Source organism: Nicotiana tomentosiformis, chromosome 7 (assembly GCF_000390325.3).
Source record: "Nicotiana tomentosiformis chromosome 7, ASM39032v3, whole genome shotgun sequence".
In the NCBI taxonomy this organism is placed as follows: Eukaryota; Viridiplantae; Streptophyta; class Magnoliopsida; order Solanales; family Solanaceae; genus Nicotiana; species Nicotiana tomentosiformis.
In genome coordinates, this window is record NC_090818.1 from 131,535,852 (window position 1) to 131,607,940 (window position 72,089).

Sequence of the window (72,089 nt, forward strand, 5' to 3'; positions counted from 1 at the left end):
ACCCTTCTATATGATTTATGAGCTATTATATAAGACCGAAACTTATCCTGTATACATCTAAAAAATACATAGTGACAGCAAATTTTCTTGTTAACAAAAAAAAAGTACCATATATTCCATAAAATAATTGGGTTACGCAGAATTATTAGACAAAAAATACATGATCTATCTGATTGGACAAAAAATGAGATGGAGACAGAGAGGAGGTGTCCAAATCCAAATGAGTTATTAATGTGACAGAGAGATGGGGGAGGAAACAAGAGGAGAGAATTCAAACACGAAGGCCAAAGAAGAAAAGGCGGTTTCCTTCTCCTTTCTGTTCCCATTGGACAATCTTATCTCATCTTCTTCTTGTTTTGCCTCAGTAATGAATAAAGGAGATATGAGGATTTCTCTCTTAAATTTCTCCCTCTTTGTTTCCTTCCTCATCCCATCATCAGTATAAATCATAAAATTAGGAATGGCCAAACATTAATAATGTTGCTGTCATGCACGTGACATATTTACTATTCCTGCTCAATTTGTTTTATCCTTACTAATATTAATACGCAGAATTCTACAACTCATTAAATACCTTAGCTTTTAAAGTCCTCATGTAAAAAGTGTCTGCATCAGATATTTCCATTACAGAAGCAATGAGACCAGCTTATAAGTAGAATTTTGACAAAAATTTACCTATTATGCGAAATATCTATAGTTGCAATTCAGTGGCAGCCGGCGAGAAAGAATACAAATCAAAGACACAAATGTTGCAAATCGTTAGAACTAAAGTCTTAGCTAGACTTAAGAACGTGTGGGCGATTGGCGTGTTGTTAACTTGATATACACCATTGGGACAATATATATAGCATGTTTAATTCTTTTTCCCATTTTTGCATTTATTCTGCAAGGCATTCTCTAAAAAAAAACAAGAAAGGTATGCAATGCAGATATATAGTTATTAAAAAGCGGGTCAATTAATTTTGTAGTTTTTTTACGAATTTATTTTTGATTTTATGTCTTTTTCTAAGGGATTTTCATTTTTACATACATGAGTGAAGAGATCAAAATAACAGATTTTTGCAATAATGTTTTCTTTTATTCAACTTATAAGTGGATATGGTATTGGGGATCAAATAACATGAGTCGTGGGGAGCTAACAAAGCAAACCTTTGTGATGATAAATCAAATAATGAAGTGAATTACACTAAAAGAGACATAATATACTATAATATGATTTTAGTCAATTGACATACATAAATTTATTAATATAAAAGAAAAAATTGATCGAGAGAATAAATTCTCCCCTTAAGCATAAGCAAGACTTTTTTAAGGATTACATTGTGAACGCTATTGTGTTGTGCATGAAGGATGGATCCTCAATTTATAGAAGTTCACAATCTTTTCCTTCAAGAAAAGGATATGTCAAATTGGAAGACATTCATATTTTGTTTAGGAAAAATAAAATCAACTATTTTATATTTTATCCTTCCTAATAGGAGATCATTTCCTCGTAATTAAAGAGTTAACTAGGAAACATGTATTAAACGAGAAGGTGATATTGGTAATCACCCACTCAAATCACTTAATTAATGATTAAATCGAGTTGGTTGAATCAAACTAATCAGGCACACTGATTTAATTAATTACAATATTTTCATAGCAAATTAGCAATATGCACGTTTAATGGTTTCACTAGTAAAACTTTTCGAATTGTTAGTATGACGATATTTATAGGTGGTCCTAGGTTATTATTTTGAAAATCTCTACAACATCAGGTGTAAAATCGGGAAAAGCTTAGTGTACGAGCATCAGGCTCAAACTAAGGTGGGTCATGAATCATATTTTTATTAAATGAAATTTTGGAGTCAACTTTAGTAAGAATTTAATTTATATATATATTGACATTATAAAATCTTATTATTTTTAATAATAAGTAATATATTAAACCGACTAAATCATGTTATTCGTTGCATGTTTTAAATTACCAAATGAGAATTACGATGTGTCAATGCACATAAGTTAACAATAAAATTGCATTCGTTTAATTTTTTTTTCTTCAATTCATCATGGATCAGCCTTGCTATGTATTCTTAAATATTGTATGCTAGACAAGAGAAGTTGTTTATATCGTCAGCACCCTACCTATGACTCCAGGGTCGTAGGTTCGAGTAACATACGAACACGTATTTTTTTAAAAGTTAGTCTTATAGATAATTATTTCACATTTAGTCATTCTGACATTTTAAAGTAAAAATAGTTATAGTATATATTTATGGCTTTCAGGTCTATCCTTACAATTTCAATTAATAAACATTAATTAAGTAAGATATTTAAGAAAAAACAAAAAGATAATTTAACTAAATATTCTTATAATTAACCATTTAAAAGTTTTTATAAGGGTATACAAGAATTTTAATAGACGGAAAATATGGATAGAAGCAGTATTTATTTTAATAAAAAACTTTCCATGTTCAAACATTTATCTACCCACCCCTACGGTAGGAAGTGGTACAGTGTGGTGGCCCTACCCACTTCATGATCTGTTTGTTCGGTTTAAGAACAAACATAGTAACATGGGCTGTGTTTCGTATGCTTAAGAATTACACTGTCACTTTTACTGCAATATATTTCTGCTACCAAATACCAATAAGAAAAAGAATCTCTTTCTTACTCCCCACATTCATATGAAGATTACATGTTCTGCCAATTTCAGTGCCACCAGTTATCTATATATATATTTTACTTCCTTCACTCATTATTACTTACACCCACACTACTTTTTCAAAAAGATAAAAAAATCTGAATCATTTCAGTGGGATCCACATGAAAAAATATGATCAATTATTTAATTTAGGCCCTCTTGTTAATTTTAAAAAGTTGGATGATTCTCAAGACCTGTGTGTCTCTAGTTCGAAATTACAGACATCAGTTAGTCAAACTGTTTCATTAGGTTCATTCTTCTAGTGCAGCTTACAAAACCAATTGGTGTCTTTTGTTTTAAGACAAAGGCATTGAGTTTACGAACTATTAACTGCTTTTTTCAAGTTCAATCTTTTTTCTAAATATTACTCACTGTTTCTTTAGCTGCTTTTGTTTGTTTGAAGATTTTCAGGCTCACTTCAAATCAAGTATAGTTGTTAGAAGATCTGCAAAACTAATTTTAGTAATCTTAAAAATTACTCCTCCATTCCATTCCATTTTATGTGGAAAAGTTTTAATATGCACTGAATTTAAGGAAGAAAGAAAGAATTTTAAAATTTATGATTTAAAACAAGCCATATATATTTATCTGGCTCTAAATCATCTAAGGGTAAAATATAAAGTTTAAAGTGAAATTATTTTCAAAATTAAAGAGCAAAAAAGAAAATATTACCACATAAATTGCAACAAAGAGAGAAAGCATATATATATATATATATATATATATATATATATATATATTATTATTTTGCAAAATTAGTTCAAACAAAGTAATTTTTTAAAGCTCGAAAACTGTAGTTTTATAAACTCTAAAACAAACATTACTTCCATCATTTACGTGGATATCTTATTATAAGATGGTCGGCAATCTGAATTTTACAATACAAAAGATTAGTAGTAGCATTATGATTTACTACTAATTTTTATAAATAGGAGAAAGAAACTAGTAGTGATTTTTATAAACAGACAACCTAACGATGCCCCCTGGTACTTGCTAGCTACATAGAAATTGCACTGAATAGTGAATATAATGATTGATTTTTCTCATCACGCAAATACCTTAAAGTAAAGTACTCTCGTACTTACATCTCTATCTTCTCTCTCAAATTTCTTGCCACTTCAAATAGTTCCCACAGGCACAGGTACCCCCACTCCTTCCCTTAAATACCCACCTTTTCTACTAAGTGTTTATATCACTTGCAAAAATCTTTAAAACCAGCTACTGATTTCTAGATGTCCATAAATCATATTTCTTTCGAAACAGTGTGGTGGACTAAGCAACAACAATATATGATGATGGACTCCTCATCCCCTTCTCATGACAACACACTACCCCAATTCTACCACCACCACTCACCCACCTCACCTGAAACTCAAACAACAACCATGTTTGACTTCAACCTTAACAACATGAGCAATAACGAAGAGGACGAGGAACAAATCACCGAAGATAAAGACCAGAACATTGAACAACGAGAAGAAGTAATCCCAAAAGAACATTTGTTCGAGAAACCACTAACACCAAGTGATGTCGGAAAGCTTAACAGGCTTGTCATCCCCAAACAACATGCTGAGAAGTATTTTCCCCTCAGCGGAAATAACAACAATAATAATGAGTCGGGTACCGAAAAGGGGTTGTTACTGGGTTTTGAGGACGAGTCAGGAAAATCATGGCGATTTCGATATTCTTACTGGAACAGTAGCCAGAGTTATGTTTTGACTAAAGGGTGGAGTCGTTTCGTGAAGGAAAAAAGACTTGACGCCGGTGATATTGTTTTGTTCGAGCGCCACCGGTTTGACGGTGACCGCTTATTTATTGGGTGGAGGAGGAGGAATACCGCCGTCTCTGCCTCCGTGCAAGAGAGCAGTGCGCTGGTTGTTCCGCCAGGGATGGTGGGAGGAGATGCGTGGGCCCAGGTATACTATGGTGGGTCAGGTGGGCATCCTTATCCAGGGGCAGCTCTTCCATACCAACCTGACTGTCTTCATGCAGGTATCATTTTCTTCACACACTATATATATATATATATATATATATATATTACAGTATATTTTGCATATTTGCAAGCCCTGTCTTCTTTTTTTTTTTCTTTTCTCAATTAGTTTAATATGTACATATTTTAGTTATGTTTGTATATATAAGTAACTATCTTTAATTTCCCCTCTCTCTGTCGATTTGTGTGAAGATTAACTAGTACATTTCCACAGACACGGGAGATAATTTGATATTTTATGTTATTATTTTTATGATAAATGGCATGCTCAAATTATTGAGTGCCGTAGCCAAAAATGAAAATTGCAGCAACTTTGATATTTTTTTAATGTTACAAATTCAACTTAACGGTGATCTTAGAGAGAATCCCTTTCTCTCTCCCTCTCTTCCTTTTTTAATTTGATGGCCATGTTGCAAAAGAGTTGTACATTTTGTCACATTGCAGAAAGTTTGTTTCGTAGGTTTCTAACAAAGATGATGACATTACTAGTAGTATATTGTAACAAGTGGCACTGGCTACTAGCTCGCTAGCTGCATATATATATATAAACAAATACTGTTATTATGTCTTTTGCTATGTGTTTAGAGGTTCTTGAAAATGGCTACATTTTTTCCTTTTGATTCCAACGGAAAGAGGCTATATATGTATAAGTAATGAACAGTTGGGTCCAATATTGAATTATTAAAAAGATGATAAAGAGCTTTTCGTAAAGTGCTTATTTATTTGGTGTGTGACATATAGGAAGAGGAGTATTGCAGAACCAAACAACAGCAAGTGTGAATAACACAAGAAGACAAGTGAGGTTGTTTGGGGTTAACTTGGAATGCGAGGCCGACGAGCCGTCGTGGTCGAAGCCACCATCAACCCCAGATGGCGGTGGCTCTTCCACGTCTAGCCACCAAGGTCAGGGTCAAGCCAGCCAACACTATTACCAATACCAATTTCAGCACTCAAAGCCTCATGTTGCTGCCTCTTCCTATCACATGGTACACTCTTTATTTTATCAATGAAAGGTGTTGTTTTCAAACTTTCCTTTTTCTTTTTAGACTAAGAATATGGTTAAAGATGTGACTAGTCCCAATTTCCCACTATGATTTCCCTGTTTCCTTTACTGAGACAGATAGATACAATCTCTACAGTTACCCTAGCTAGCTAGTTTATATTTAATTCTAAAAACTACTACTATCTGCCTAACAAGTGGATTAGTTAAGCCAGAAAAAGGTCATAGTATAGGTCAAGGAAAAAAACAAAATCTTACGCTTTTAGTAATTAAGTAGTCCAGTTGAACAAGTAATGTTCTTTTCTGGAAGCAAACTCAAATTTGCCACCAGTAGTTGAAAACAACATGTAGGCATTTTTGGAACTTGTGTTAACTACCCTAGTTTGCTTTGTTTTGCTCAACAAGTAAACCACTTTCTCAACTAAAATATCTCTTAAGACCCAAAACAAATTCAGTAATGATATATGTAGACTGTATTATTGGGTGGATAACAAAGATTTTATCCTCTGTTATTTTCTTTTATGAAAACTATACCAAGAAATTTTGTGTATCGGATGGTTAAAAGAACAAGTATGAATGTGAACTACCTTCAACAGTATCATTTTCAACAAGAATATTATGAGTACGGAAAGTTATGTGTCAATGGGCTAGTATATATGCTGGAGAAAAAGATGTTAGGGCCAAAAGTTTATAAAAAGAATCAGGATGTCGAAAATAAAGAATAAGTTGAATTCAATATTTTCTAGCGATTTAGGGAGGGTGAAAATGTAAAAAGAAAAATGAAAGTAAAAGTTTTTGGGGTAAATTTTGTTTTCTTTCTTTACCTTTTTCCTTCCTCTCCTAGTTTCCAAACAAAAGGTTTTGTTCCTTTTTCTTTTAACACCTGTCGAGTCGTGTGAAAGGAGAATACCTGGGAAGTCATTTTATAAAATGATGGCTAAGAGTGGCATGTCTTTCGATAAATATAGTATGTTATCATGTCAACCATTTCATGTGACCTACTTGATTTTCCCTTTTTCTTTTTTATTTTCTTTTTGGATGGGTTTGTATGTGGTCCAGACCCCTATAGTTGCAATTTTAAAAAGTTGAAAGCTAGCAAACTACAATGAACCTAAAAGAAATATTATTTAGTTCAAATAGAAAAGAGGGTCAAGATGAATAGCCTTTTTGCTAGCCACCTTTAGTAAAATTAAACATAACATGTTATATAGTCAACTTTGCTAGTCACCACCAGAATCTACTACTACTTTACAACCAAACCAACCTCTTTGCCCTCAAGAATATCTTGAAATAGTACCAAACATATCAATGACTTAAGCTACTTTGCTATGGACCATTTTAGCTTGGAAAGTGACAATACACTTAACGTTTATGTGATTGATTGAATCTCAACACTATTTCCTTCCACCCCTCTTTCTAGGGTTGAAAACTTTTGGACCCTAACTTTCATATCCAGCTAGCAAAATTAAGTTTAAACAGACAAAATAATATCGATATCTGCTCGAAACCCTGTTTTGGCAACAATAAAAAGCAAAAGATCAAACCTCATCTGATTGAATTATTCTTGAAAGTTCCCAAAGATATGCTTAGGCTAGTTGAATATTATCTCCAAATATTTTTAAGTTTAGAAAGTGACAATTCGTTATTAATTCTTTTTTGTATTACTAATATTAGTCATCTCATTTTTGTCAAATTTCTTACTATAAAATAAGAGACTTGGTTTACTTTACGTATTCTTGAATTAAGAGAGAAGATATTATAGGGGGTTCGGTTAGAGGTCCAATGATTAGGTATTGTTTAGGATCAACATGAAACACATGTCTTGCATCTGATAAAGACAGCAAAGCTTAATTTATATAGTATTCTTTTAATGATGCTAATTAGCAGAGTCAAATAATGATGGTTCCAACCCTTTTAACATGAAACAAACTGAAGTACCTATTATTGATTCTTCAAATGATGAAAGTTTACAATGTATGGAAAAAATTGATGATAAACATTAAAAAAGTATTAATGGCTGAGCTCTCTCTATCACAAACAAATAACCAAATGGTCCACCGCGGGGATGCTCAAATGTATTAGAGTACTATATATAGTATTATTTTCATTCTTTTTATTTATTTCTACTTTTTGAATGCTCAAACCTCTATGGTGGGATTGCTAATAATTATACTGTATGGTTGTAACAGGATATGAATTTCTCAAGAGATGTCAACCAGACGAGATATCACCAGGGATAAGATCTGTGGATTTGACATCCAGGATCGACTATTACGGGCACTTGAAAAATTATTTAAAAAAAAAAAGGAAAATGTTCTTGAAAAAAAATAGGAAAAGAAAATTCAGAAAAGGCAAAAATCCCAGATTTTCTGGCAACTTTCTCCCCCCTAGAATAGCGTATATCAAACTTTTAATACCTATTCCAAGTCCAAGGGTAATGGAAAGAAACCATATGAAATATGGAGTATTGAAAAAGACTTCAGGGTGTTGGGGGTAGGGAGGAAGTGGGCCCCCCAGATTATAGCAAAAGACCAAATTGAAGAATATATATATATATGGGTGGTTGCATTCAAGAATCTAATCTAATATAATTACATATATTATTTTTGCTTTTTGTTTTTTTTTTCCTCTTAAGTGTTTTTGGTTGGTACTGTGGAGATTCTGGCCGAAGATTTTTCCAAGGGCTCATCATAATCATAACACTTGACCAAATATGAAGAAAGATGGTTTTTTGCCAAGTGGTAGTGGGTGGTGGACTTGTTTTCTATTTGATAAGATGGCTGTCTGTCACAGCCCCATTAGTGATTTAGAAAATGTTCTTTGCCATCTCTTGAAAGGCAACTAACAGTTTAACTGCTTTTTCTTTGACATTTTGGTGCTAATCCAATGGCAGAATTCTTTTTGTTTAACAGTAGCATGTACATATTCATGTACTTTTGGTGTTTTGGTGATTCATATGAAAAGAATCATCAATCTTAATTACCTATGTGTGAATTGTAACTTTCATTTCTCGCCAACATCAGTCAAAATAGAGAAACTTTTCCTCTTTCTGTCAAACTAGCTTCACCTATGTTGTTTCATTACTTAGTCAGAAGAGTGAATCTATTGCTCTTTAGAACACAATGATGAACACTCTATATCAAGTAGAGTAGTAAATATATTAGAGACCTTTGAGCAACACAACAAATTGGAAGGGAAGATGTTGATGTTTCGATTGAGATCAAACCATCTCTGGTGGTGAATGCAGAGGGGATGGGATTAAGTGTGTATTATTGTTGTCAAATTCTTAAGCAGTGGCACCACAACGTTAGAATATTGTTAAGCCTCTTTTTCATGTATGATTTTTCAAATAATCTTTAAGTAAATTTTTAAGTATTTAACTATATCCTAATGCTCTTTAGCAAGCAACTGTGAATGAGTTCTGATATATGTCCAGGAATTATGAGCAACACCCGTAAGCATAGGGCAACATCGTATGGGATTGTCACTCTTTTTTCTTATTCAGAAAGCCAACTGGGGTAACACTGCAAATGGCCAGGTAGGTCCAATCGAGGACTTGTTGCGAAACGACCAAACTGAGTTTTACAGCCTAATTAATACCAAGAAAAACCAGGAATTATCACATCACTCCAATATTGGCTTTAGAAACCTTCCTATGTTTCACATTTATTTTTGACGCGTTACATGTGTACGTTGTCTTTGTCAAAACTTATCATCGACTTCACTTTGCAATTGTCACACAATAGAAAAAGTATAGAGTACGTACTCTCAAGTAAGCAAATATATATTATCAGTACAAATTTGTTGAAGGATTGAATTAACAAGCTGATATTTAACTATAGTTAAGTGTTATTGTAATAACTATCTAGGTTTGTTAGGTTATTAATAGAGGTAGTTAGTTGTTAGTTAGAGATACATAAATATCTGTACTCTTAGAACAGTAGTAGACAATTTCATTTTTGCTTCTTCAGTGATATCAATGAAACAATTCTCGTTTCTCTTCTCTTTCACCAAGGCTAGTCTTCTCTCTTCTCAAGCTCTAGATCAAGTGTCCATGGCAGCTAACATGGTATTAGATCCACCGGCAATGATCTAGGACGTCCTTCGATTCTTTTCTCTGCTTCTAGATTACTTCAATTCGTGCAGAATTGTCTTAGAGTGATCTCAAATCGAAGTTAGGGTTTGCAATTTTGTCTCTAAAGCTGCAGTCAACAATGGCAATTGGCACTAAAGATGACAATACAACAGCTAGTACACCAGCTAATGGCATTTTTGCCAACTCTGCTCCAGCTGGTTCGTCGTTCCCCTATATCGACCATAATCACCCAAAGTACCTGCAACCAACTGACACATCAGGTAGTTCTCTAGTCTCTATTCAATTGACTGGGTCTGATAACTATGCCTTATGGAGTCGTGCTGTGAGAATTGGTTTGTTAGGCAAAAGTAAGTTAGGTTTTGTCGATGGAAGGTTTCCATAATCAAAGTTTGAACCATAGCTTCATGATTTATGGGAAAAGGTTAATGCTGTTGTTTTGTTGTGGATAATGAATGTTGTTAGGCCTGGTTTGCTGAGTAGTGTACTATATGCATCTAGTGCTCACAAAGTGTAGGAAGATCTAAAAGAGAAATTTGACAAAGTGAATGGCTCTAGAGTATTGTTCCTTCATAGAGAATGCATAATTTGACTCAAGGAACCATGACTATAGTAGATTACTTCTCAAAGATGAGAGATTTGTGGGATGAGTTTGATGCTCTAATGTCACGTCCAGGTTGTCCATGTCATGAGTCTAAACAATATACTCAGCACTTTGAGGCTCATAGATTGCTGTAATTTCTCACTGGTTTGAATGACTCCTCCTATGCATAGTCAAGAAGTCAAATTATGATGATGACTCCAATGCCTACTATTAACAAGGCTTACTCACTACTTGTTGATCAAGAAAGTCAAAAAAATCTGGTAAGCATGGCTTAGGTTACACAGCTTGTAGAAGGTCTAGAGAGCACAACTCTGTATAGTAATAAAGGTCCAAGTGTCACAAGTGGAGGTTATAGGCAAAGGAAGAACAATGTTCAATGTGAATACTGTCATTACAAGGGACATACCAAAGAAAATTGCTTCAAGCTAATAGGCTATCCACCAGACTTCAAGTCTTAAAAGAAAAGAAGTGCCCTGAACTTTATGCTAATTTTGCAGGTAATCCAAATTTTGCAGCAGAGGAAGAGCAAATCAGCTGAACTCTAGGTCTCATCAACAAAAGGGATTCATCTCAGCTAATCATGTGACACCACAAATTACACAGACACAACCCTTTTTCACTCAAGGGCAATACTAGCAGATTGTTCAGATGCTCTCCAAAGGAAGTACAGAAGGCTCCAACTCATCTTGCAAAATAACTACTGCAGGTACTCTAAATCATGTGAATGCTTTTGTGTCTCAGTGTGTCAATAGTGACTGGATAATTGACACCGGAGCCTCAAATCACATGACCTCCAGACTTGAGTTACTACAAATACATAAGTCACTTCCTACAACAGAGAAAAACATAGTTCATCTCCCTAATGGTAATTCAATGTCAATCTCACACACATGAAGTACATATGTGTTGGATAATCATAAGATCTCTAATGTACTCTACATTCCATACTTTAAGTTCAATTTACTCTCAATCTCACAACTCACTAAGGAACTAAAGTGTATGGTAGGTTTCTTTCCTGACTTTTGTATTTTTTAGAATCTTTACAGTGGTCAGGTGAAGGGGATTGGTAGAGAGGAACATGGACTTTATGTGCTTAAAGGAGGTATCTCAGAACAGGTTTTAGCTCAAATTTCAAATAAGAGTGCATCTACAGCTACTGCTCCACCTCTTGCAGGTCAAGCTATTTGTGGCACAGGAGATTGGGACATACTCCCTTAGATATAATAAGAAGAGTAGAAAAATTGAATAAGTTGACTGCTAGTGACAATCATCACTGTACTGTGTGTCCACTAGCCAAGCAAACCAAACTTCCTTTCTAGCACAGTAATACTGTAACTAAGTCTATCTTTAAATTAGTTCACTATGACATTTGGGGGCCATACAGATTTCCTACTCATGATGGAAGAAGACTTTTTGTCACTATAGTGGATGACTATAGTAGATATACTTGGATTATTCTGCTAACCTCTAAATCTGAAGCTTATGTTGTGCTAAAGAATTTCCTTGTTCAAGTTCAAATGTATTTTCCACAACTGTAAAAACTCTGAGAACTGATAATGGAAGTGAGTTTTTTAGCACGGACTTCAAAAGTCTGCTATGTAATTTTGTTATTATGCATGAAAGTGCATGTGTATATACACCCCAACAAAATGAGGTTGTAGAAAGAAAATATTGAACCATTTTAAATATGGAAAGGGCACTCAGGTTTCAAGCTTCTGTTCCCTTAAGGTTTTGGGGTGAGTGTGTTACTACTACTGTATATCTACGGAACAGACTTCCTTCTAAAGTGGTTGACTACAAATAACCTTTTGAGATGCTTTATTTGCATTCCCCTTCACTTTCTCACTTGAGAGTCTTTGGTTGCCTGTGTTATGCTGCCACTTCCAAAGTACTAGACAAGTTTTCACCTAAGGGTTTTCCTGTTGTGCTTATGGGTTACTCTTCAACAAAAAAGGGCTACCTCCTATATGAATTGCACTAAAAAAACTTTCTAGTGAGCAGAAATGTAATATTCAAGGAAGATGTTTTTCCTTTCAAACATGTCAAGTCATATGGCAATCTTGTGTTCCTGCCTTGGATTTACTCTCTCCAGTGGTGGTTCATGAGAATTTTACAGTACCAGCTATTCCAACATCATCATCCTTAAATTCAGAGATTGACAACTTCTCAGATGTTGAGTTTCAGCAAACATCTGATACAACTACAATTCCTTCACCAGAAGATCATATGCAGACCCTTGACAATTTTGAGCCTACTGTTGCACTTGGTAATTCTGAAGCTACAGTTGAACTTCCTGCTTCCGATGCAGTCAATGATGAACCTCCCACTGGTTGTAGGAGATCTTCCAGACCAAGCAAGCCTCATATTTGGCTACAGGACTATGTCACAAAAACTAAAGGAACCATGTGCAACTTCCCTATCTCTGCACATGTGAACTATACTCATCCTTCCCCTGATTACAGACAAGCAATCTCAGCCTACTCAACAGCTTCAGAACCAACATCTTTCAAGGAAGCTGCTTCTGATCCTAGGTAGATATAAGCCATGCAGCTTGAGTTACATACCTTGGAGGATAACAATACATGGTCTGTTGTAGACCTACCTCCTGGTAAAACACCTATTCGTTGTAGGTGGGTGTTCAGGATCAAGTACAAGGCTACAAGTGAAGTTAAAAGGTTCAAGGCTCGACTAGTGGATAAAGGTTATAGTCAAAGATGAGGGTTGAACTATGGAGAAACATTCTCACCAGTGGCCAAGATGGTCATAGTGAGATCTATTGTTGTTGTTTCTGCCTTAAAGCATTGGTACATCTATCAAATTGATGTACATAATGCTCTTATCAATGGTGACCTAGATGAAGAAGTGTACATGGTTTTACCTGAGGGGTTTTCTAGATAGGGGGAGTCTTAGAAGGTCTGCAAACTCCATAAGTCCTTGTATGGCCTTAAGCAAGCACCAAGGCAGTGGAATCTAAAGCTTACAGAAGCACTAGTACACATGGGATTTCAACATAGTCACTATAACTATTCTATAATTGTCAGAAGAGTTGGGGATGACATTGTGAACATTCTTGTGTATGTAGATGATCTTCTAATTACTGGTAACAATCATAAGCTACTATGTGATACAAGGTCAGATCTTCAAGGCAAGTTCAAAATGAAGGACCTCAGAGAACTAAAGTTCTTTCTAGGAATTTGAATTTGCAAGGTCAAATAAGGGGATCCTAATGAGTCAAAGGAGTAATAATTTAGAGTTTATCTTTGAATCATGTCTAAGTGGAGCAAAGTTAGCTAGCACACCTATGGAGCTCAACCAAAAGCGGACCACTGTAGAATATGATCTGTCCTTCAGGGAAGGAAATGCCACTACTGATGAAGTACTAAGGGATCCTAGTGTCTATCAATGACTAGTTGGGAAATTGTTATATCTAGCTATGACCAGAGCTGATATCTCCTTTGTAGTACAGGTCTTGAGTCAATTTATGCATTGTCCTAGAATCTCTCATATGGAGGCACCATCAAGAGTAGTGAGATATATAAAGCATGCACCTAGTTTGGGATTGCTTATGCCTACAGAAGACACAAAGAGTCTGATTGCCTACTGTGACTCTAATTGGGGAGCTTGTGTGCAAACAAGAAGATCAGTAACTAGTTATCTGGTGAGGTTTGGAAATGCCTTGGTGTCCTGGAAATCCAAGAAGCAAAGCACTATCTCCAGAAGCTCAGCTGAAGCAGAATTCAGAAGCATAGCTTCATGTGCAACAGAGATAACTTGGTTGATAGGGTTATATGCAGAACTTGGAATCAAAGTTAATCTTCCTGTGAAGCTAGTGTGTGACAGTAAGGAAGCAATTAAAATTGCTACAAATCCAATATTTCATGAGAGAACAAAACATATTGACATTGATTGTCGCTTTGTAAGGAAAAAACTATGTGAAGGAATGCTGAAAATTAAATATGTACATACTGAAGATCAACTGGCAAACCTGCTAACTAAGGGTCTTGGAAGAGCTCAACATGAGCATCTATTGAATCAATTTGGATTGAAGAATGTGTACCAGCCATCGGCTCGAGGGGGAGTGTTGAAGGATTAAATTAACAAGTTGATACTTAACAATAATTAACTGTTATTGTAATAACTAACTAGGTTGGTTAGGTTGTTAATAGAGGTAGTTAGTTGTTAGTTAGAGATACATAAATATTTCTACTCTTAGAACAGTAGTAGACAATTTCTTTTTTGCTTCTTCAATGATATCAATAAAACAATTCTCGTTTCTCTTCTCTTTCACAGAGGCTAGTCTTCTCTCTTGCTCTAGATCAAATGTCCATGGCAGCTAACAAAATTAATAAGCATCAAGATTATGTTTTTCTAGCAAACCGCAATGGAATACAATGACTCTCTTTTTCATGTTTAACTTGGTTCAATGACCAAGCCTAGAATATAGAAACAAATTAAGGCACCACAAATGAAACATGAATACAACTTTGGGGGCTTTTCATTTCATTCCAAATTAAAACACGATTTACAAATGAAATTGATAGAAACTAAGGGTCCACCATACTTATATAGAGAACTAGGTTCTCTATTAGTTCCCACAGAACACACTCACATAGTTGTAAGTAAATAACACAATAGAATTTTATGTGGAAAACTCTAGCTCACGGTATTAAAAACCACGACCTACCCTAGGATTTCAACTTCACTACTGAGCAAACTTCAGATTACAAATTATTGTAACCTAGGAATTAACCTCTTAACCCCTCACTAACTTGTAATAACTCTATTACAACCCCCTTTGTAATAACTCGATTACAAAGCTTACAACTCGACTAACTCTAGCCAAGACAAAAACACATGGTTTATGATTTTACAAAGGTTTTCTACACAATGCTTCTAACTAAGCTAAGTATGAATTACAAGTAAATCACTTTGACAAAGAAGTTATACAACTAGGAACATATAATGACTCAATGCAGAAAACTGGTCCTTCATTATGTTGCTATTTGTTCTTCATACCTTGAATATCACTTGCAGGTTGGCAATACACTTGAGAGAGAGCTTGATGAATTCTAGAGTGTGCAAGTGTAATGTTTTGCCTTTGCTTCATGTTAATATTGCATAATTGACATTACTTGAATGATGCAAACATGTTTGGTACAAAGGCATTCCCCATAAAGTGACTGCTCCACTGTTTGTACTGCTGCGTGTGTGCAGAGGAACAGTTGCAGTCACTTTACAGCTGTGGGGAGTTGACTGGTACTGTCAGTAAGGGAACTAATGTTGATCTATTTCCTCTATTGTTTCTTGGACTCTGAATGTTGAAACATGTCCCAAACTTGAGACTTGTTGATCTTTGAGCACTCAGACGATGTAGAACATGTTCCCCATCTGGTTCTCAACAAAGTTTATTAAATCATCAAAACATAGCAAGACGCATAACTTATCAATTTCCCTCGTTTTGATGATGACAAACTTGTAATTGAGATCCCCCCTGAGACTTTGCTTGTTCCCCCTCTTATTCCCCCATGAGACTGTGCTTGTTCCCCCTCAATTAATTTTCCCCCTTTTGGCACCATAAAAAGATTAGTGACATGCAATAAGCAAAAAGAAGTCTAGCCTGATTAACTCATGCCACTTGTGTGCACACAAACTTGATTGAGCAAGAAACAAGACAAGATAATCATAGCAAAAGGACGGGATGTTCATTAATTTTGGAAATAAACAAGGAGCAGTTCCATTTTTGCATAATCATTCCACAAAATAAAAATAACAAAAAAAGGAGTACCAACCATTAAACATATCCAACTTCAGAATACCAAAACAGAAAGACACTAGAACTTGACACTGGGAAGGAAATGGTTTTAAGGAGCACTGGAAGGGGGAAGCAATGATGAAGAGGCAAGAGTTCTAAGGAGGATATCAATTCGAGCATTAGCATACCCTTGCTCAGTGAGTAACCTCTCATTCAGGTCCTCGACCTGTTTCCTGAGATCAACATTCTCATTGGTCAGACGGGAAACCTCTACGCTTTGTAATCTGCTGTAACCTGGTGCCTCATAGGCCTGACTAAGCTGTCCCTTAAGGATAACATTCCTTGCCTTCAACTTCCTTATCTTTTCATTGATAGTAGTCTGAGATTCATTTAGTTGAGAGATAGTGGAATTGCTGCCAACACCTCCTTTCTTATCGATGCACTCACATTCTTCTAAGGTAGTTTTGGATAAACTCTTCTTGCGAGTGCCCATCGTAGCCTTTCCCAAAGGGACTTTCAAGAACTAAAAAACTTTGCTGAGTAGAAACCCATAGGGAAGAGCATGGTTACCATCTTTGAAATCTGCCAGTTTCTTCATGTGCTTAATCACGATACTCGACAGATTAATAGTGGAATAAGTATCCAGTGCTTCCATGAGGAACAAGTCTGCTCGAGATGTAATAGAATGCATTTTTGCACGAGGGAGCAACACCTTGTTTACCATCTCAAATAAAAACTGATACACTAGAAGGAGGGCCTTCTTGTGTACCCGTTCCCCCTACTGCACTGCATCATCCTTCAAAATGGCATTTCTGAAGTTTGACGAACAGGTCCCCTCAATAGAGGATATTTCGTCAGTAGGCACACCCAAGATGGTTACCAACACAGCTTCATCCAACATAAAATCAACCCCATTCACCTTCATGCCGATGTTGTCATCCTCGACTGTGAAAAAATCAGCATAAAAACTACGCACTTCTGCCTCATATACTTTAGGACTCTTATTTGTGAACAAAGGTATCCACTGTTGAAAGTCACAGATATCAACCAGTTTGTGCATTCCTGGCATGTCAAGAATATCAGGGGCAAATGTTCTTCCACATAGTACTTTCTGATTTCTCAGATTTTCCCTTCCTTCATTCTTGGCCACCCCTACCTTGGTCCTTTTTGAGGAACCGAGTTCCTAATTGGCACCAGCCTTCTGTTTTACTAATCTTCTCACACTTTTAGCTTTCTCTGTAGGTTTCTCAGACACCTTCTCAGACACAAATTTCTCAAACACGTTCTTACCAGACCCCCCAGCCACTTTTTCTCCAGACTCACCCACTTCAACATTATTAACCTCCATCACTTTCACACATGACTCTTTTCCAGAATTTTGAACCGCATGTTTCTTGGAGGACTTATGGATTAAGGGACTGGGTTCCTCATCCACCTCATCATCAATGTCCACAATAAGAGCTATAGGCACTACATCTTCATGTACTAACTTTCCACCCTTCACCAACCTTTTCCTCTTCTTTTCTTTCTTACTTTTCTTTAGAGCTGACTCAAGAGCCTCCTTCTATTGCAGCCTAGTAATAGGTCTTTAAGGAGTGGGTGTTTTGGGAGTTGCCCTGTTACTCCTAGCACTAATAAAGTTTGCAAGAGCCACATTATCATAGTTTTCTTCACTACCGTCATTCTCCTCCTCAGACAGAGATCTCATCTCGGGAGAAACAATGGTCAATGGCTCAGCATAAAAATGAGGAGAAGGAGCAGGATCAATACTGACCTAGTATTCTTTTGATGAATAGAGGATTTCATCCCAAGTAGGATCAAAGGGCTCCTCTTGGGCAGAGGGATCAGGTCGCTCGAGTGGTTCCCCAGTAGTACTTTCAGGTGCCAAATTTTTGATAGACAACAGTTTCGCACCCTCTTCCTATAGACTCTCACCTTCCACCTGAGACCCATTGGTTTCAGACACACCTTCATAGCAACCATCCATACAACCCTCAGCAGCTATTGACAATATATTTTTTATGACCTCTTGTTCTTCTAACCCCAAAGGAAACTCAAAAGGTATAGAAGGAATATTACCTGTAAGATCTGCAACATTCAAATCGAGACTTGGGGTAGTCATTGTGTTAACCACACTTTGTTGTGCCTCAAAACTCTCTTCTAAATGCAGACTAGAAACTTCCTGATTTTCTTCTCCCTCTACTGTTTCTCCCTTAGCCATTTATTCCGTCGAGGCAGAGAGAGAGGTCGTAGCCACAAACCTCTTGGGATTCAAAGTTTTGCTACTCCAATGAGAACTAGAAATTGATTGGGGTGGAGAAGAGGTAGTGGGTGGTTGGGAATCTTGCCTAAGGTTTGAACTGGGTGGCGTAAGGTACTTAGACTCTGTCACTGGTGCTTCAAGATATGAATATATAGTGGGGACGACACTGGGGACATTTAGGGCTTCTAGATTCTCAGACATTATAGAGTGTAATGAGAGTTTATAAAAGAAGAGAGTGTTTGGTTGTTGAGAGAAAAAGGAAAAATATGGCTTTTGATGTGAATAGTTGTGAGAGTGATAGAGTTTGGGTTTATTAAAAATAGGCTGAGGGACCGGTTGGGAATAGGTATTGATTTTCTGGGTAGACGGGTCATTTTGTAATGGGTAGGACGCTTGGGTTCCAAAGAAAAGAAGCTGACAATTTAATGATGTGGAACCTTTTTTAGCCATTTAAAAAGTTATGCACGAGAGTACAAAAGGAGTAACTAACTTATGTCGTAGGAACTAGGTTTCTTGACAGATTTTGTAAATATGATCCTCATCCTTTTGTGAATATGCAATACGTTAGCTCCTTATTTGCCCTGAGTCGTCATGCATGTCTACCTGTAACTGTATAGAAATGAGTTAGACCTTGCCAGAAAATACTTTTTAGCAATTTCATCTGTACATTTCTTTCATAGCCAATCATCGAGGGACCAGGTCCTCAACTTGATTTTATCAACCCTAATGCAAGACGATTCTTTTCAAAATGCTCTCTACTCAATGCTTTGGTGAAGATGTCTGCAATTTGATCTTATGTGCTGCAGAACTTCATGCAGATAAGCCCCTTTTCAACATTGTCTCTGAGAAAATGATGTCGCACATCAATGTGCTTTGTTCTCTTATACTGAACTGAGTTCTTTTCCAAGCTGAGAGCACTGGTGTTGTCACATAGTAATGTCACACAATCAGAAAACACACCAAAAGCTTCTAGTTGCTGCTTGATCCACAACAATTGAGCACATCAAGAAGAAGCCACCACATATTCAGCTTCTACAGTTGAAAGAGCCATTGAATTTTGTTTTTTTTTACCCCATGAAATTAGACACGAACCCAGAAAGTGTGCCATGCCAGAAGTCCTTTTCCTGTCCATTAGATAACCAACATAATCAACATCAGCATACCCGATCAAGTCGAAGTTGTCTCCTGAGGGGTAGTAGAGACCCAGGTCCTGCGTTCCTTTTAGATATCTCAAGATTCTCTTGGCTGCCTTCGGATGAGATTTCTTTGGATTTGATTGAAATATGGCACATAGTCCCACACTGAAAATAGTATTTGGTATCGTTCTCAGGGGAACCAGGTTAATCCATGTCCACTCGAGTGGTAGTGGCAATAGGAGTGTCAATGACTTTTGAGCTTTCCATTTCAAATCGCTTTAGAAGCTCTTTGATGTACTTTTGCTGACTTATCATTGTGCCCTTAGGAGTTTTCTTGACTTGCAGGCCTAAGAAGAAATTCAATTCCCCCTCCATGCTCATTTCAAACTCACTTCCCATGAGCTTTGCAAACTCCTCATACAGAGAATCATTTGTTGCACTAAAGATGATGTCATAAACATAAACTTGCACAATGAGCAGGTTCCTCCTCAGTTTCTTCAGAAATAAGGTGTTGTCAATTTTTCCTCTTGTAAAATCATTTTCTATGTGAAATTTGGACAACCTTTCATAACATGCGTGAGGAGCCTACTTCAACCCATACAAGGCTTTGTCGAGTTTGAAAACATTCTCAGGATGCTCATGACATTCGAATCCAGGAGGTTTCTTGACGAAGACTTCTTTTTTTAGAAAGCCATTCAGAAATGCACTTTTGACATCAATTTTGAACAATTTGAATTCCCTATGGGATGCAAATGCAATATGGATTCTGATGGCCTTCATTCGAGCAACTGGGGCAAAAGTTTCATCATAGTTAACTCCTTCTTCTTGATTGTACCATTGAACTACTAGCCTTGCCTTGTTCTTTGTTGTGTTCCCAAACTCATCAAGTTTGTTTCTGAATACCCACCTGGTTCCTTTAAAAATTCTGTTAGTTGGTCGAGGAACCAGGTGCCATATGTTATTCCTCTCAAATTAACGGAGTTAATATTGCATAACACTAATCCAGTCAGCTTCTTTCAATGCTTCCTTGATATATTTGGGCTCAACTTGAGAGAGAAAGGCTAAGAAGGCAAGTGAGTTTCTCGACTTCGATCTAGTTTGAATCCTTGAGTCAAAAGGAGTGATCACATTTTGAAGAGGGTGTGAGATTTTGTGCTTCCAGTTAGACACCTGAATCTCATTATGAGAGGCTCTAGGTACTTCTGAATGTGACCCGTAGTTGATGTGAGCCCCACTTCTCAGCTCACATCTAGGGTTCCTTGCACAATATCAACAACTCTGTTCTCAGCTTCAGTTGTTTTGATCGAGGAGCCAGGTTCCTCTACATCCACTGGAGAGACTGTTACATCATCATCATTTGATTCCTTGATGTAGCTCATCATGTCAGCCTTTCCATTTGCCATATCAATGACTTCACCAGGGACTGTTGAATGCTCCATGTCTTGATCAATCTTATCATATGAATCATTCCCACGTAGGTGGTGTGATTCATCAAAGATCACATGTATACTTTCCTCAACACATTGACTTCTTTTGTTGTAGACTTTGTATGCTTTGCTTTGTGATGAATAGCCTAAAAAGATTCCTTCATAACTTTTGGCATCAAATTTTCCAAGAGTTTTCTTACCATTATTGAGGATAAAACATTAGCAGCCAAATATTCTCAAATGTGTTAGCTTGGGTTTCCTTCCGTTAAGCAGTTCATTTATAGTCTTGTTCAGGAGGGACCTGATCATGCACCTGTTCAGCAAATAGCATGCAGTGTTAACTGCTTCTGCCCAGAAGTTTTTAGCAATGCCACTGTCAATAAACATTGTCCTCACCATCTCTTCAAGAGTCCAATTTTTCCTCTCCACAACACCAATTTGTTGAGGTGTTCTTGGAGCTGAGAAATTATGACTTATGCCATTTTTAGCACAGAATTCGTCGAATTTTTCATTATTGAACTCTGTGCCGTGATCAAATCTTATGCACGCAACATTGTGGCTCACATTAACTTGGATCTTCTTCACGGATGCAACAAACACTGGAAAAGTTTCATCCTTGGTTTTGAGGAACAAGGTCTAGGTGAATCTAGAATAGTCATCCACTATAACAAAAATGTACTTCTTTCCTCCCCTACTTGGCACCCTCATAGGTCCACACAGATCCATATGGAGGAGATCAAGTGGCCTTGATGTGCTAACATCCTTTTTGGGCTTGAAAGAAGACCTGACTTGCTTTCCTTTTACACATGCATCACACACCTTGTGGTCTTTGAAACTTGACATCGGCAGGTAACGAACCAGGTCCTTCCTAACCAGTTTGTTCAATAATGTAAATCTTGCATGACCCAATCGTTTGTGCTATAGTTCAACAACATCATCAACAACACTCAGGAAAATGAGATCCCCATTTTACAAGGAATCAAAATCAGCAACACAAATGTTCTTGTATCTTTTTGCCATCAGGACCACTTCACCAGTCACAAGGTTTGTAATTGTGCAGACTTTTGACACAAATTCCACTTTGTTTCCTTTGTCGCAGATTTGGAAAACATTCAGTAGGCTATATTTCAAGATGTTCACATGGTACATATTTTCAATTGAGTGGGTGAGTGACTTATCAATTCTTTCTACTCCCAGAATGTATCCCATTTTTGCCATTGCCAAAGGACACACTCCCTACTTGAAGGGCTTTGAGTGAAAGAATGCTTCCAGTCATGTGCTTAGAACAACCACTATCCATTTTTGGCTGCTTCCTTTTACTGCTCTCTGCACAAGAGAATCAAGGATTAGACATAGGAATCCAAACAAGTTTGGGTCCCTTGTAGTGAGGAAATGATCGAATTAAACTTTTTTTGTCCAGGCAGACAGTATACGTTTTTAACGGAGGGACCAGGTTCCTTAGTAGTAGTTGCCTTTTCAACAAACACCTTATTTTTCTATTGGGACTAAATTTTGGCCTTACAGTTTTCTTTAACGTGACCAGTGTTTCCACAATGAGTGCAAAGTCAGTTATCAGGGACAGTAACATACTTTCTATATGGATTGTAGGGAGTCTTTTCTCTTTGGAACCTGACGCCCTGCATGTTCCCACCATTGCTTGTATACATGGTAGCAATTGTATAAGAGGTCCAGGTCCACAGATTTTTCGAGGTCATTTTTAACTCTGCCTAGATCTTCTTGAAGCTGTCTGTTTCTTTCAAGTTCAGCACATAGACTAGATTTCACGGATTGTAGTTCATTTTCAAGCTTAATGTGTGCCTCACTTGCAACTTCCTTCCCCTTTTGGACAGTCCTATAAATGTTTCCTTTTTTTTAATTCATGTATTGTTTCTTTTAGGTCCATGATGACTACTAACAAGTCATCTCTCTTATTCTCTATGTTTTCAGCCTTTTTAATCAGAACACTTTTTTCTTCACTAGATTCTCGATGGTTTCTTTTAGGTCGGCCACTACAACTGCCAAATCATCTCTCTCATTTTCTACCTCTCCTAACTCTATAGTTAAGGCATTTTTATCGTTTATAAGATTGTGATAAGAGTCAATTATAACATTTCCCAAGGATATGAGCTTTTTCTGAGAGTAAGACTTTAGATTTCTCTGAACGTCTAGAAAGTTTACCTCATCATCATCATTATCTTCATCATCATCAGATTTTGCCATTAGGACAAAGATGGAATCATAATCAGTTGTTTCGCTTTCGACTACCATCATGGAGGTGTCACCTTGTGCATCATCTTCTCCCGATTCGTTGCAAGAGTCTCCCCATGCAGCAAGAACTTGTTTCACAACATTGTCGGCAACTTCTTTTCTTTTAAATCTTTTGTTAGGAACCGGGTTCCTCTTGGCTGTTTTGTCTATGTTGTGCTTGTACTGGTCTTGCTTGAGAAGGGAAAAATCCTTGATGAAATGTACTGGCTTCCCGCACTTATGACATAAGTCATATCCTCTTGGCTTGCTAGAGTTGCCCTTCTTTGGAATACCTCCATTTCTGCGGACCATCTTCTGAAATCTCTTTGTCAAGTAAGCCATATCACCATCCTTACCACTTGATTCATTGTTGTCTGTCTTGAGAACCAGGTTCTTCTCCCTCTTGGGCTTTCTTCTCTCATGATCCTTTTTCTTCTTCATTTCATAAGTTTTCAAATTACTAATGAGTTCATCAATGGTTAGCTTTTGTAGATCCTTTGCCTCCGTGATAGCATTTACTTTGCTTTCCCAGGAACCAAGTAATACGCTGAGTATTTTCCTGACAAGTTTGTTCCTTGGAATGATTTCTCTGAGGGAATGAAGCTTATTTATGATAGAGGTGAAGCGAGTGTGCATGTCCTGAATGGACTGATCGTCCTTCATCCTGAAGAGTTCATACTCAGTGGTTAGCATATCAATCTTTGATTTCTTGACTTGAGTTGTCCCTTCGTGTGCTGTTTGGAGAGCTTCCCAGATCTCCTTGGCAGATTGACAAGCCAAAATCCTGTTGTATTAATCTGGCGCAATGCCACAGACGAGGATTTTCTTTGCTCGAAAGTTCTCTATAGCCTTGAGATCAGCATCGCTGTATTCCTTCCTAGACTTGGGAACTTTCACTACTGGTTCCCCAATGGTTTTTATAGGAACGAAAGGACCGTCGCAGATAACATCTCAGAGCTCTGAATCTTCAGCCATGATAAAGTCATACATCCTTGTATTCCACCATCCATAGTATTGGCCATTGAATCTTGGTGGTCTGTAGGTGGATTGACCTTCTTCGAAGTTTGGTGGAGCAGCTATGAGGATCCTTTCTAGGTGTTAGCATGATAGAAAGAACCTGCTCTGATACCAATTGATTGAAACTAAGGGTCCACCAAACTTATATAGAGAACCAGGTTCTCTATTAGTTCCCACAGAACACACTTACATAACTGTAAGTAAATAACATAATAGAGTTTTACGTGAAAACTCCAGCTCACAGGATTAAAAACTACGACCTACCCTTGTAGGATTTCAACTTCACTATTGAGCAAACTTCAGATTATAAACTATTGTAACCTAGGAAGTAACCTCTTAATCCCTCACTAACTTATAATAACTCTATTACAAGCCCCTTTGTAATAACTCTATTACAGAGCTTACAACTCGACTAATTCTAGCCAAGACACAAACACATGTTTATGATTTTACAAAGGTTTCCTACACAATGCTTCTAACTAAGCTAAGTAGTAATTACAAGTAAATCACTTTGACAAAGATACTACACAACTAGGGACATATAATGACTCAATGTAGGAAATAGGTCCTTCATTATGTTGCTCTTTGTTCTTGACGCCTTGAATGTCACTTGCAGGTTGGCAATGCACTTGGGAGAGAGCTTGATGAATTCTAGAGTGTGCAAGTGTAATGTTTTGTCTTTGCTTCATGTTAATATTGCATAAGTGACATCACTTGAATGATACAAGCGTGTTTGGTACAAAGGCATTCCCCATAAAGTGACTGCTCCATTGTTTGCACTGTTGCGTGTGTGCAGAGGAACAGTTGCAGTCACTTTATAGCTGTGGGGAGTTGACTGGTACTGTTAGCAAGGGAACTGATGTCGATCTGTTACCTCTGTTGTTTCTTGGACTCTGAATGTTGGAATATGTCCCAGATTTGAGACTTGTTATTCTTTGAGCACTCATAGGATGTGGAACAGGTTCCCCATCTGGTTCTCAACAAAGTTTGTTAAATCATCAAAATATAGCAAGACACATAACTTATGAGAAATGGTAGGAACTTGACTAGTTGAATAAATCAACCAAAAGATGAAAAGAAAGAGAAGCATCACTTTTTGTCCAAACATTAAGTAAGAATCAAGATACCCCCGGTGACTTTCTTTCACTAAGGATTTTAGTGCTCCTGCAAGTAGGAGGGTCACCAGATATATAATATATTAGAGGTGGTGGACTGGCTTATCACAAGATTGAAGGGACTCCTCTTGCAACAAGTAGCTAGTCAATCATCAAAAATCAAAGACACTACGTAGTAAATACATCTAATAACAGATCAGAGGGGTCATTTTCTTCCTCAAAACTTTATACTTCTTCTCACATTTTTTGCCTGCAAAAGGAACATAATATTGTTTCCAAACCGGTATTTCGTGCAATTATAATTGAGGTTAGCGCGCGGCATAAGAATTTATAAGACCAATATCACAGTACATGCATTAAAGAATAATTCCTGATTCTGTCTTATGTAGGATCCACGATATATATATATATATATATATATATATATATATATATACAACTACAATTTATTACAATGTGCTGAAATGAAGACCCATGTGCTTTGACAGATTTCAATGCCATGACCTAGCCAACAATTACCTAATAAAAATGTCACAGATATATGGGTCCAGAATTACAAGTGCAGGGCAAGAAATTTACTTGCTTTTCAGAGGAGACTGGGCAAGCTAAGAGACCTCAATTTAGATTGAAAGGCTAAATCATTATCTGCAGCACATAGTATTAATTGAGTGGAAGTCATTTTCAATCTAGTCCTAGCTCACCTGACCTGTTTTGGCCTAGTCCTGTCTCCTCCATCCAAACTTGAGATTTAACTACAAACCACGAATAAAGCAACTAAAAAGCTCAAATCACAACTCCATTATATTCCAGCATGCATTTGGTGAGGAAGCACATTATGTGTTTGGTCGTGATCTTACACTTTGAAGTTCAATTGACGTGATATTATACAAGTGAGGCTTGCTCAGTTGGTAAAAGCATCTCCACCCACGACCGTTAGGTCTTGGGTTCGAGTCACACTGGAGGGAAAGTGTGTAAACATTATAGATCCTCTTAATTTGGGAGGGGTTTAAAAAAAGAAAAATTGATGTCAGGCCAAAGAGCTGAAATTAAATTGACTATTTCCGGTGTTATGTCTTTCTCCCAATTTATTGAAAGTAGACAACAACAGCCTCAGTAATTATATACAAGTCCAATATAATGTATTTTTAGAGCATTTAAAAATGGAGTTCACTTAAAATGGTTTAAATTAAAGTAATGCATCTATATATAGAGCATTCAAGGTATGAAACAAGCAAAAGCAGTATCATCCTAACTTTTGAAGACATGAAGATACTCGCTTAAAACTGTAAAAGTTTTTCCTTCAGGAGAAAACAAACTCACAACCTTTTTACTTGGGAGGTAAAGTTTGTTTGTCCTTTGGGCGTCCTTATGAAACTTATAAGCACATATCTTTATATATATGCTGACGCTCTTGTCATGTAAACTCGCTGCAGAAATAGGCATATATATATATAGAGTCAGAACTCAAGCTAGAAAAGACTCAAGAATTTGTGTACTGATTGAAGAGACTACAAATTACTGCATTATAACATTAATATTGTATGTGCTACAAGGCAGATTGGAAGATACAGATCCTCACATTATGTTTACATTTAATCTTGCAGTGTTTTTTAATACAACTGTACCAAACGTACTATTTAAGACCGGGAACTCAATCACTACTTGATTACAAGGAAAAACAACCAAAAGGTCATGTATCTTCAATTGCCCGTCCTCCGGGAGCTTTATGGGTGTGTTTGGTATAACGAAAAATGTTTTCCGTGGAAAATGTTTTTCAAGAAAATAAGTAATAATCTTACTTATTTTTCGGTGTTTGGTACGCAAATTAAAGAAAATAACTTCTCAAGAGTATTCATAAATGATAATTTAGATACAATAAACATGAAGCCATAAACTTTCGAACCAATAACCTTCCGAACCCATAAATTTCATAAACTTCTGAACCGCTAAACTTTCGAACCCGTAAACTCTATAATTTCTAAACTCGCAAACTTCCAAACACATAAACCTTCGAACTCATAACTTTGGAACTCGTAAACTTTCGAACCTGTAAACTGAAAAATAAAAAACCAAAATTGAATATATATATATATAAAAAAAATATTTTTTGTGTGTGTGTGTGGGGGGGGGGGGGGGGGTTTGCGCAGAAAAAACAGAAAATCAAAAATACAAAAAAGAAGTAAAAAATTATTTTGCGAGGTGGGGGGTTGGGGTTAGATGTGAGGGTAAGTGGAGTTTTTGGAAAATATTTTCCTAACTTTTGTCTAGGGAAGTCATTTTTCTCCAATTTCAGAAAAATGTGATATGTAGAAAAATATTTTCCAAACTATTTTGTGCAACCAAATAGTGGAAAATGGAACATACCAAACACCTATTTTCCCTTATTAGAGTTGTTATACATTAGAGTATATATATATATATATATATATATATATATATATATATATATATATATATATATATATATTCCACTGACCAACACAGGTCCAACAAGACATAAGTAAAAGTCACCTAGTATTATTATCTAGGATTTGAACCCTATTTTTCAAGATTTCTAATAAGGCAACATAATGTTTTTCTATATTTGATTCACTGTAATCTTTTTCATTATTATGTAATTTATTTTTTCTGATTATAATCCTTATTCTTTTATATATATCTTTGATTGTGATACTTTAAGATCCTTCTTTTCTTTTTTACTTGAGCAACCTTGCTCCTCCATCTTGTATTTAAAGAATCTCAATGTAATAGATGAAATAGTTCTCTGTAAACTCACTCTTGAATCTCTTTATGGTATCAAGAGCCTTTACGCTCTGACGATTTATTTTTCCGGATCCTTTCCTTTGCTAGTGTTATTCAACTTCCCTTCGCTACCATAACTGTCAACTCAAGTTCAGTAACCACCCCAATTGTGCCAACTTCATCTACTGATTCCAGTTTGTCACAATCAACCCAACCTCTCAACTTCCAATCAAGTTGACTGGTAGCAGCAATTTTCTAACATGGAAAGCACAACATGAGATGTTTTTTCTTAGATATGATCTTGTTTCATACATTGATGGAATAATTCCATGCCCGCCAGCCACAGAACCAAATTACAAAAATTGGCTCCGACAAGATAGTCTTATTCGACATTCCATCATGGCGTCAGTTGATGCCACTATTGTGCCCCTTGTTGCCACGGCACCCAATGCCTATGTTGTTTGGACAAAACTCACTCAACAGTACACAAACAAGTTGCAAACAAGAGTCTATGGTCTCCAAGACTCTCTCAATTACCTTGTTAAAGGTACCAAGCCAGTCGCTCAATATCTCAATAAGATACGTGCCCTTGCTGATGAAATTGCCATTACTGGATCCCCTATTGATAGTGCTACCCTTGTGATAAAGGTTCTTAGTGGCCTTGGTCCTGAATACAATGAGATGAGTCCTGCTATTCGCGCCAGAGACACACCCATAACCCTTGAAGAGCTTTTCGACAAGCTAAGCAGTCATGAAGTTTTCCTTTATCATCGACAAGAATCTGCTGCCATCACAGCCCAATATACCCAAAGATCCAACCAGCAAAATCACCATCCACAACGACATACAACTATAATAGCAGTAACAACTTCAATGTCAATAACAACCGAAGGAACTACCAACAGTCTTCCAATGAAAACAACAATTGCCCTCTGAATCAATCTACTGGCAACTCCAATCGCCAGCAAAATTGGCGCTCATCCACTTCTAACAGCAATAAACCTCGAGTTCAATGCTAGTTATGTGTGAAAATTGGACATATTGCCAATATTTGTCGGTCACTCTCTCATAATGCAAATGAGCCCCAATCCAACTTTTCAATTAAGGGACCATCAGGAAATTCTAATTGGGTCATGTATACTGGGGCTTCACACCACATTACTTCTGACACACAGAACCTGTAGGCTTACTCAGACTACACTGGTACCGATGATGTAATCACTGGTGATGGTAATGGTATTAAAATTACCTATACAGGACATACTACTCTTCTCTCTACTTTTCGAAACTTTGTTTTGAAAAATGTTTTATGTGCTCCTTCCATTCAGCGCAATTTAATATCTGTTCCTCAATTTTGCGAGCAAAATAAAACATATGTTGAGTTCTTTCCTACTTTCTTTGTTGTGAAGGATTTAACCAGGGGAGCACCTTTGGCTCAAGGCCCGAATAAAGCTCAAACTTATGAATTGGCTGAATCCTCGCTACCACCACCAGCCTATCTTGCTTCTTCTGCTAACAATTCCTTGTTCACCCTTTGGCATCGTCATCTTGGTCACCCCCGTTTAAAATTTCTCAAGTCAATTGTCTCCCAATTTAATTTGCCAGTTTTCAATTCTTATCAAGATCATTGTAATTCTTGTCTTTGCTTACCATCTAAACAATCAACTTTAAAAATTTCAAGACCACTAGAACTACTATTTACTGATGTATGGGGACCTTCTCCAGTCACATCATCTCATGGATTTCACTTCTATATTATCTTTGTGGATCATTTCACCAAATACATATGGGTTTTCTCTTTAAAAAGGAAATCTGATGTTGTTTTAATTTTTATCAACTTCAGATTACTTGTTGAAAAATATTCTATTGTTCCAATTCTTACTGTTTATTCTGATGGTGGTGGAGAATATGAGGGTCTCACAAAAACACTTTCAAATATAGGAATTCAACACCTTTTCTCACCCCCTACACTCCTCAAAGAGTTAGTAGTGCTGAAAGACGCCATCGTCATATTATGGAAATAACTTCGACTCTTTTACATCAAGCCTCCATACCACTTGCATACTGGCTTTACGCGTGCTGAACAACTATCTATCTTATAAACAGAATGACCACGCCTACTACAAGGAAAATCTCCATATGAATCTCTGTTTCATTCCCCTCCAAATTATAAATCACTTCGCGCATTTGGTTGCTTGTGCTATCCTTGGCTATGTCCCTATACTAACCATAAACTTGTTCCAAAATCCAAACCTTGTGTCTTTTTTGGCTATTCCATCAAATATCATTGCTCTACCTCTAAGCTTTTCCTTTCCCACGATGTTGTTTTCTTAGAAAAAAACTTCTATTTTGCCACCATGTTCTCCTCTTTACCAAGGCTAACTGAATCTAATCTCCATATCTAGCTTGATGTTGTACCCACTGATCACTTACCCCATACCTCTCATGATCAGAACAATACTACAATCACTTCACATAACCTTTCTCTACCCCCTGCCATGTTAGCTCCTCTGTTGTAGCCATCAGACACCATCATTTCACCACCTGCTACTTCTAGTTTGTCTTCAACCACCAATTCTCATGAGTCTCCAGTCCAATCACAGTCCACCTCTACTTCGGCATTGAGTGAAGATGCTTCCAGCTCTCCTTTGCAGCAGGTAAGTAGCCCTATTCTTGAGCCTGCTCGTATAGTTACTCATTCTCAACATAACATCTTTAAACCAAATAAGCCTCTTGATTACTCGGCTTTAGTTGTATTCACAGGTTCCATGATCACTCCTCACACATATAAGCAGGCAGCCAAATCTAAAGAATGGCGAGATGCAATGCAAAAAGAGGTTGGTGCGCTTGTGATGAATGAAACTTGGAGTCTAGTACCTCCCTCGTTCACACAAAATGTAATTGGGTGCAAGTGGGTATTTCGGGTCAAACAAAAAGCAGATGGAAACATTGATCGTTTAAAGGCTCAGTTAGTTGCAAAAGGTTTCCATCAACGCTCTGACATTGACTTCAAAACCACATTCAGTCCCGTAGTCAAGCCTAGTAGCATTCGGCTCATTCTCACATTTGCCACTTATTTCAAGTGGCCTCTCTATGAGCTTGATGTTAATAATGCCTTCTTGCAAGGCACTTTAGAAGAGGAAGTTTACATGGAACAACCCCCTGGTTTCGTGAACCATCAATACCCCTCTGATGTTTGCAGACTTCGCAAGTCAATCTATGGTCTTCGTCAAGCACCTCGAGCTTGGTATATTGAGTTTAAGAATTTCATATGTTCCATTCAGGGGCGGATTTATGTGCAGGGGGTGAGGTACATGCACCCATGCTCCCCTCCCTAGACTAGGTATAAACAGTATCAATTTTAAAATTATCTATATAAATATGTTTGTGGCCACCCATGTTCAAATGACTACCTTGGTACACTAGTATGTTGGATCCCCTATATACCCCAGGTTAAGGGATCCATTCCCTGTTACTTTACGTTTTTTTAATTTAGTTGTTTTTTTAAATATTTAAAAGTCCATTTTTGGATAAAACAGATCCCATATTTTAGGGGAAATTTGGGTATAATCGATCAATATCAGATCCCTAAAAACAAAATACACTGTCTCCCTCTCAACTCTCTCTCTCTCTCTCTCTATCGGCTCTATGTAACTGTGGAATGTGAATTCTTCAAGAAAGCAGCAATTTCTCCTTCACATTCCTCTAAAATATTCATGTATGTAACTACTCTATCTCTCTATCCTTTCCATGTATTTCAATTCACTCACTGTTATTTCTCACTCTTTTTTTTGTTTGTTTTGCTCAATGTTTGAATCTCTTGCCGAGATTTTATCTTGTTGATAATGGTTATGATTGTTTATTTCTGAAATGAGAAGCCTTTGAATTCTATTTCTAGTGGAAATTTGGGAGATCTAGGTCTTTGAAGTCTTGAATTTTGATAGTTTATTGAATTTGTGCACATATTGTGTTTGAGAAAATGCTTAAAACAGTGAGTTATTGAGAAAGTGAGGCATTGGTAGATTTTTGGCTTCTGTTACTTGGGACCTCTGTCCAAGTTTTAATTTTATTTTTTAGTTGTACATATCAAACAATATAGTTATTAGTTATTGAAATACTTGCTCCAACAAACACAATTAAAGTATGTAAGTTCAAACATACATATACATATGCCTAATTTTTGTGCCATAACTTCTTCATCTGCTGACTGATATGCTTTAATGTGATTGGTTTGAGTTTAATAATTTATTTGAATTAAGATAGATTAAATAGAAGTGTGAATATTTAATTTTATAGGAACAATCCATAAGATTAAAATGGATAGATTTCTCACCAAGCCGAAAAATGGTGAACCAAGTTCTAGTGCTAGTTGGCCATTCATGAGTTCACAAATTACTCCGGAAGTTCAAAGGGAGACAAATCTTTCTCTAATTTCAAATGTGGATAAAGTGATTGATTTGAAATCTTTTGAACCGGATCCCAAAGAAAGAATGCCAATATAGAGCGATTCTTGGGTATTGTCCACGTGAGTGATACATCTTCCTCATCATTACAAAAAACAATTTATTCTTTGCTTTTAGATCATTCTTTAAGTAAATCCAATATACATGGATAGGGTTATGATGGAGCTAGTAACATGCAAGGAAAAATAAATGGTCTCAAGTCTTTAAATTTGCAAGATACTCCCTTTGCATATTGTATTCACTATTTTGCTCGTCAATTGCAACTAACACTTGTAGCTCTTTCTAAAAAGCATTCGAATGTAGATAATTTCTTTTATGTTGTGACTAATGTTTTGAATACTATTAAATATTTATTTAAGCGCATGGAGTCACTTCGACAACATCAAGCAAATAAGTTGGAAGAGTTGCTTAAATTTGGAGAAGTCTATACGGGGCAAGATTTGAATCAAGAAGGTTGCCTCCAATGACCGGGTGATACTCGTTGGGGGTCTCATTTTAAAACCTTGGACAATTTTATGATTTTATTTCCTTCAATTGTTAATGTGCTTAAAGATATGAAGCGTGACTGTCCATATCATCTTGATAGATTTGCAGCGGGAAATCTTTTGAGCCAGATTCAAGAATTTGGATTTATTTTTATGTTACACTTGATGTTTAAGGTGTTGTTATTTACAAATGAATGGAACAACGATTTACAAAAGAAAGATCAAGATATTGTTAATGCTATGTGAATGCTTGACCTTGCAAAGAAAAGATTACAAATGATGAGAGAAACTGAATGGAACTCTTTGTTGGATGAGGTGTGCTCATTTTGTAGTAAACATGATATTCTAATTCCCAAAATAGATGAAGACTATACTCTAGGAAAATCGAAGCGTAATAGATCCGATGTTTTATATTTACATCACTTTCATGTGGATGTGTTTACCACGATTATTGATTTGGAATTTCAAGAGCTTAATGATCGTTTTGATGTTGTGACTACTGACTTACTACTTGGTATGGCCAGTTTGAATCCGATTGATTCATTTGATAATTTTGATAAGGGTAGGATAATGAAGTTGACAGAGTATTATTCAAGTGAGTTTGGTGATAACAAGCTTCGAGAACTCGGGTTCCAACTTGATAGTTTCATTGTCTATGCTCAAAAGTGTGATAGTAGATTTCTAAACCTAGAGGGAATTAAGGATTTTGCTAGAGTGATGATAGAGACAAAATTGAATCTTACTTGGCCACTTATTTATTTACTTGTGAAGTCAACTTTACTTATACATGTTGCTACCGCAAGCGTGGAAAAAGTATTCTCATCAATGAAGTACATCAAAAATTATTTAGTAATAGGATAGATGATAATTTTTTAAATAATTGTTTAGTTTGCTATATAAAGCGTAAGATATTCAAGACTGTAAGTAATAATGCTATTATCGACCATTTTCAAAGTATGAAAACTCGTCGAGACCAATTGTAAAGTGAATGATATTTTTTGTAAATATAATATTAATATAGTTTGCTCGTCAACTTGTTATCACCATAAATTTTATATAATTGAACCAAGTATTTATCTTAAAGATAATGGTGCACCCATGTTCTTAAAATCCTAGATAAGCCTCTGGTTCCATTGGGTTTGTTGGTTCCAAATCAGATACCTCTCTATTTACAATGCGTGGTCCAGGTTTTGTTCTTTTCCTACTTTTGTACGTAGATGATAATATTTTAATGGGTTCATCCAGCACCAAGATACTTCAAGTCAGCTAAGTGCTTGCTACCTGCTTCTCGCTCAATGACTTGACTGCACTCATTAATAACACCAGATACGCCCATCTCCCATGGGCGTCTACTTCTAGAAAAAAAAGGAAAAAACAACAAGATTGACATAAGATTTGAACTCACAACCTCACCTAGAGAAGTACACCCAATAACCATCACATCATATAATACTTTGGGCATGGGTACACACACATATATTTAAATATTTTTTTTAAAAATATAACATTACTATACATGATTTAGGGCGGGAAGCATGGGTTCACGTGCCCCATGGAACCCCCTACATACGCTCCTGTGGACGATGAGGAGGTCGAAAAATGGAATGATAAATAAAATATCGCCATAAAATTTTGAGCAAGACCTAAGATATGCTAAGAGAAAAATAGATTAAGTAGGAAGAAAGAAATAATCTAATACAATATAGACTTGTAGAAGGCGTAAGAATTGTCATACTATACTATACTATACTATACTATACTATACTAAGTATACTATATTAAAAGTGAAAATTTTCCGAAGTCAAAAGTTAATTTACAAATTTACCCATCAAAACTTAAGTGATTACTTTGCCTTTCAATTAAACATTACTTTAAAAATATTTTGTAAAAAAATGTAAATACACATTCTAGTAAAAATAATATTATTACATGAATTTTAGTGCATATAAGAAAGTTGTATAGCATAGTTGAAGAGGCAGGTTTAAATGAGTCTAATGCTTACCAGAATGGCTGTTAACCTTAGTATTCCCTATGGAGGAAGAAGAATCACTAGAGTCTCCAGCAATTACCGGAATTATATATACATACCACAAATGGAGAATTCTATCAAATAAAATCTTAATTTCCCATCTCTCTCCCTCTATGAGAAATATGGGGTAAAGTTGTGCTCAGACACGTACGACTAGGGGGTGTCAATGGTTCGGTTCGGTCGGTTATTTTGTAAAATTTATACCATATCAAATTTTTGATTATTCTATTATATATAACCATAATTAGACTTTTTGAAACCGTCCCAATCATATCGGTTTCTCTTCGGTATCGGTACGGTTCGTTTAATTTTCGGTATTTTTTTTAAATATCATGTAAAAGTCACTAGTAGAAGTACAATGCAATAACATACGTATTTTTATATGATTTAGCAAAACTCTTTAGACATTTTTACATTTTAAAGAGTGATGAATTAAGAAAATATGAAATATGGCTAGAGTATAGATCCATCAACTATTCTATAACATCGTAAAATAAACTAAGCAAATTAATATAAAAAAAATATAAATCACACGAGTGGAGAGATATTAAAATTTTAGACCATCAGGGCCCGAAAAATTTCTCTAATGATTTAATATTTTAAAGTACGCCAACGGTATTTGGGAATAGCGTGTTAGAGTATTATAGGAGACCCATGGGATAGAACCACATTATTTCGAAATGAAAAGTATATGTTTAAGGTGTGTTGAAACATACTAAGGAGTTTTGTGAATGGAAAGAATTCGTGTGGAACAAGTATGATACATTAAGTGGAAAGGATGTCTCAATTCGCACAATATCCTACTTCAAACGTATTCTGCTACTAAACTATAACGACTTATGAGGTGATCTACCTATCAAATTAAAGCCCTTTGAGTTTAGTTTCTAACGATTCAAACCGTTTGTCATTCGGACATTCCTACAAGAAGTTATGATCAAATACCCAAAGGCTGGCCTGTAGCTCGCGTGGCTGGTGTAAGACCAGGCTTTAGCCTGGCGAGGCCAGGGGTAATACCAGGCTTTAGCCTGGCGAGGCCAGGTCTGTAGCCTGGTCCGGAATTTCGGAAATATCCATTCTTTTATTGTTATAACTCGACTCAACTTCGATAAATAAGCCTTGAAGCTCATTTTGGAGCAAAAATCTGATATTGTTAGAGAGAAGTGAGAGTGTTCTAGAGAGAGGAAGAAGCTCAAGTGCTTTGTTCATCAAAATTTTGTCCAAGCCTTGAAATCCAAACAAAATCGTATATGAAGTTCGTATTTTGGAAAATTATCATGTTTTTAACTAGACATTTGGATATTGTGGATTGTGACTATTTGTTTCTATGTGTTGCCTTTTTTTTAAATATATATATGGGCATATATTTTGAAAGAGGATTTTTAGATATACTTACTAGTGCTATTCGACAGTGCTAACGTCCCTTTTGCTGGGGGCGCTGCATCTTTTAATGGATGCAGGTATACTTTTACAGGATGGTATGGACCTTTGATTGAGATCTTCTTCACTACTCATCTTATGGTGACCCCGCTACAATTCTAGTGGGTGTTTGGGTCTAGTTCATTTTATGTATATAGGTATCCATTGTCATAGAAGCTCCATGTACACTGTGGGTCATGTAATTAAAGATTTGAGTTTTGTCATGTATTTATGTTCACAATATTTACAGCTATTTATAGAGCTGTGTAACCACCACGAGAAAGAAAATATGGGCCATTGAGCGAAGTGTATTTAATATGAAAGTCAAGATTTTATTATGTTATGGTAAATCATGCATGAGTAATGATGAGAGGTTAATGCAAATTAGACTTGCTCGACTGGATTTACTCGGTTGAGCGCCGGTTGTGCTCCACAATTTCGGGGCGTGACAGGGCCCATGTTAGTGGCATGGCTATAGCACACCAAAATTTGGGAATCAGGCAGAATTTTCTAGTTTTATAGCCCTAAAACGCGAATAATGGGGAACGGTTATGGCGATGCAATGACTAATGTTCCTTAGGTCATTTTTTATGTGCCGAAAAATTTTAGGCGATCTAGATGTGGGTGTCTGGCCCTACGGGCCCACGCTGATGGCATAGGCTATAGCGCATGAAAATCTGGAAATTGGGCGGAATTCCAGATTTATGGCCCTAAAAAAGTAAGAGGGAGGAACGGTCGTGGCGAGGCGATGAGTAATGTTCCTTATGTCATTTTTGATGGTCTGGTAAAATTTTAGTCGATCCGGGTCGGGGCGCCCAGGCCCACGCCAGTGGCATGGGCTATAAATCTCAAAAATCTGGAAATCGGGCAGCATTCAAGTTTTATGGCCCTAAAATGCAATAAAAGGAGGAACATTCATGGTGAGGCAATTACTAATGTTCCTTAGGTCATTTGTGATGGTCCAGTAAAATTTAGGCGATCCGGGTTCGGGCGTCCGGGCCCATACTAGTGGCGTGAGCTATAGCACAAGAAATTCTGGGAATCGGGCGGAATTTATATTTTCTGGCCCTAAAACGCCAAAAAGGAGGAACGGTCATGGCGAGGCGATGACCAATGTTACTTATGTCATTTGTTATAGGCCGGTAAAATTTTAAGCGATCCGGGTCCAGGCGCCCGAGCCTACGCGGTGGCGTAGGCTATGACACAAAAATATCTGGGGAATCGAGCGGAATTCCAGTTTTATGGCCTTAAAATGCCAAAAAAGGTGGAACGGTCTTGGTAAGGCGATGATTAATGTTCCTTAGGTCGTTTTTATGGGCCGACAAAATTTTAGGCGATCTGGGTCCGGCCGCCCGGGCCCACGCAGGTGGCGTGCCCTATGGCACTCGGATATTTGGGATTCGGGTAGAATTCCAGTTTTATAGCCCTAAAATACCAAAAAGGAGGAACGGTCATGGCAAGACGATGACCAATGATACTTATGTTGTTTTTGATGGGCCAAAAAATTTTTAGGCAATCCGGGTCTGGCGCCTTGGGTCATGCCGAAGGCATGGGCTATAGCACATAAAAATTTGGGAAACGGACGAAATTCCAGTTTTGTGGTCCTAAATTTCCAAAAAAGGAGGAACGGGCATGGAGATGCGATGACTATTGTTCTTTAGGTTGTTTTTTGTGGTCAACAAATTTTTTAGACGGTCCGGGTCCGATGGCATGGGCCCATTCAAAAGGCGTGGCCTATACACGAAAATTTGGGAATCAGGCCGAAGTCCTGTTTTATGGCCCTAAAATGCCACAAAAAGAGGAATGATCATGGAGGGGAAGTGATTAATGTTTTTATGTTGTTTTTGATTGGTCGGCAAAATTTTAGGCGGTCCGGTTCCTGTGCCTAGACCCACGCGGAAGACATTAACTATAACACTCAAAAATCTATGAATCGGGCGGAATTCCCGTTTTATTGCCCTAAAATGCCAAAAAATGAGGAACGGTCATGGCAGGGCAGTGACTAATGTTCCTTAGGTCATTTTTGACGATCCGGAAAATTTTTAGGCATTCCAGGTCTGGTGTCCTGGGCCCACGCGGAAGGCGTGGGCTATTGCACACAAAATGTGAGAAATAACCGAAATTCTAATTTTATGGACCTAAAATGCCAAAAAATGAGGAACGGTCATGGCGGGACGGTGAGCAATGTTCCTTAGATTATTTTTGATGGGCTGGAAAATTTTTAGATGGTCCATGTCTGGGCGCCTGGACCCACACGGAAAGCGTGTGCTATAGCACACGAAAAATTGGAAATCGGGCTGAATTCCCGTTTTGTGGCCCTTAAAGGCCAAAAAATAAGGAAACAATCATGGCAGAGCGGTGACTAATGTTCCTTAGGTTGTTTTTGATGGGCCGGTAATTTTTTAGGCGGTCCGGGTCTAGACGCCTAAGCCCACGCTGAAGGCAAGGGCAATAGCATACAAAAATTTGGGAATGAGGCTGAATTCCCGTTTTATGCTCCTAAAATGCTATAAAAAGAGGAACGGTCATGGTGGGGCGATGACTATTGTTCCGTAGGTCATTTTTGATGGTCCAAATTTTTTTTTAGGCGGTCCGGGTGTCTGTGCCCATGTGAAGAGCGTGTGCTATTACACATAAATATATGGGAATCGGAATAACTTCCCATTTTATGGCTCTAAAATGCCAAAAAAATAGGAACGGTCATGGAGGGGCGGTGATTAATATTTCTTAAGTCATTTTTGATGGTCGGCAAAATATTAGGCGGTCCCGGTCCGGGCGCCCGGGTCTACCAAGAAGGCGTTGGCTATAACACACAAAAATCAGAAAATCTAAAGAAATTCCTGTTTTATGACCCCAAAATGCCAAAAAACAAGGGACGTTCTTGGCGCCTCGTCCCACGCAAAAGGCGTGGGCTATAGCACACGGAAATCTAGGAATTAGGAAAAATTCTAGTTTTATGCCCTAAAATGACGAAAAATGAGGAACGGTCATGGCTGGGCGGTGACTAATGTACCTTAGATCATTTCCGACGGAGCGGAATTTAAGGCGGTTTGGGTCTGGGCACTAGGACGCACGCGAATGGCGTGGTCTACAGCATACGAAAATCTGGAATTCGGGTCGAATTCCTATTTTATGTCCCTAATACGCCAAAAATAAGGAACGCTCATGGAAGCACGGTTACTAATGTTCCTTAGATTATTTTTTATGGGGCGGATAAATTTAAGGCGGTTCGAGTCCAGGCGCCAGGACGTACGCGGAAGGCGTGGGTTGTAACACACAAAAATATGAAAATCAGGCCGAATTCCCATTTTATGACCCTAAAACGCCAAAAAACGAGGAATGGTCATGGCGGGAAAGTGACTATTGTTCATTATGTAATTTTTGATAGACCGACAAAATTTTAGGCGGCCCAGGTTCGGGACCCCTGGCCCACGCGGAAGGCGTGGGCTATTTTACACGAAAATCTGGGAATCGGGCGGAATTTCAGTTATATTGCAATAAAATGTCGAAAAAGGAGGAACGGTCATGGAGAGATGATGACTATTGTTCCTTAGGTCATTTTTGATGGTCCAAGGTCCGGGTCCGGTGGCATGAGCCCATTAAAAAGGCGTGGGCCGCACACAAAAATCTAGGAATTAGACCGAATTCCAGTTTTATTGCCCTAAAATACCACAAAAAGATGAATGGTCATGGAGGGGAGGTGACTAATGTTTCGTAAGTCATTTTTGATGGTCAAACAAAATTTTAGGCAGTTCAGGTCCGGGCGCCTGGGCCCATGGGGAAGGCATGGGGTAATAGCACGCGAAAATCTAGGAATTAGGTGGAATTCAAGTTTTATGGCCCTAAAATGCCAAAAAAGAGGAACGGTCATGGAGGGGAGGTGGCTATTGTTCCTTAGGTAATTTTTGTTGGTCCGAAAATGTTTTAGGCAGTCTAGGTGCCTAGACCCACGCGGAAGGCATTGGCTATAACACTCGAAAATCTGAGAATCGGGCGGAATTCCCGTTTTATGGTCCTAAGATGCCAAAAAATTAGTAACGGTCATGGAGGGGCAGTAACCAATGTTCCTTAGGTCATTTCTGATGGGCCAACAAAATTTTAGGCGGTTTGGGTCCGGGCTTCAGGGCCCACTTGGAAGGCGTGGGATATAGCACATGAAAATATAAAAATCAGGCGGAATTCAAGTTTTATTGCCCTAAAACGCCAAAAAACGAGGAACGACCATGGGTGGGCGGTGACAAATGTTCCTTAGGTCATTTTTGATGGGACGATAAAATTTTATTCGGTCCCGGTCTTAGCGCTAGGACCCACAAGGAAGGCGTGGGCTATAACACATGAAAAAATATAAATGAGGCAGAATTCAAGTTTTATTGCCCTAAAACGCCAAAAAATGAGAAACAATTGTGGCTGGGTGGTGACTAATGTTCCTTAGGTTGTTTTTGATGGGACGGCAAAATTTTAGGCGGTCCGGGCGCCAGGGCCCATGCGGAAGGCGTGGGGTATATCACATCGAAAATCTGGGAATCAGGCGAAATTCAAGTTTTATGGCCCTAAAATGCCAAAAAGGAGGAACGGTCATGGCGGGGCGATGAATATTGTTCCTTAGGTCATTTTTGATGGTCCGAAAAAATTTTAGGCGGTTCGAGTCCGGGTGTTCGGGCCCATGCAGAAGGCGTGGGCTGTAACACATGAAAATCTAGGAATCGTGCTAGATTCCTGTTTTATAGCCCTAAAATGCCAAAAAATGAGGAACAATCATGGTGAGACAGTGATTAATGTTCCTTAAGTAATTCTTTATGGGCCTGAAAAATATTAGGCAATCCGGGTCCGGGCGCCCGGGTCTACGCATAAGTCATAAGGTGTTGGCTACCAAAAAACAAGGAATGTTCTTGGCGGGCCCGTGACTAATGTTCCTTAGGTCATTTTTTATGGACATGCAAAATTATAGGCGATCCGTGTCTAGGCGACCGGACCCACGTGGATGGCGTGGGCTAGCATATGAAAATCTGGGAATCGAGGGAAATTCTAGTTTTATGGCCATAAAATGCTAAAAAATGAGGAATGGTCATGGAAGAGCGGTGGCTATTGTTCCTTAGGTCATTTTGGATGAGCCGACAAAATTTTAGGCGATCCGGATCATGATCCGGTGGGCCTGGCCCATGCGTAAGGCATGGGCTATAGCACACAAAAATTAGGGTATCAGACGGAATTCCCGTTTCATGACCCTAAAAAGACAAAAAACGAGGAACGGTCATGACATGATGGTGACGAATGTTCCTTAGGTCATTTCTTATTGGCCGGCAAAATTTTAGGCAGTTAGGGCCCGGGCGCCAGGAACCATGCGGAGGGCGTGGGCTATAGAACATGAAAATCTAAGAATCAGGCCGAATTCCCATTATATGGCCCTAAAACGCCACAAAACGAGGAATGTCCATGGAGGGGTGGTGACAGTTATTCCTTAGGTCATCTTAGATGATCTAAAAATTTTTTAGGCAGTCCGGGTCGGATGGCCTGTGCCCATACAGAAGGCGTGGGTTATAGCACACGAAAATTAGGGAATCAGACTGAATTCCCATTTTATGGCCCTAAAACACCAAAAACGAGGAATGGTCATGGCTGAGAGAAGAGTAATATTCCTTAGGTCATTTTTGATAGGCCGAAAAAATTTGAGGCGGTCCGGTGCTGGACGACTGGACCAACGTGGAAGGTGTGGGCTATAGTACATGATAATTTGGAAATCAAGCGGAATTCCTATTGTTTGGCCATAAAACGCCAAAATCCGAGGAATGGTCATGGTGGGGCGGTGACTATTGTTCATTAGGTCATTTTTGATGGTCCGAAAAATTTTTGGCGGTCCGGGTCCAGTGGTTAGGCCCATGCGGAAGGCGTGGGCTATTGCACACGAAAGGTTTGGAATCCGGGGGGATTCAAGTTTTATAGCCCTAAAACGCCAAAAATGACGAACGGTCATGGCGGGGCGGTGACTATTATTCCTTAGATCATTTTTTATGGTCCGAAAAAATTGTAGGTGGTTCGGTGGCAGGGGCCCACACGGAAGGCGTGGTCTAATGCACACGAAAATCTTGGAATCGGGTAGAATTCAAAATTTAATGGCCCTCAAATGCCAAAAAATGAGGAACGATCATGGAGAGGCAATGACTAATGTTCCTTAGAACATTTGTAATGGTCCGGCAAAGTTTTAGGCGGTACGGGTCTGGGCGTCCGGGCCCACGCCTTGGCAAACGAAAATCTGGGAATCAAATAGAATTCCAATTTTATGGCCCTAAAACGCCAAAAACTGAGGAACGATCTTGGCAGGGCAGTGACTATTGGTCCTTAGGTCATTTGTGATGGGCCGGCAAAATTTTAGGCAGGCCAAGTCCGGCACCCGGAGCCATGCTGAAGACGTGGGCTATAGCACACGAAAATTTGAGAATCGGGCAGAATTCTAATTTTATGGCCCCTAAAACTAGGGCTCTGCATTTGGGTCGGATATCCGAACCAATCCGCTTAATTTCGAATTTTGGATATTTGAATCGGATTTCAGATTATGTTTATTAAAATTTCGGATATTCGGATCGGATTTGGATTGGTATAATTTTAACCTGATCCGAAATCCGAAATTATTAGGGCATGTATAAATACTAAACTTTAATTTCGGATAGCCAGTACTTCCTTTACATCTTCCTCCAAGTTATTACCTTTATAATTGCTGGATATAGCTAAATTGCCACCATAGTACCCTCATAATTGCAGAAACATGAATCTTTTTGCTGTATTGCCTCTTTTACAAAGAAAATATAAGTATAAATCTTGCAACTTAGAGGCATAACAACTCGAACCTCCAGAGAAATATTTTCTTAGAGATGCAATGGTTATAAAAGAGATGAAAAGCAAATAGATGTTTGTATTAGCACAGAACAGAGAAGAAGCAGATAAGGTAGATGCATTAGCCGATTAGATAAGAAATAGTCTTAAAATTACGTATAATCCTATCCGAAAATCAGAAATATTTATCCGATCCAAACTTTAAAATCCGGTCTGATGCGATATTAATTCGTATCGGATTCAAATTGCATTTTGTAGAATCCGAAATCCAAAATTTCAATCCAAAATGTGCTAAATCCGATCCGATCCATGCACAGTCCTACCTAAAACGCCAAAAATGAGGAGCAGTCATGGCGGGGCAGTGACTAATGTTCCTTAGGTCATTTTTTATGGTCCATTAAAAAATTTAGGCGTTCCTGATCCAGTGGCCCAGCCTCATGCGGAAGACGAGGATTATGACACATAAAAATCTGATAATCGGGCGGAATTCAAGTTTTATGGCCCTAAAACGCCATAAAATGAGGAACGATCATGGATGGGCATTGAATATTGTTCCATAGGTTATTTGTGATGGTCCGAGAAAATTTTAGGTGGTTCGGGTTCGGGTATCTGGGCCTACGCGGAAGGGGTGGGCGATAGCAAACGAAAAATTGGGTATCAAACAAAATTCAAGTTTTATGGACCTAAAATGCCAAAAATCGAAGAACGGTCTTAGCAGGACGATGGCTAATGTTCCTTAAGTCGGTTTTGATGGGCCGACAAAATTTTTGGCAGTCCAGGTCCGGGCGCTGTTGCTACCCAATTTTGCCATCATACTTTTATAATATTATATATACTTTTAAAATATAATTTTGCCCTATTACCCAATTTACAAGAGTCGTATAAGTATTTTTCATAACTTTTCATATTTTTTAAAGCTTTAAAATTGATTTCTTGCATTTTAATTGTTCAAATATTTATTTAATTATCCTTTAAAATTACTTTATGACGACATAATCATCCAAATATATAATTTACACTCACATATATGTTTCATAATATTTTTACTTCATTTCATATAATTACATTTGTATTTTTGCTATTTATACAATTTTGCAATAATAGCCTATATTCTATAGTTAATTACCTTATTTACATTGTTTATACTAAAATAGTATTTTTTATATTTTTATAATGTTAAACTATTATTTTCAATCATTTTACTATATAAGTAATATTTTTATTATTTATAAATTACTTTTTATAAATTATTTTAAATTAATTTTGCATATTCAATTTATAACCCAATACAGGGCTAATTTCTGGCCCAAGGCACCTGGCCCATTCCATTTCACCCTCAGCAGCCTAACCAAATGACCTCTTTTAAAATCTGGCCGCGACCCATTCCACTTAACCTGCCCCGTTTCCTATCCGATCTTGGCCGCTGATCTTAAATGATCAACTGCCCATAATAAACCTCCCCTTCTATTTATTACCCTCACCCCAAACCCTAGAGGCAAATCCCCCGCCCAACCGCCTCTGTATTCTCTCATCTCTCCCTCTTTCAAAACCCTAGCCGCTTCCCTCAATCTTCTCCAAATCCAATTAAATCATAAATTCCTTCTGTGATTTACTTACCTTTTACGAGTACCTCGTTGTTGCTTACAAGACTATGGTGTTACTTAGTACTTGCCCCATTTTGGCAAATACCAGTCTCCGAATCAAAGGAAATCGGCTTCACCCTTCAAGATTTGGATGATATTTTGGCTGTATGCATTCACTACCAGGCCATATGTGTCCGATTCAGTGAGAGTTTTGAGTATTTGTGTTCTCCTTTTGGACTAGGGTTTACTCGATTTTCTCCTAAATTGATTCTGAATGATTTTGCATGCTTCTCTTTTGTTAATTTGTGTTCGATTGACTATATTTCCTTATTTGTGTGTTTATCTTTTCCTTAATATAAACCCCTTTTCCTCGTTCCCCTCTAAGGCATAACAATCACTGAAACTACTGATATTCTCTCACTCTTACTTGTCTTCTACTACTCTGAGGCTTAATCTCTTGGCCGACTGAAAGCCAAGGCTACCGGAATTCAATTTTGGACCTTTCTCAGTGTGAGCACTGTTCGGGGTTCATTCGAAACCCTTGGAAACTCTGACGCACTGAGATTTCTGGGTTCTACTGCTCATCTTGCTACTGACGTTTGAGATATAACTGAAATCGTTCTTCTTGTCTACTTGTTTGTCAATTAGTAACTGGTAAGTCCTTTAGCCTTTGTAGTTTCATATTTTGTTTGTGAACCAATGTGTTACCATGCTATCTCTGCTTACATCCCTATTTGCTTCAAGATTAGTTTGTGATTCCGAACTTTTCCTAACTTTGTGACTTACCTAGTTTAGTAACCTAGATTATGAATTTCTTAAGCATATCTTACTGTTCTGTGTATTTGTTGGTACTTATGCCTACTATCTTCTATGAGCCTATCTCCCCACTCCAGACCCTTGAAAGGAACTAATTCATTGCCCTAAATATATTCGTATGCACTGTTTCCCATAGGTCATTCATGTGTAGCTTGTCATCTTCTCCAATGATCATATAATTTCAGAATATCATCACTGCCTGTATCTCTAATACAGTATGCCATGTTTTATTTGTAATTCCATTATGTGATCTGCTCAACTCTATGTTTCTAAGTGTTGCCCAGGGCTTTCTAGTGTAAACTTTAATGTTCAGCCTTTTTCTGTATAAGGTTAATTGGCACTACCTTGATAATTACCTATCTTGTTAACCAAGGGTTGATACTTTCATCTACCATGAATCCTAATGTCTGCTTGTCTTGTTAGCCTAAGGTTGGCATATTCTTTTACCTACTATGAGTTCTTAGAATCCCTGTGCTACAGTTAGTGTCCATCCTGTTAAGTCTCATGATCAACTAAGTATGTTTTCCAAATTATGCTACCAGTATGATTGATATGCAATGCTTTCATGTTAAAATCCTCATATGAAGATTGTACTCCACCCTCTTCTTGTGTATGATTCTACTTGGCTGTCATATGCAGTTCTTTGAGTTGGTTATATTTTGAAACATTATTTCAAGTAGTTTGGTGGTTTATGATACCTAATCTTGTCCTTGTTTAATCTTGTTTTTTTGGAATTACTTGCCCATATGTGTCTTTGATGCCTTTTAACTCGGCATGGCCCTATCTATTGGCTGAAACTGCAACTTTTTAATCGTAAAGACTAAGTGTTTAAGCTGTTCCATGAGTTGTTCTGTTACCTGTATGGCTATTTGGCATCCATTAGCTTAATTACTAAAATTGTTTGGGCCTGGTATGCTAGGCTGCCTTTGGTATGTGGAATTCAAAGTATACTGCCTGCACCGAGAGTGTAGGCCGATTGTCCACATGAAGTTTTAAGCCTATTTGAAGGCCATATGTAATTACTGGGTTATTCTATATTTGTATTTGGGCCTGTAATTATTTAAAATGATATATAATATCTTGTAAAACTGAATGCTGGGGAAATTAGTAAAAAGGGGGATGAGGTATTCTAATTCTTGCATGACAGGGTAGAAAACTTGTCTCTAGGATTTAATTGCCTTGTTTGCTATTTGTTTGACGTGTTTCGATTCTTCACACTAATAGAAGTCATGCGTATAGGAAATCACACACTTTACTTAACTTGTCTAATACTTGTACAATATTCAAAGCATGCTAGTTTAAGTGATTGCTATATCTATTTTCATGTCTATCACTGTGCGCCCTTAGACAACATGTCTATAAGGATCAAATGCCTTACTTAATCATTAGACAACATGCCTATAGGATATAATAATATATGCCTTTGCTAATGCTCATATAGATACCATGATTATAGGGTTTTAACTAATTAATCAAGCTTCTTCTGTTACTTTCATTATACTACCCCACCTAGCTGACATGCCTATAGGGATAAAGTATTATAAAATCAAGTTTGAATGCCAACTGTTAGAAATCCTACCTATAGGATATTCTCACTCTTCTAGAAAGCCTGTTTATAAAATCAGTGCTGGTTATTCTGAATTCTCGAACTATTTTGCTGCCTCGTTGCACCAATCATTTAGAGATCATCCCTATAGGGTTTGAAATATTTATAATCTGCAAATTCATTAGTCTAAAGCTGCAGTACTGCCTGTACAATACTGGAAATGAGAATCACATAGAAACCATGCCTATAGGACTCAACGACTTTCATGCTTCTTAACTGTAAAACTGTCTATTGCCTAATTTGCTCGCGTGCATTTGTTGCTATGTGTGGAGGCTAACTTGAGCCATTTATTGTATTGATGTGAAGTCCTATATGTGTTGAATATGTGTCTAGTTTTATCATTTTGAGAATCCTATGTAGAGTCTAGAACCACCCAAATAGTAGGTCCAAAGCCTCATGGACCATAGGCATGGGACGGGTAGTGCACGCATAGGACACGACCACGAATTGAATTAGAGAGCTTTAGGTAAATACCTTTAACATAGTCATCAGGTAGCAGGAGATGATAGTCTGTGCTCGGTGAATAATATCAGCAACCCCTACCCTAAAGTTATTGCGAAGTATTATTAATATTGCACGGGGTGATCCTTTAGGCTTAAAATCTTAGGACCCCCCTCCTTCATATGCTTATTGTTCACACTTAGTCATTGAATTTAGAATAGTTAATTTGTACCTGGTAATCTCCAAAGGCTTGTACTAATTATTTATATAGTCTAATTCTTGTACGATCTTCTTCACACTTGTTTATATTTTAGTAGAACCTTTAAATTCCTTGTTTTTCCTCATTTATATGATCACTTAGGACAATTATATTCTGATAATCCCACATAGCATAAACTTCAGCCAGGACCCACAGTTTTGGACCTCAAAGAGTGCCTAACACCTTCTCTTTGAGGTAATTGGAGCCCTTACTCGATCTTTGGTGACGTAGACCAGTCAAAACAAAGTTATTCGCAATTAGGTGCCCTTACGCACCTCAATATCATTAGGTGGAGACTATTCTCTTTAAATACCGTTTAAAAGAGTTGTCACATGTTGAACCCCTCTTTCGCGAGAAAATGAGGGGCGACAACATGGGGACCCTCCTAGGGATATACTTAGGCTCTTACCATAGCGTAGTTGACTTATGTGGATAAACAGATTATTTGATGACATGTACATCCCTTACCTTATTTTCCTTTATTTGTTTAAACTACCATGCCATATACATCCCTCCCTATTTCCCTTACTTTCTTAAACTGCTATGACATGAACATCCCTTCTCCAGTTCCTTCATCTTATCTAAAACTGGTATATCATGTCTCCCCCATCCCTACCTCCCTATTTGCTTCATTTAAGTGAACCTTTACCTCAATATATCGAAAACGGGTCGCGTCAAAAATTAGAAAAAAAAGAAGCCCCGATGCAGATCTGCGGTCCACAAAATAGACCGCATAAAGGCCCTCCAGAATTGGGCACTCCTCTCTCACTCTGCGACCGGTCTGCGGTCCGCAGACCTATTCTGCGGTCACATAATGCACCAGAGAACTTCCCTCTTGAATTTAATTGTACTGGATCTGCGAGGGGTTATACGACTCGTAAAATGATTATGCGGCCACATAATGGACCGTATAATGGTCCAACACTTTTGCCCAAATTTCTGCTTTAGTGTGCAGTAGATATGCGGTCCGCACATCAGTTCTGCGATCGCAAAATGGACTGTAGAAATACCCTGTACTTCCAAAATATTTCTTCAACTCCCCAACGCACTGTTCAACCCAAAAAGTCTGAACCGCGGTGAGCTTCTACACTAATCAATACATAAATCCACTTTGGTACCACGAAACCTCGGGTTTTAGGTAAAAGTTTATGGGGCCTTACATCCTCCCCCGATTAAGATCATTCGTCCTCGAATGAGGGACAAAATCCACCATTAGAAACCAATGTGACTCAGCTACTATAACACACCAACAAGTTCCAACTTTTGACTAACTCCCCAAATTTCCAAAACTTTTCGTCAGTGTTTCCCCTGTTACTGGGCCTATCCACATGTCAGATAATCTCAGAAACCAACCCTAAGAACATACATGAACCAATGACGCAACATAACATAAAAACAATGGCAACCATGGACTTACGAGCAGTATATCACCAAAAGGGAACATCCTTAACATCAAGTGTACAAATGATGCATAATTCATAGAAGGTAAACTTTTAACATTTTTATAGAACACAACTTTATAAATACATGGTTATTCAAACAAATGAGAGTATTTCTTCTTCATTTCTTCTTCGGCCTCCCGGTTGGCCTCTTCATCCTACTGGTTCCGCCATAGTACTTTCACGGAGGTAATTTCTTTATTTCTCAGCTTACAGACTTGCCTATCAAGAAAGGCAACTGGAATTTCTTAATAAGTCAATTCTTCATTAACCTCAATAGTCTCAACCGGAACAATAAGTGATGGATCTCCAACCACCTTCTTCAACATGGATACATGAAACACCGGGTGCAATAAAGACATCTCTGGAGATAGTTCTAGCCTGTAAGCCACCAGACCAATCCTCTGAATGATTTTGTACGGTCCGACATACCTCAGACTTAATTTCCCTTTCTTACCGAACAGCATTATACCCTTCATTGGACAAACCTTCAAGAATACCCAATCATCTTCTTTGAACTCCAAATACCTACGGCGAACATCTGAATAGGACTTCTGAAGACTTTGAGCAGTTTTCAACCGTTCTGAAATGATCTTAACCTTTTCCATAGCCTGATGCATGAGGTCTGGCCCTATCAACTCCGGTTCCCCAATCTCAAACCACCCAATGGGAGATCTACATCTCCTTCCATATAAAGCCTCGAACAGTTTCATCTGAATACTAGTATGATAACTGTTGTTGTAGGCAAACTCTATGAGCGGAAAATGATCATCCCAGCTACTCTTGAAGTCAACAACACAAGTGCGCAACATATCCTCAAGCGTCTGAATAGTCCGCTCTGCCTGCCCATCAGTCTGCGGGTGAAAGGCTATACTAAGATTCGCTTGAGTACCCAACCCTTGCTGAAATATCTTCCAAAAATTAGCCGTGAACTATGCCCCTCGATCTGAGATAATAGAAATTGGAGTGCCATGCAACCTGACTATTTCCTTGATATACAATTGAGCATACTATTCTGTTGTGTTGGTAGCCTTAACAGGTAAGAGGTGCGCTGATTTCGTGAGTCGATCCACAATCACCCAAATCGAGTCGAACTAGAAAGGAGGGCGAGGTAGTCCTACCACAAAGTCCATATTGATCATGACCCACTTTCACATTGGAATTTCTATGTTCTGTGCTAACCCACCGAGCCATTGGTGGTCGGCCTTCACTTGCTGACAATTTGGACATCTTGCCACAAAGTCTGCTACATTTCTCTTCATATCATTCCACTAGTAGACTTCCCTAAGATCATGATACATCTTTGTAGAGCCCGGGTGCATGGAATACCTAGAAGTGTGAGCCTCGTTCATGATTTTTTCCCGGAGACCATCTACATTTGGAACATATAGTCGCCCTTGGTACCTTAGGGTGCCATTATCCATGGCAAGAGAAAAGGCCATGGTCCTATGTTTATGATTCCCCTCCTTCAATTGTACCAACAATGGATTATTGTATTGTTTCTTCTTGACTTCCACCACAAGTGACGATTCGGCCCTATTTTGCACAATCACTCCTCCTTCACTAGAGTCCGCAAGACGAACTCCCAAACTAGCCAACCGATGAACCTCTTTGGCCAACGGCCTTTGATATGCCTCCAAGTGAGCCAAACTACGCATAGATTTCCGACTAAGAGCATCCTCCACAACATTAGCCTTCCCCGGATGATATAGAATATCAATGTTGTAATCCTTGAGTAACTCAAGCCATCTTCTCTGCCTCAGATTCAATTCCTTCTGTTTGAAAATATATTTAAGGCTCTTATGGTCCATGAATATATCCACATGGACCCCATACAGATAATGACACCAAATGTTCAATGCAAATGCCACCGCCGTAATCTCTAAGTAATGTGTTGGATTGTTCTTTTCATGATTCTTGAGTTGCCTAGAAGCATAAGATATCACCTTGCCATATTGCATTATTACACACCCAAGTCCGATTCTGGAAGCATCGCAATATACCACAAACCCATCTGTACCGTCTGGTAGAGTCAACACTAGTGTCGTAGTTAATCTCAATTTCAACTCCTAAAAGCTCATTTCACAAGCATCCGACCATTGTAACATAACCGCCTTCTGCATCAATTTAGTCAATGGAGAGGCAAGGGTATAGAACTCCTCTGCAAACTTCCTTTAATATCCAACTAAGCCCAAGAAATTATGAATCTTAGTTCGGGTAGTAGTTCTAGGCCAATTCTTCCCAGCTGCAATATTCTGAGGATCAACCTTAATTCCTTCTCTAGAGATAACATGACCCAAGAACGTGATAGATTCAAGCCAAAATTCACATTTTGAAAACTTTGCATATAACTGGTGCTAATACAGGGTCTACAAAATTGCCCTGAGATGATCGACATGGTCCTCTCGACTTCACGAATATACAAGGATATAGTCAATAAACACTATCACGAAGGAGTCAAGAAAAGGTTTGAAGACTCGATTCATAAGATCCATGAAAGTTGCGGGGGCATTTGTTAGCCTAAAAGACATTACCAGGACTTTGAAGTCCCCATACCGGATCCTGAAAGCTATTTTAAGAATATCCTGCTCCCTAATCTTCAATTGATGATACTCGGATTAAATCAATCTTGGGGAAATACCTAGCACCTTGCAATTGGTCAAACAAGTCATCTATCTTTGGAAGTGGGTACTTATTTTTTATCGTAACCTCATTGAGATATCGATAGTTAATACACATTCTTAGCGACCCATCCTTCTTTCATACAAATAGAACTGGTATGCCCCCAAGGCAACATACTCGGCCGAATGAAACCTTTCTCTAACAAATCCTTCAATTGTTCCTTTAGCTCATTCAACTATGTTGGTGCCATTATGTAGGGTGGAATAGATATAGGCTACGTGCCCGGTATCACATCAATCCCAAAATCAATCTCCCTGTCTAGTGGGATCCCAGGGAGCTCATCCAGAAAGACCTCCAAAAATTCATTCACAGTCGGCACGGGCTCAAGTGTAGGTGCCTCAACATACGTGTCCGTAACCCAGACCAAATGGTAAATACACCCCTTGTTAATCATCTTTGTAGCCTTAAGGTAAGAAATAAACCTACCCTTGGGCACCACATCATCCCTCTTCCATTCAATCACTGACTCATTTAGAAATTCAAACCTAACGGTTATGGTTCGACAGTCAAACTTGGTAAAACATGAATAAATCTAATCCATCCCCATTATTACATCAAAATCAAACATCCCCAATTCAATGAGATCGGCCATGGTGTTTAGACCACGCACCGTGATAACACAATCTTTATAAACCCGCGTGGCCACAATAGACTCACCAACCGGAGTAGATATAGAGAACGACTCATGAAGTTATCCCGGTTCTATCCCAAATTCCATAGCAACATAGGGAGTGACATAGGACAAAGTGGAATCGGGATCAATATGAGCATACACATCATGATATTGGACAATCATTATACCTGTGACAACATCTGGAGAAGCCACTGAACTCTAGCGACCCTATATAGCATAGAAACGGCTGGGGTCCTCCCGAACTATGTGTAGCACCCCCAGTTGAACCACGCCTTACGGGTGTTAGAGTATCTCGATCTGGAGGAGGTGTTGTGGATGTAGTAGCTGAAGAACTGGCTGGTCGTGTTATACAACTACCTACACCCTGGTAGGACGAACGAAAATCCCTTTGAATGTGGCCCCTCAATCTACACCCATAGCATATCGCTAGGTCCATGTAGCAGATTCCCAAGTGTATATTTCTGCACCTAGGTCATGGGGGCCTCTGCTATTGCTAGAATCTCCTACCAGGACGACTCTACTGGTAGGATCCCATGTTGCCCTGACTGGGCCTAAAACGACTCTGCTGCTACTGACTGGGCCGTAATGGCAATGCATTGACTGAAGACTATGCAAAAGACTAGGATGGCCCTGATGACCCCCCAGAATGCGGACCTACTATCACCACCACCCAAATAACCTCCAAGATTGCCCGCGGACTGGGCCTTGCTGCTACTCTATCTCTCCATCCTATTCTACAATTTACGGTTCTCAGTAGCTTGAGCAAATGCCACCATCTTCCCATAGTTCATATCATAATTCAAGGCAACTGTAGCAGCCTCATTAATAACCAAGGGGCTATGTCCCTGCACAAACCAGCGCACTCTCGCCACCATAGTGGGCAGCATGTATACAACATACTTGGACAGGTGCACAAATCTGATATGGTACTCCCACACACTCAGACGACCGTGCCTTAAGCTCTCAAACTCACCAGCATGGGCTGCCTTAGTCTCGGCTGGCAAGAAATGATCAAGGAAAGCATCGGTGAACTCATTCCACCTCGCCAGAGGGCTCCCCTCCTCACATGACTCCTCCAATAATTCAAACCAAGAATATGCCACCTCTTTCAGGTGGTAGGAAACCAACTCCACTACTTCTGTATCAGTAGCATGCATAACTCGAAGAGTCTTGTGCATCTAATCAATGAAGTCATGGGGGTCCTCATCGGGATTAGTACCCATGAACACTAGAGGATCTAAATGAAGAAACTTTTTCACCCTGGAACTAGAAGATTCCCCTGGCTAACTGGAAGAAGTAGGCACAACATTTGATCTGTAGGCCTGAGATGCCACTATTTGATCCAACATCTATATGGCTTTTCAAAGATCCCTCTCAGAAATATCGGGACTGGAAGCTGGGGCTGGAGGTGGAACTGGAATATTAGTTGGAAGAATCGTTTCACCCTCAGTAGGTGCATGAACTGGTGCGGTCTAATCAGGTGTAGTGGAATCATGCAATGTAGTAGTCGGGGGAATGTTCTCACCCCTCGGATGCTTACCCGCATCATCAAGTAAAGAATCAACTGCCACTTATAGGGTGGCATTGGATCCTTGGCCAATTCATTCTTTCTTCCTAAGCGCCATATACTGAAAATTAGAGCAATGCACGAGTTAAAGGAGAAACAATCTTACAATCAGCTTTATCACACGATCTAGAACATCAAAGAAGGGTATTATTCCTAAATTCCCAATTAGCCTCCTAATTATAGATGTGGTCGACAACACACTGATAAGAAGGACTCTACTAGATACGGCTCCGAGACATCTTAGGACACTTTAAAACCTTAGGCTCTGATACCAAGTTTGTCATGCCCCGACCTTGGGGAGCGCGACCGACGCTCAACCAGGATACCCTGGTCAAGCAAGCCTTTACAATGTCTTCTACCTAACTCTCCCATGAATAAAGAGAAGATACATTAATATAATTAATTGAATACTAAGTGGATTCCGTGAACAATGTCAATTCCATTACCATTAGTCGTTTCATTTTATAGTCTCAAAATATATACACAATCATAGTTAAAGTGCACGAGTGATTTAGATACAACAAGGCTAGTTTGACTTTCCCAACACCCAAATACAACCACACTGTGTCTATGGAGCCTTTACGGATACAAAATATTATGATAACGCCCGCAACAAGGCCCTGGCTATACCTCAAAAAATAATACACGTGGGACAAAATATACACGACCCCGAATGAAGTGGGGCTCACCAAATATGCTAAGAAGAGGGTGTACTGCTATCAATGAGCAATGCCATCTGTTGCGGAACCACCTGCATCCATTAAAGATATAACGCCCGCAGCAAAAGGGACGTTAGTACATATGAACTAGTACTAGTATGAATGACTAAACACCCTCCCAATAGAACGAATGATAATACAAGGAAGGACAATCATAAAATCAATGGGAGCCTCAAACAATACCAAAACATATAATTAGGAGCAAGACAAGTTTTCAACTGAATTTCCATTTTTTAAGTTTGGAAGATCTTAGCACGGATATACCACCGTGATTTTTGCACGGAGTTCGATCTCGGCCCGATCGGCTAGGCCGTCTTATCCAAAGACATCAACCACAATCACAATCATTATCTCAGTCTCAATCATTGTTTTAATCGTAATCTCAAGCATAATCACCACCATGTGTGCGGCATGGTGTCCGATCACGATCCGACCGGCTAAGCCGTCTCACCACAATACTGTGTGGATCAACATCATCCTTTTCTAGCAATCATCTCATCCCAATAAAGGGGAATATTTTCATCACATCAATCTCATCCCCATAAAGGGGTACAATCACACTTTGCTCATACACCGACACGTGTAGTTGCGGGGTTAGGTTATTTCAACCTACCCTTCCTCGATGACAAACGACACTCCCAGGGTGTTTATTTATTTAAAGGATTGACAACTGATTTCATTATCTTTTTGATACTATTCATTTAATTGGCACCAATGGCCATAACACAATGTCACTCTTGGCACATTGGTCGTATTTCATACTTCATATTCATCTCTTTCACTTTCAAACATTATCACGGATCATCAACAATAGAGCATTTATATTCAAGACTTTAAGTCCACATACTGAGCAAATAAGAATGTTAAACATGTTGAGATTTCTTGCACAATTTGGCATAATAGCCTTCATTTGAATCACGACTTAAAGATATAACAATTCGATATGTAACCCATGCTTTGAGCACATTTTCAAATAGAATATAACATACCAAGAACATTGGAATACATATTGAACATTTATCTTTCGACACAATGCTTATTCGGAATAATCAATTCATAATAAACAACTCGGGACTTACAAGGATATTGTGGGGTTCAATTCTAAGAGAATAGTTTAGCCAACATACCTCGCCTCGATCTTTTTAAATTACTACAATGTTCCGGAATTCTAAGCCTCTTAGATCTATTTATAAATATAGCAAAATTGAACACAAATTAGGAGAGATTTTATGGTTCCAGCTCATTCGAGCATTTTATCAAACACTAGGTGGGTATTATGATTTCAAGGTCCTCCTATGGTGGATTCCTCCATCCCAGTACCTAAAGTCTACCCAATTTAGCTCAACATTCTTTCCTCAACCCTTGATATAACATGAATGCATAATGGACAACTCCCACACCCGAGAATTACTTTTCTCATTACCTATTTTTAGTAAAATCACGAAATTAAGGGTTAGGGAGTAGAATCTTACCTCTCAGATGAAGAACTAGTGAATTTTCTTGTGAATTCTTCAACTTAGAGCAAGAGTTAATTATCAATAAGCTTAGGAACTTTCCTTCTCACTCTATGGTAATCCCTCTCTCTAGAAATATCAGATTTTTGCTTCAAAAGTGACCCTTTACCTCAAAATATCGAAATAGGGTTGGGACAAAAAAATTTAAAAAAAGAAGTACCGATGCAGATCTATGGTCGCATATGCGACCGCATAATGGCCCTCCGGATCTGGGCACTCCTGCTTCACTTTGCGACCGGTCTGCAGTCGCATAATGTGCCTTAGAACTTCCCTACAGAATTATTTTGTGCTGGATCTGCAAGGGGTTATGCGGCCCGCAAAATGATTATGCGGCCACATAATGGTCCAAAATATTTGCCCAAATTTCTGCTTCTATCTACGGTAGATAAGCTGTTCGCAGATTAGTTCGACGACCGCAGAATGGACCACAGAAATGCCATGTGCTTCCAAACTTTTTCTTCAACTCCCCAATGCACTATCCAACCCAAAAGGTCAGAACCGGGGCGAGCTTCTAGACTCATCAACACATAAGTCCACTTCGGCACCACGAAACCCCAGGTTTTAGGTAAACCTTTATGGGGCCTTACATCCTCCCCCGCTTAAGATAATTCGTCCTCGAGTTAGGGCCAAAATACGCCATTAGAAACCAATGTGACTCAGCTGCTACAACATACCAACAGTGCCAAATTTTGACTAATTCCCCAAGTTTCTAAACTTTTTGCCAGAGTTTCCCCTGTAACTGAGCCTATCCACCTAGCAGAGAATCCCAGAAACCAACCCTAGCAACATATACATGAACCAATGATGCAACATAACATAAAACCAACGACAACCGTGGCCTTACGAGCAGTATATCACCAAAAGGGAACACCCTTAACATCAACTGTACAAATGATACATAATTCATAGAAGGTAAACTCTTAACATTTTTATATAACAACAACAACAACAATAACAACCTAGTAAAATCCTACTAATGGGGTATGGGAAGGGTAGAGAGGCTGTTTTCTAATATTTTTATAGAACACAACATTATAAATACATGGTTATTCAAACAAATGAGGGTATTTCTTCTTCATTTATTCTTCGGCCTCCCAGGTAGCCTCTTCATCCTACTAGTTCTTCCATAGTTCATTCACAGAGGCAATTACTTTATTTTTTAGCTTACGAACTTGCCTATCAAGAATGGAAAACTAAAATTTCTTCATAAGTCAATTCTTCATTAACCTCAATTATCCCAACCGGAACAATAAGTGATGGATCTCTAACCACTTTCTTCAACACTGATACATGAAACACCGTCATGGAACAACAAGCGACATAACACATGTTTTATGGCCCTAAAACGCCAAAACATTAGGAGCCGTCATGGCAGGACGGGGACTATTATTCCTTAGGTTGTTTTTGATGGGCTGGCAAAATTTTAGACAGTCCGGGTCTAGTGGCCCGGTGGACCGGGTCCACGCGGAAGGCGTGGGCTATAACACACAAATATTTGAGAATCAGGCAAAATTCTAGTTTTATGGCCCTAAAACACCAAAAAATAAATAACGGTCATGGCAGGACGGTGAATATTGGTCCTTAGGTTGCTTTTGATGGTCAAGAAATATTTTAGGCGGTCCGGGTCTGGTATCCCAATCCCATACAGAAGGCATGGGCTATAGCATACGAAAATATAGGAATCAGGTCGTATTCCCATTCTATGCCCCTAACATGCCAAAAAAAGAGGAACAATCATGGTGGGGAGATGACTAATGTACCTTAGGTCGTTTCTGATGTGCCGGCAAAATTTTAAGGGGTGCTGGTCTGGGCACTTGGACCCACGCGAAAGGAGTGGGTTATAGCAAACGAAAAGTTTGAAATAAGGCAGAATTTTAGTTTTATGGCCATAAAATATTGGCGCAGTGACTAATGTTCCTTAGGTCGATTTTCATGGGATGATAAAATTATAGGCGGTCCAAATTCGGGCACCCCGGTCCCACACAGAAGGCATGGTCTATACTATACGAAAATTTGGGAATAGGGCGGAATTCAAGTTTTATGGCCCTAAAACGCCAAAAAACAAGGAACGGTCATGGAGGCGCGGTGTGTAATTTTCCTTAGGATGTTTTCAATGGTCTGAAAAAAATTTGGCAGTCCGAGCCCATATAGAAGCCGTAGGCTATAACACACGCAAATCTGGGAATCGGGCCGAATTCCCGTTTTATGGCCCCAAAATGCTAAAAATGAGGAACGGTCATGGAAGAACGATGACTATTATTTCTTAGGTTATTTTTTATGGGCCGGTAAAATTTTAGGCAGTCCGGATACAATGGCCTAAGCCCAAAACGCCAAAAATATGGTGAATTGTCATGGCGAGGCGATGACTATTGGTCCTTAGGTCATTTTCGATGATCGAAAAAAAATATTTGGTGGTCCGGGTCCTATGGCCCGAGCCCATACAGAAGGCGTGGTCTATAGCACACAAGAATTTGGAAATCGGGTCAAATTTCTTTTTATGACCCTAAAACGCCAAAAAAATGGGGAACAGTGATGGCGAGGAGGTGACTAATGTTCCTTAGGTCGTTTTGGATGTGCCAGCAAAATTTTAGGCGGTTCGGATCCGGCACCTGGACCCACACAAAAGGCGTAGACTATAGCACATGAAAATCTGAGAATTGGGCGGAATTCCAGTTTTATGGCCCTAAAACACCAAAAAATGAGCAACAGTTATGGCGGGGCGGTGATTAATATTCCTTCGATCATTTTTGATGGGCTGACAAAATTCTTGGGGGTCCGGGTTCTAAACAGTCATGACAGGGTGGTGACTAATGCTCCTTAGGTAACTTTTGATGGGCAAGGATTTTAGGGGGTTCGGGTTCAGGCACCCGGACCCATGCGGAGGGCGTGGGCTATAGTGCACGAAAATCTGAGAATCGGGCGGAATATAAGTTTTACGACCATAAAATGCCAAACAATGAGGAACAGTCATGGCATGGTGGTGACTACTATTCCTTTGGTCATTTTTGATGGTCCAAATTTTTTTATGCGGTTTGGGTCAGGTGGCCCGGGCCCATGCGGAAGGCATTGACTATAGAACATGAAAATCTGGAAATCGGGCCAAATTCTGGTTTTATGGCTCTAAGAAGCCAAAAGATGAGGAACGGTCATGGCGGGACGGTGAATAATGTTCTTTAGGTCATTTTTTATTCGCCCGCAAAATCTTATGTAGTCGTGGTCCGGGCGCCCAGACCCATGCGGAATGTGTGGGCTATGGCATATAGAAATCTGGGAATCGGGTGAAATTCAATTTTTATGGCCCTAAAACGCCAAACAAATGAGGAACAGTCATGGCGTGGCAGTGACTATTGTTCCTTAGATCATTTTAGATGGTTCCAAATAATTTTAGGCAGTCTGAGTCCGGTGGCCGGGGCCCATGCAGAAGGCGTAGGCTATAGCACATGAAAATATGGAAACCAAGCTGAATTCCCGTTTTATGGCCCTAAAACACAAAAAAATAGGATCGGTCATGGAGAGGTGGTGACTAATGTTCTGTAGGTCATTTTTGAAGGGCCGGCATAAATTTATGAGACTGAGTCCGGGCGTCATAACACACGAAAATTTGAGAATCGAGCTGAATTCCCGTTTTGTGGCCCTAAACTGCCAAACAACAAAGAATGGTCGTGGCGTGGCAGTGACTTATGTTCCTTAGGTAATTTTTGAAGGGCCCTTAGAATTTTAGGGGGTCCGAGTTCAGGCACCTGGACCCACGCAAAAAGCGTGGGCTATAGCACATGAACACTTGTGAATCTGGCGGAATTCTAATTTTATGCCCCTAAAATGCAAAAATATGAGGAACGGTCACGGCGGGCGGTGACTATTGTTTCTTAGGCCGTTTTTGATGGACCGGAAAAATTTTAGTTGGTTCGGGTCCACTCAGAAAGCGTGGGCTATAGCACACAAAAAGCTGAGAATTTGGTAGAATTCAAGTTTTATCGCACTAAAACTCTAAAAATGAGGAATGGCCATAGCGGGGCAGTGACTATTGTTCCTTAGGATATTTTTATGGTCCAGAAAAATTTTAGGCGGTCTGCATCCGATGGCCCGGGCCCACGCGGAAGGTTTGTGCTATAACTCATGAAAATCTGGGAATCAGGCGAAATTTCAGTTTTATGACCCTAAATCGACAATAAACGAGGAACGATCATGGAGATATGGTGACTATTGTTCCTTAGGTAATTTTAGATGGTCCGAAAAACTTTAGGCGGCCCAGGTCTGGTTGCCCGGGAACATGCAAATGGCCTAGGCTATAGCATACGAAAATCTAGGAATCGGGTCGAATTTTTGTTTTATGGCCCTAAAATCCCAAAGAACGAGAAAAGTTCATGGTGTGGCAGTGAATAATGTTCCTTAGATCGTTTCCTATGATCCGAAAAATTTCTAAGCGGTCCAAGTCTAGTCCCCTGGGCCCACGAGGAAGGCACAAGCCATAGCACACAAAAATCTGGGAATCGGGCGAAATTCCCGTTTTATGGCCCTAAAACGTAAATGAACGAGGAACGGTCATGGCAAGGCAGTGAATCTTGTTCCTTATGTTATTTTTGATAGTCCAAAAAATTTTTAGGCGGTCGAGGTCCGGTGGCCCATGCTCATGCGGAAGGTATAACACATGAAAATCTGGGAATCAGGCTAAATTCTCATTTTATGGCCCTAAAACCCCAAAAAATGACGAACAATCATGGAGGCATGGTGACTTATGTTCCTTAAGTCTTTTTTGATGGGTTGGAAAAATTTTAAGTGGTTCCGAGTCCGGGCGCCCAGACCCACGTAGAAAGCGTGGACATAGCACCCGAAAATTTGGGAATGTGGCGGAATTCTCGTTTTATGGCCCTATAACATCAGAAAATGAGGAACGGTCGTGGAGAATGATGACTAATGTTCCTTAGATAATTTTTGATGGACCGGCAAAATTTAAGGGGGTCTAGGTTCAGCGGCCAAACCCACATGGAAGGTGTGGGCTATAGCACACGAAAATCTGGGAATTAGGTGGAATTCCAATTTTACGGTTCTAAACCGCCAAAAAAAGAGGAACGGTCTTGGCAAAGAGATGACTAATATTCCTTAGGTAGTATTTGATGGGTCAAAAATATTTTAGGCAGTCTGGGTCCGGGCACCTTAACCCACGCAGAAGGCAGCACACTAAAATCTGGGAACCGGGCCGAATATGTTATGGCCCTAAAATGCCAAAAAGGAGGAACGGTCATAGCGGGGCGGTTCTTTAGGTCGTTTTTAATAGGTTGACAAAATTTTAGGCGATGCAGGTCTGGGCTCCAGGGCTCACTAAGATGGTGTGGGCTATAGCGTACAAACATCTAGGAGTTGGGCAAAATTTAAGGTTTATGGCCCTAAAACGCCACAAAACGAGGAACGGTCATGGCGTGGCAGTGACTATTTTTTCTTAGGTAATTTTTGATGATCCGAAATGTTTTTAGGCGATACTGGATTGGTAGCCCTGGCCAATGCGGAAGGCGTGGGCTATGACACACGAAAATCTGGGAATCAGACCGAATTCCCATTTTATGGCCCTAAAATCCATGACGGAGCAGTGACTAATGTTTGTTAGGTCATTTTTGATTGGTAGGCAAAATTTTAGGTGGTCCAGATCTGGACGCTCGGACCCACGTGGAAGGCGTGGTCGATAGCACACGAAAACCTTGAAAATCGGGCAGAGTTCCAATTTTATGGCCCAAAAATGCCAAAGAGCGAGGAACGATCATGGAGGGGCGGTGACTATTGTTCCTTAGGTCATTTTTTATGGGTCGGAAATATTTTAGACAGTCTGGGTCCGGTGGACTGGCCCACGCGAAAAGCGTAGCCTATAGCACGCAAAATCTTTTAATCAGGCAAAATTCAAGTTCTATGGACCTAAAACGCCAAAACACAAGGAACCCTTCATGGCGGGGTGGTGATTATTGTTCCTCAAGTCATTTTTGAAAGTAGGAAATTTTTTCAGGCGGTCCAGGTCCGACGGTCCGGGCCCATGCAGAAGGTGAGGGCTATAGCATACGAAAAATTAGGAAACGGGCCGAATTCTCATTTTATGGCCCTAAAATGCCCAAAACAAGAAACAGTCACGGCGGAGAGGTGACTAATGTTCCTTAGGTCATTTTCGATGGGCTGGAAAATATTTTGGCGGTCTGGGTCCGGGAGCCTGGACCCACAAAGAAGGCGTGTGCTTTACCACACGAAAATATGGGAATCGAGCCGAATTCCCATTTTATGTCCCTAGAATGCCAAAAAATGACAAACGATCATGGAAGTGCGGTAACTAATATTCCTTAGGTCGGTTTTTAGGGGATGGAAAAATATTAGGTGGTCCGGGTCCAGGCGCTTGGTCATAGGCACAAGGCGTGGGCTATGCACACGAAAATCTGGGAATCGGGCGAAATTTCCGTTTAAGGGCCATAAAACGCCAAAAAATGAGGAACGGTCATTGTAAGGTAGTGACTATTGTTACTTAGTTCATTTTTGATGGTCTGATGAATTTTAGGCGGTCCGGGTATGGTGTACTAAGCCCATGCAGAAGGCGTGGGTTATAACACATGAAATGAGGAACGGTTATCGCAAAGCAGTGACTAATGTTCCTTAGGTCATTTTTGATGGCTGACATAATTTTAGAAGGGTCCAAGTCTGGGCGCCATAGCACACGAAAAGCTGAGAATCGGGCAAAAATCCTGTTTTATGGCCCTAAAATACCAAAAAATGAGGAACGGCCATGGCGGGGTAGTAATATTCCTTAAGTTATATTTTTATGGGATGGAAAATTAGGGGGTCCGGGTTCTGGTGCCATGAACCACGCGGAAGGAGTGGGCTATAGCACATGAAAATCTGGGAATCGGGCGGAATTCTAGTTTTATGGCCCTAAAATGCCAAAAACGAGGAACGGTCATGGTGGGGCGGTAACTATTGTTCTTAGGTTATTTTTTATGGACCAACAAAATTTTAGGCTGTTCAGGTCCTGTGTCCTAGGCCCATGCTGAAGGCGTGGGCCATAGCACACGAAAGTTTGGAAATCAGGCCGAATTCCCGTTTTAAGGCCCTAAAACGCCAAAAATTGAGTGATAGTCATGGCGGGGAGGTGAATAATGGTACTTAGATTTTTTTTTGATGGGTTAACAAAATTTTAAGTCGTCCAAGTCTGGGTGTTGGGCCCACGGGGAAGGCGTGGGCTATTGCACATGAAAATATGCAAATCAGGCAGAATTCTAGTTTTATGGCCCTAAAACGCCAAAAACGAGAAATGGACATGGAGGGGAGGTGACTAATGGTCCTTAGGTTTTTTTTGATTGGTTGACAAAACTTTAAGCGGTCCAAGTCCGGGCGCCGGGCCCACGTGGAAGGCGTGGGCTATAGCATACAAAAATCTGAAAATCAGATGAAATTAAAGTTTTATGGCCCTTAAATGCCAAAAATGAGGAACGGTCATAGCGGTGCAAAGACTATAGTCCCAGAGGTCATTTTTGATGGGCCGGAAAAGTTTTAGGCGGTCCAAGTCCAGTTGCCGGTTCCCACGTGGAAGGTGTGGGCTCGCACTCAAAAACTTGAGAATTGGGCGGAATTTAATTATGGCCTTAAAACGCCAAAAAATGGGAACGGTCATGGCAGGGCGGTAACTAATGTTTCTTAGGTTATTCTTTATGGTCCAAAAAATTTTTAGGCGGCCCGCGTCCGGTGGCCTGGGCCCATGCGGAAGGCGCCGGCTATATCACACAAATATCTGGGAATTGAGCCGAATTACCGTTTTATGGCTCTAAAATGCCTAATAATGAGTAGCGGTCCTTACGAGTGATGACTAATATTCCTTAGGTCATTCTTTAGGGGACGTCAAAATTTTAGGCGGTCCGGATCCAAGCGCTCGGTCTCATGCAGAAGGCGTACGCTATAGCACATAAAAATCTGGAAATCAGACGGAATTCCCGTTTAATGGCCCTAAAACACCAAAAATGAGGAACGGTCATGGCGAGGCAGTGACTATTTTTCCTTAGGTCATTTTTGATGGTTTGGAAAATTTTAGCCGTCCAGGCCTGGTGGCCTGGGCTCATACGGAAGGTGTGGCCTATGGCACATGAAAATTTGAGAATCAAGCCGAATTCCCATTTTATATGGCCCTAAAATGCCAAAAGAAGAGAAACGATCATGGTGAGGGGGTGACAAATGTTCCGTATGTCATTTTTATGGGCCGGCATAATTTTAGGTGGGTTCGAGTCCGGGCGCCATAACACACGAAAATCTGAGAATCAGGCGGAATTCCTATTTTATGGCACCAAAACACCAAAAACAAGAAACGGTCGTGGCAGGGCGGTGACTAATATTCCTTAAGTTATTTTTTATGGGCCGATAATTTTAGGAGGTCCGCGTTCAGGTGCCTGGACCCACGCGGAAGGCATGGGTTATAGCGTACGAAAATCTGAAATCGTGCGGAATTCCAGTTTTATGGCCCTAAAACGCCAAACAAATGAGGAACAGTCACTGTGGGGCAGTGGCTTTTATTTGTAGGTCATTTTTGATGGACCAGGAAAATTTTAAGCGATCCGGGTCCTGTGGCCTGGGCCCATGCAGAAGGCGTGTGCCATAGCACACGAAAATCTAGGATCAAGTCGAATTCCTATTTTATGTCCCTAAAACGCAAACAAACGAGGAACGGTCATGACATGGAGGTGACTAATGTTCCTTAGGTCATTTTTGATGGGCTGGCATAATTTTAGGTGGTCCAGGTTCGGGCGTCGGGCCCACGTAGAATGTGTGGGCTATAACACATGAAAATATGGGAATTCAGCAAAATTTCAGTTTTATTGCCCTAAAATGCCAAAAAATGAGGGACGGTCATTGTTGGGCGGTGGATATTGTTTCTTAGGTCGTTTTGGATTGCGTTCAAAATTTTAGACGCTCCAGGTCTGGTGGCTCCGGCCCATGCGGAAGGCGTGGGCTATTGCACATAAAAATCTAAGAATCGGGCAAAATTCAAGTTTTATGGACCTAAAAGCGAAAAAAGAGGAACGGTCATGGCGGTACAATGACAATTGTTCTTTAGGTTGTCTTCGATGGGCCGACAAAATTTTAGGCGGTCCATGTCTAGTGGCCTGGGCCCACGCGGAATGTGTGAGCTATAGCATACAAAATTCTTAGCTATCATGGCATGGCAGTGACTATTATTCCATAGGTCATTTTTGATATTCTAATTTTTTTTACCCGATCTAGGTTCCGCAGCCCGGGCCCACATAGAATAGCGGTGACTATTATTCCTTAGGGTTATTTTGATGGTCCAAATTTTTTTTAGGCTGTCCAGGTCCGGGCGCCTGGGCCCACGTAGAAGTTGTGGGCTATAGCACATGAAAATCTGAGAATCAGGCGGAATTCAAGTTTTATGGTCCTAAAATGCAAAAAAATGAGGAACAGTCATGGCGGAGCGATGACTATTGTTCCTTATGTCATTTGTAATGGTCCAGAAAAATTTTAGGCGGTCGGAGTCTGGTGGCCCTGGTCCTTGCGGAAGGCCTGGGCTATAGTAGATGTAAATCTGAGAATCAGGCTGAATATTCGTTTTATAGCCCAAAAATGCCAAAACCGAGAAACGATCAAGCCGGGGCAGTGAATATTTTCCTCAGGTCGATTTTGATGGTTCGGCAAAATTTTAGGAGGTCCAGGTACAGGCGCCTTGACCCACGCGGAAGGCATGGGCTATAAAATATAAAAATCTGAGAATCGGGCGGAATTCCAATTTTATGGCCCTAAAACACCAAAAACGAGGAACGATCATGGAGGGGTGGTGACTAATGTTTCATAGGTCATTTATGATGGTCCGTAAAATTTTAGAAGGTCCGGGATCAGCGCTCGGACCCACGTGGAAAGCGTGGGCTATAGCACACGAAAATCTAGGAATCGAGCAGAATTCCCATTTTGTGGCCCTAAAATGCCAAAACAAGAGGAACAATCATGGAGTGGAGGTGATTAATGTTTTTAGGTCATTTTTGATGGATTGGAATAATTTTAAGTAGTTCGGGTTCGGACGCCTGGGTCTATGGGAAGGCGTGGGCTATAGTACACGAAAATCTAGGAATCGGGCCGAATTCCCAATTTATATCATAAAACATAAGAAAACGAGGAACGGTCATGGCAATGCGGTGACTAATGTTCCTTAGGGAATTTGTTATGGGTCGGAAAACATTTAGGCGGTCCGTGGCTGGACGCCAGGACCCACACGAAAGGCGTGGGCTATAGTACATGAAAATTTAGAAATTAGGCAAAATTCTAGTTTTATGGCCCTGAAACGTCAAAAAACGAGAAACAGTCATGGCGGGGTGATGACTATTTTTCCTTAGATCACTTTTTATGGGCCGACTAAATTTTAGGTAGCCCGGGTGAGGTGGCCCCGGCCCATGCGGAAGGCGTGGGCTACAACACACGAAAATCTAGGAATCAGACTGAATTCCCGTTTTATGGTCCTAAAATGCTAAAAATGAGGAACGGTCATGGCGGGGCAATGACTAATGTTCCTTAGGTCATTTATAATGGGCTGAAAAACTTTTAGGCGGTCGGGGTTCAGACGCCAGGATCCACACGAAAAGCGTGAACTATAGCACATGAAAATTTGGGAATCATGCCGAATTCCTATTTTATGGCCCTAAAATGCCAAAACATGAGAAATTGTCAATGCGGGGAGGTGACTAATATTCCTTAGGTCATTTTGATGGGCGGGAAAATTTTTAGGCAGTCCGGGTCCGCGCACCTGAACCCACTAGAAGGCATGGGTTATAGCTCACGAAATCTGGGAATCGGGTGAAATTCCCGTTTTATGGCCCTAAAACACTAGAAAATGAGGAATGATCTTAGCAGGGTGGTTACTAATGTTACTTAGGTCATTTTTGATGGTCCGACAAAATTTTAGGCGGTTAGGGTCTGGGCGCCTGGCCCCTTGCAAAGGTGTGGGCTATAACACGTAAAAATCTGGGAATCAGGCTGAATTTCCATTTTATGGCCCTAAAATGCCAAAACATAAGGAACGGTCATGGTGGGACAGTGACTAATGTTCCTGAGTCATATTTGATGGGCCTGCAAAATATTAGGCGGTCCGTGTCCGGACGCCTAGACCCAAGCGGAAGGCGTGGACTAGCACATGAAAATCTAGGAATCTGGCTGAATTCTCATTTTATTGCCCTAAAATGCAACCAAATGAAAAGCGGTCATGGCAGGGACGTTACTAATGTTCTTCAGGTCATTTTTTATAGGCCGGCAAAATTTTAGGCGGTCCAGATCCGGACGCCTAGACCCACGCGGAAGACGTATAACACACGAAAATCTGAGAATCAGGCGGAATTCAAGTTTTATAGCCATAAAACGCTAAAACAAGAGGAACGATCATGGAGGGGCGTTAGCTATTGTTCCTTAGGTCATTTTTGATGGTCCGAAAATTTTTTAGGCGGTCCAGACCATGCTAAAGGCGTGTGCTATAGCACACAAAAATCTGGGTCCGTGCGCTTGGACCCACACGAAAGGCATGGGCTATAGCTCACAATATCATGGGAATCAGGCTGAATTCCTATTTTATGGTCCTAAAACGCCAGAAAATGCGGAACGATCATTGCGGGGGTGGTGACTAGTGTTCCTTAGATCATTTTTGATGGACCAGAAATATTTTAGGCGGTCAACGTCCCGGCGTTTGGGTCCTTTCGGAAGGCATGGGCTATAGCACGCAAAAATTTGAGAATCCGGCAGAATTTCCATTTTATCACCCCTAAAAGGCCAAACAATGAGGAACGATCATGGCAGGGTGATGATTAATGTTCCTCAGGTCATATTTGATGGGTTGGCAAAATATTAGGCAGTCCCGGTCCGGACGCCTAGACCCACACGGAAGGCGTGGTCTATAGCTTGAATCAGACGATTGGTTGGAAGTTTGGAATTTGATGAACTTAAGAGAATCTTAACCTGTGTTTTGATTGTCGATTCTTGATTTTGTTATTTAAGATGTTTTGAGCCTTTAGATAGGCTTGGGAGAGGTATTAGGACATGTTGGTATGATTGATGGGGTTTCAAGGACTCGGGTGTGTTTCAGATGGGTTCCAGATCGTTTTGGTGAAGATTGGTAGTTCTGGTGCTGGTGCATCGCACTTGCGGAGAAGGGATGCGTAGGTGAGAGGTTGCATCTACGAGAAAGAGGCCCATTGATGCGAAGAGGAGGCTGGGAGACATTGGCCACTTCTGCAAAGAAGGGTCGCTTTTTCGGTTGTCGCTTCTGTGAGGAAGGTCTGTAGATGCGGACACTGCATTTGCAAAGGATTGTCGCACCTGTTAGGTTGGGCCAGTCGGGGCAATCTTTATTTCAAAGGATTAGCTCATTGTTTTTACTATTTTGGGATTTGGATCTCAGCTAGAGGTAATTTTTAGGGAGATTTCATCATCACTTTGAGGGTAAGTAATCTCTACTTGGATTTTTAGTTCATATCTTTATTTCCCATAGATTTCTACACCTAAAACATGGATTTTAAAGGAAAATTTGGAGTTTTATCTACAACTTAAGAGGTTGTATTTTAGGGGTTTGAAGGTCGGTTTGGACTCATTTTTGGAATCTAGTCACATATTTGGACTCGTGGGGTTATGAGCATAATGAGTTTTTAGTGATGTCTTTTTGTTTGACTAATGCCACAGCAAATTTTATGCAGTTGATGAACAATGTGTTCTAGCCTTATTTGGATACTTTTGTCATTGTGTTCATTGATGATATCCTGATATACTCTAGTAGTGATAAGGAGCATGAGCAACATTTGAGGATGGTGCTTCAGATTTTGAGGGAGAAGAAGTTGTATGCTAAGTTCTCCAAATGTGAATTTTGGTTAGATTCGATGGCATTATTGGGTCACGTGGTATCAAGTAATGGGATCAAGGTGGAACCGAAGAAGATTGAGGCAGTTCAGAGTTGGCCTAAACCTTCTACCGCTAAAGCAATCAGGAGCTTCTTGAGTTTGGTTAGTTACTACCATCGCTTCATAGATGGATTTTCATTTATTGCAGCCCTATTGACTAAGTTGATTCAGAAGCGCACTCCGTTCAGATGGTTTGACGAGTGTGAGGAGAGCTATTAGAAGCTCAAGATTTCTTTGACTATGGCTCCAATTTTGGTATTGCCTTCAGGATTAGGGTTGTATACAATTTATTGTGATGCTTCATAAGATGGCCTTAGGTGTCTGTTGATGTAGGACGGTAGGGTGGTTGCCTATGCATCGTGCCAATTGAATCCCCATGAGAAGAACTATCTGGTATATGATTTGGAGTTAGCTGCAATTGTGCACACGCTCAAGATTTTGAGGGATTACTTATATGGCATGTCTTGTGAAGTGTATACATATCATTAGAGTCTCCAACATCTGTTTAAATAAAAGGATTTGAATTTGAGGGAGCAGAGATGGTTGGAGATGTTAAAGAATTATGATATAACTATTCTCTATCGCTTGCAGAAGGCTAGTATGGTAGCAAACACCTTTAGTAGAAAGGCAGAGAGCATATGGGGTTAGCATTCATTCCAGCTGGGGAGAAGACTTTAGCTATAGATGTTCAGGCATTGGCCAATAGATTGGTGAGATTGGATATTTCTTAGCCTAGCAGAGTTCTTGCTTGTGTTGTGGCACAGTCGTCCTTATTTGAGCGCATTAAGGATCGCCGATATGATGATCCCCATTTTCTTGTACTAAAGGATACGGTGCAACACGATGGTGCTAAGGAAATGACTGTTGGTGATGAGGGTGTATTGCGACTATAGGGTCGAATTCATATTCCTAATGCCGATGCCTTGTGAGAGTTGATGCTTGACGAGGCTCATAGTTCGTGGTATTCTATTCATTCAAGTGCTAAGAAGATGTGTCGTGATTTGAAGAAGCATTACTTGTGGAGAAGGATGAATAAGGACATTGTTGGGCATGTTGCATGGTGTTTGAACTGTCAGCAGGTGATGGCATCCAAATCCACTCCTCAAAAAGTAAGCGAACAATATCGCATGCAATATAATATACCCAACTATGAGTCGGACCAAATCCCACATGTAACAATATGTAGGGGATTAGGCAAGTAAGTGAATTATCGCTTATTATGCTAAGACAAACACTAAAAAGCATTTTGAGAAAATATTATAACTAACGCAAAAATATAAACTAACCTAGAAAACAAGTAAAATGATCAATGGCTATAAGCATGGATACAAGGGAATTTACACTCAAGTAACGATCCAATATATTGCACGATTTTATAAATATTAGTGAGTTTATGTTAATTGGCCTCAGATAATAATACTATATTAGCTTCCTCCGAAGACTAACAAGACTTCCTAATTGAATTATCACTAAAAATATTAAGAGGATTAAGTACACCCAAATGTGGCTAAAAGTAGTTCAATCCTATTCCTAGGTGGAATCTATAAAATGAGGGTTAACGCCTTAAGTTCTTGTTAATTAATCTTTCCCAACACGGAGTTTGCCTTTTCCAAGTCTAAATCGAAGTAATGGGCGAGTCCTAAGGTTAGCTAATCCCTTAAGAAATATTAAAGAACAAGAATAATTAAAGAAATAATAACTCACTTCATAATTAATAAAAATAATTCAATACATAAGCATAAAAAGAGATTAATTAGAACTTAATAATGATTATTTCCATAAACAAGTTTCAAGTATTGGGATAAATACTATAGACTCAAATATTCAATACATAACAAGGAATTGAAGAAATGAGCAATAAGAATTTCTCATCCAAAGTCGCCAAATCTTCAACTCTCAAGTGTGAGTGAAACAATCCTAGCTCCAAGCTTGTATTTTCAGTCCAAAAGGCCAAAGATTTTGCAAACGATTCATTCCAAAATGATCTAGGAAGAGTTTATGTGATTTGAGACAAATAAATGTGAAATTACTCAACTGCCCAGTTTTCCCGCTAAGTCCTTCTTCGCGTTCATGAAGGGTATTTCCCTAGGCAAAATCCTCTTCTTTATTTGAGCTCCATTTTGACTTAGTTTCACTTGGTTTCTTTCTCGATCACTTCTAAATCACATAAACCTGTAAAATAGAAGTAAACCATAGTAAATGCAATATTTTATCAATTAAAAATAGCAAAAGTCTAAGATTAAATAAGATATAAGTGGATAAAATACAAACTTATTAGCAGGTCATGTATGAGAATCAGAGATTGGGTTATTTGCTTCAGAGGTTAGTGATACCGGAGTGGAAGTGAGAGCGCATCACTATGGACTTTGTGGAGGGGTTTCCACAGACCTTGAGGAGGTTTGATACTGTTTAGGTCATTGTGGACAGATTGACCAAGTATGTATTTCATTCCAATCATGACTTCCTAGACATCAGAGCAATTGGCTAAGATCTCCATCAAGGAGATGGTCCGCTTGGATGGTGTGCCTGTTTTTATCATCTTGGATCATGGAACTCAATTTCCATCGCATTTTTAGAAAGTTGTGCAGCATGACTAGGGAACCCAGGTGGTGTTGAGTACAATATTTCACCCTCAGA

The 72,089-nt window shown here is 39.2% G+C and overlaps 3 protein-coding genes and 1 long non-coding RNA gene across 5 annotated transcripts; 3 read left to right on the forward strand and 1 right to left on the reverse strand.

Annotated features, from left to right (window-relative positions):
- Positions 1-3,671: 3,671 nt before the first annotated feature.
- On the forward strand, positions 3,672-9,059 carry LOC104095757 (B3 domain-containing protein At2g36080-like). Of its 2 annotated transcripts, none has more exons than XM_009601951.4 (3): positions 3,672-4,675; positions 5,418-5,689; positions 7,866-9,059. In XM_009601951.4, the coding sequence occupies exons 1-2, from the start codon at positions 3,916-3,918 to the stop codon at positions 5,684-5,686; spliced, it is 1,029 nt and encodes a 342-aa protein (XP_009600246.1). In that variant the 5' UTR covers positions 3,672-3,915; the 3' UTR covers positions 5,687-5,689; positions 7,866-9,059. The 2 variants fall into 2 exon arrangements, with proteins under 2 accessions (XP_009600246.1, XP_009600245.1); XM_009601950.4 differs by having other exon boundaries at positions 3,673-4,675; positions 5,418-5,662.
- Positions 9,060-31,694: 22,635 nt separating this feature from the next.
- Positions 31,695-33,239, forward strand: LOC104085155 (uncharacterized). The gene is made up of 3 exons (XR_004503966.2): positions 31,695-31,790; positions 32,369-32,597; positions 32,895-33,239. It is a non-coding gene; the product is annotated as an uncharacterized lncRNA (long non-coding RNA).
- Positions 33,240-33,266: 27 nt separating this feature from the next.
- On the forward strand, positions 33,267-33,881 carry LOC138896391 (uncharacterized). The gene has a single exon (XM_070181197.1). It carries the CDS (start codon positions 33,267-33,269, stop codon positions 33,879-33,881), a length of 615 nt encoding a protein of 204 aa, XP_070037298.1.
- A 19,606-nt stretch (positions 33,882-53,487) lies between these two features.
- Positions 53,488-53,931, reverse strand: LOC138896392 (uncharacterized). Its single transcript, XM_070181198.1, has one exon. It carries the CDS (start codon positions 53,929-53,931, stop codon positions 53,488-53,490), a length of 444 nt encoding a protein of 147 aa, XP_070037299.1.
- Between the last annotated feature and the right edge of the window lie 18,158 nt (positions 53,932-72,089).

Excerpts from the sequence above, each read along its gene's own strand:
- LOC104095757 (XM_009601950.4), top strand. The coding sequence starts at position 3,916 with ATGTCCATAAATCATATTTCTTTCGAAACAGTGTGGTGGACTAAGCAA. Across the intron at positions 4,676-5,417 it reads ACCTGACTGTCTTCATGCAG|GAAGAGGAGTATTGCAGAAC; the intron begins GTATCATTTTCT and ends TGTGACATATAG. Across the intron at positions 5,663-7,865 it reads CTGCCTCTTCCTATCACATG|GATATGAATTTCTCAAGAGA; the intron begins GTACACTCTTTA and ends TGGTTGTAACAG.
- LOC138896391 (XM_070181197.1), top strand. The coding sequence starts at position 33,267 with ATGCTTGACCTTGCAAAGAAAAGATTACAAATGATGAGAGAAACTGAA.
- LOC138896392 (XM_070181198.1), bottom strand. The coding sequence starts at position 53,931 with ATGCACAAGACTCTTCGAGTTATGCATGCTACTGATACAGAAGTAGTG.